Source organism: Brassica napus, chromosome A1 (genome assembly GCF_020379485.1).
Source record: "Brassica napus cultivar Da-Ae chromosome A1, Da-Ae, whole genome shotgun sequence".
Lineage (NCBI taxonomy): Eukaryota > Viridiplantae > Streptophyta > Magnoliopsida > Brassicales > Brassicaceae > Brassica > Brassica napus.
The window spans coordinates 19,006,407-19,078,495 of NC_063434.1; the positions used below are offsets into that span (position 1 = coordinate 19,006,407).

The window sequence follows — 72,089 nt, forward strand, 5'->3', positions numbered from 1 at the left end:
GGCTTCATATAATGCAGAAGAAATATACATGAGATTTTCTTTCCAGATTCAACATGTTGGATTCAAAACTTGTTACTACACCATTACTAACATCACCAAAACTTACGCTTCACTCGGGTGACCCTCTTTCAAATCCGACTCAATATCGTCAGCTGGTTGGAGGATTACAGAGCTTTCACACGGCTCGAGATTTCCTTTGTAGTAAATCGCCTATGATAATTTATGCATCAACCAACTACCGAGCATTGGACCGCCGCAAAACGAGTCCTCAGGTACCTCTCAAGATCTCTTACTCATGGGATCCTCTTGCGTCAGAAAAATCCATTGACATTACATGTGTACTTTGATGCCGATTGGGCTGGAGAACCGGAAGAATTCGTCTCAAAAAATGCATACATCATTTACATTGGAGGACAACTCATTTCTTGGTCATCGCGGAAGTAAAGAGGTGTTTCGATCCTCAATAGAATCTGAATATAGGTCAGTGGAAAATACAACAGGAAAATTACGATGGGTCTGCTCATTCCTGACTGATTTGGGCATTCAACTACAGCAGGCACCTGTCATATATTGTGATAATGTTGGAACAACCTACATGTGAGCTAACCCCGTCTTCCACACTAGAATGAAACACATCGCAGTCGATTACCATTACATACTGGAGAAAATTCAGTCAGGAGCTTTGTGTGTTACACATGTATCAACTAGAGATCAACTAGCTGATGCACTAACAAAACTCTTTTTAGAATACCGTGTCAAACAGATTGTATCTAGATTGGAATCACTAAAAGTCTTACATATTAAAGGGATAATAGAGTTACCAATAGTATAAAGGCATTAGTGTACATTTACAGTAGCAATACCCTAATACAACACATGTATAAATACAATACATGTATAAATACTTGTACAAAGTCCTCTAATGAGAGTAAGCTTCAATCTAATAGAATTCACATGTCATAAGGAATTAAAGATTAACAAAGACGACAAATTGGGTACTAAGACTGTTTGAATAGAACACTGTTAATAAATCAAAAATATTTTATGTCTATAAATTGTCAGAGGTGTAGAAAAAACAATGATGAATTGGTTTGATTGGCTGGTTTTCTTTTCGATGAGAAATCTTAAACATATGTGGTTTTTTTTTGTAACTTCAAAATTTTTCGCTTGCAAGGAATTGAATATTGATCCCATGGATATAATATAGATGTAGTTACCACGGTGCTACAACGATTCTATAAAAAAAACATGTGTTGATGGTGTAACATGTAGTCCTTTCAGGTTTGGGGTTTTTTGGGTTTACAAGCGCTGGTAGTTCTTTGTATAGAATTTTTATGTTAGAATGGTCTGTGTTACCATAATGATGTACTGATGTATCTTATCTTGATGATCAATGGTTAATATAAGTATCTTTGAGGAAAAAAGAAAAAATTGGTTTCAATCATTCAATCACTAAAGGACTTGCATGCTTTAACTTTTCGCTCTTGGAACTTATATGCAAACTGTTGAGCATATTTTCTAGGTTCAAATTTTAAGCACTTTTTCGTAAACTCGTTTCTTCCTAATCAAATAATTCAATCAACTTGAAGGTTAAATTTTAAATGAATATAAAATTGATATAACCAAGAAATTTAAAATCGAGTATATTAAGACAAATGCCAACTGTAGTAGTTTCATCCAAATGAAATATCGGATAAATATTTCTAAAACATGAACTTGGAAACCTTTGAGATAAGGCCATCACCTGTGTCATCTCTATAAAACCTAATACATACTTTCATATTCTATACACACTTTTTAATTTGTACAGAATTTACTGCTAATAAAAAGAAGTATTAACGATCCTCTTGCATGAGGGAGAAAATATGTAATTTTAAATAGAACTTTTGTTGAATCAAAAAGATCATATATAGAAGACAAACAATACCAAAAGATTTTAGAATCTGAATCGAAACTAATAATTTACCATTTGGTTTTCTTCACATATTAGAGAAGACATTAATTTTAAGACTCAAACTTGATGAAAGAAAAAAGACAAGAGATGGCAAATCAAAAATTTGTCACTAAAAATAATTTAAGACAAAGTAAACATAAGATGACTGGTATTGGCATCTGCCTCGATGAATATGCTTTAAAATCGGTTGTTGTCTTCCATCCAAGGAAAACCTGTTTGCTCACCAATTTTCATCATTTCTTCAACGAATCCCTGTTCCAGATTTTGATTTTGATTCTGATTGTAAGATTCATCCTGAAACGATCGAATAAATTTTTTTTTTTTAAATATTAGTTATCATTTAAAAAATGTATGTTGATGCTAATCATAATATAAGCTCTAACATGATTCATAACCGGAATATATACTTCTTCGTTGCTACTTGTTGAGAGAATACTTGTAACAAAATTGTCATGCGGTAGATCACTACGGTATGAAAAGATTACGGACTTCCACATTTTGGTTAGTTCAGAAGACCTAGGGGGTTTAGAGACCAGAAAGGAAGAGGAACCTGCTTCAGCAATACAGGTTTGTGCTATGTTCATGTCCAGAGCCATTGAGGAAGACTTGCCGATTTCAAATTTTGGATTGTTTAAGGTTTGGTTCTTATGATGAACAAGCTGCTTGAGATATTGATCAATGAAACTACACAACTGAGAATGATCATCATTGTTTAAACTCAAATCTTCCATGTTCCCACTGAGAAACGCGATACATGAGTTCCCTCATGTATTTCTCCTTGTTTTGGTCATTCAGTTTCTGTCTTTTCTTCCTGGCTTTTTCGATCATCTGATGGAGAAATTCTTCCTGGTTCACCGATCTACATGTCTTCTCTTTCTCTGACAACATCTCAAACTTCTCAAATACACTTTTAACCTCTGAGGTCGATTGCCATACCTCTGGATTAGGGTCGTATTGATTGTAGATGACCGCACATGTATCAACGTCGCAAAGAACATGGAGCTCATAGAGTTTCTGCTTCAATTCTTCCTTCCTTAAGTTTAAAGTTGCTTCCCTTGCCTTGCCATCGGTAATGTAAGTTAGGTCCATCTTTTTCTTCCCCATGATGATTGTATGATACTTTTCTTTCTATGGTTTTCTATATTATGTTTTGTTATGGTAATGAATTTTTATATAGTTGTCAAAAGCTCCAAATCATTTGTTGTTACTCTGCTCGCTAATTTTACTACCAATGCTAAGTTTCTAATTAATGGAATTTTCCTTAATTAGCTAATGCATATTAATGCTACAAGATAACTTGAAATTTATATGCAAACTGTTGAGCATATTTTCTAGGTTCAAATTTTAAGCACTTCTTCGTAAACTCGTTTCTTCCTAATCAAATAATTCAATCAACTTGAAGGTTAAATTCTAAATGAATATAAAATTGATATAACCAAGAAATTTAAAATCGAGTATATTAAGACAAATGCCAACTGTAGTAGTTTCATCCAAATGAAATATCGGATAAATATTTCTAAAACATGAACTTGGAAACCTTTGAGATAAGGCCATCGCCTGTGTCATCTCTATAAAACCTAATACATACTTTCATATTCTATACACACTTTTTAATTTGTACAGAATTTACTGCTGATAAAAAGAAGTATTAACGATCCTCTTGCATGAGGGAGAAAATATGTAATTTTAAATAGAACTTTTGTTGAATCAAAAAGATCCTATATAGAAGACAAACAATACCAAAGGATTTTAGAATCTGAATTGAAACTAATAATTTACCATTTGGTTTTCTTCACATATTAGAGAAGACATTAATTTGAAGACTCAAACTTGATGCAAGAAAAAAGACAAGAGATGGCAAACCAAAAATTTGTCACTAAAAATCATTTAAGACAAAGTAAACATAAGATGACTGGTATTGGCATCTGCCTCGATGAATATGCTTTAAAATCGGTTGTTGTCTTCCATCCAAGGAAAACCTGTTTGCTCACCAATTTTCATCATTTCTTCAACGAATTCCTGTTCCAGATTTTGGTTTTGATTCTGATGGTAAAATTCATCCTGAACCGATCGAATAATATTTTTTTTTTAAATATTGGTTATCATTTAAAAAATGTATGTTGATGCTAATCATAATATAAGCTCTAACCTGATTCATAACCGGAATATATACTTCTTCGTTGCTACTTGTTGAGGGAATACTTGTAACAAAATTGTCATGCGGTAAATCACTACGGTATGAAAAGATTACTGACTTCCACATTTTGGTTAGTTCAGAAGACCTAGGGGGTTTAGAGACCAGAAAGGAAGAGGAACCTGCTTCAGCAATAGAGGTTTGTGCTATGTTCATGTCCAGAGCCATTGAGGAAGACTGGCCGATTTCAAAGTTTGGATTGTTTAAGGTTTGGTTCTTATGATGAACAAGCTGCTTGAGATATTGATCAATGAAACTACACAACTCAGAATGATCATCATTGTTTAAACTCAAATCTTCCATGTTCCCACTGAGAAACGCGAACATGAGTTCCCTCATGTATTTCTCCTTGTTTTGGTCATTCAGTTTCTGTCTTTTCCTCCTGGCTTTTTCGATCATCTGATGGAGAAATTCTTCATGGTTCACCGATCTACATGTCTTCTCTTTCTCTGACAACATCTCAAACTTCTCAAATACACTTTTAACCTCTGAGGTCGATTGCCATACCTCTGGATTAGGGTCGTATTGATTGTAGATGACCGCACATGTATCAACGTCGCAAAGAACATGGAGCTCATAGAGTTTCTGCTTCAATTCTTCCTTCCTTAAGTTTAAAGTTGCTTCCCTTGCCTTGCCATCGGTAATGTAAGTTAGGTCCATCTTTTTCTTCCCCATGATGATTGTATGATACTTTTCTTTCTATGGTTTTCTATATTATGTTTTGTTATGGTAATGAATTTTTATATAGTTGTCAAAAGCTCCAAATCATTTGTTGTTACTCTGCTCGCTAATTTTACTACCAATGCTAAGTTTCTAATTAATGGAATTTTCCTTAATTAGCTAATGCATATTAATGCTACAAGATAACTTGAAATTTATATGCAAACTGTTGAGCATATTTTCTAGGTTCAAATTTTAAGCACTTCTTCGTAAACTCGTTTCTTCCTAATCAAATAATTCAATCAACTTGAAGGTTAAATTCTAAATGAATATAAAATTGATATAACCAAGAAATTTAAAATCGAGTATATTAAGACAAATGCCAACTGTAGTAGTTTCATCCAAATGAAATATCGGATAAATATTTCTAAAACATGAACTTGGAAACCTTTGAGATAAGGCTGTCGCCTGTGTCATCTCTATAAAACCTAATACATACTTTCATATTCTATACACACTTTTTAATTTGTACAGAATTTACTGCTGATAAAAAGAAGTATTAACGATCCTCTTGCATGAGGGAGAAAATATGAAATTTTAAATAGAACTTTTGTTGAATCAAAAAGATCCTATATAGAAGACAAACAATACCAAAGGATTTTAGAATCTGAATTGAAACTAATAATTTACCATTTGGTTTTCTTCACATATTAGAGAAGACATTAATTTGAAGACTCAAACTTGATGCAAGAAAAAAGACAAGAGATGGCAAACCAAAAATTTGTCACTAAAAATCATTTAAGACAAAGTAAACATAAGATGACTGGTATTGGCATCTGCCTCGATGAATATGCTTTAAAATCGGTTGTTGTCTTCCATCCAAGGAAAACCTGTTTGCTCACCAATTTTCATCATTTCTTCAACGAATCCCTGTTCCAGATTTTGATTTTGATTCTGATGGTAAGATTCATCCTGAAACGATCGAATAATATTTTTTTTTTAAATATTGGTTATCATTTAAAAAATGTATGTTGATGCTAATCATAATATAAGCTCTAACCTGATTCATAACCGGAATATATACTTCTTCGTTGCTACTTGTTGAGGGAATACTTGTAACAAAATTGTTATGCGGTAAATCACTACGGTATGAAAAGATTACGGACTTCCACATTTTGGTTAGTTCAGAAGACCTAGGGGGTTTAGAGACCAGAAAGGAAGAGGAACCTGCTTCAGCAATAGAGGTTTGTGCTATGTTCATGTCCAGAGCCATTGAGGAAGACTGGCCGATTTCAAAGTTTGGATTGTTTAAGGTTTGGTTCTTATGATGAACAAGCTGCTTGAGATATTGATCAATGAAACTACACAACTCAGAATGATCATCATTGTTTAAACTCAAATCTTCCATGTTCCCACTGAGAAACGCGAACATGAGTTCCCTCATGTATTTCTCCTTGTTTTGGTCATTCAGTTTCTGTCTTTTCCTCCTGGCTTTTTCGATCATCTGATGGAGAAATTCTTCATGGTTCACCGATCTACATGTCTTCTCTTTCTCTGACAACATCTCAAACTTCTCAAATACACTTTTAACCTCTGAGGTCGATTGCCATACCTCTGGATTAGGGTCGTATTGATTGTAGATGACCGCACATGTATCAACGTCGCAAAGAACATGGAGCTCATAGAGTTTCTGCTTCAATTCTTCCTTCCTTAAGTTGAAAGTTGCTTCCCTTGCCCTGCCATCGGTAATGTAAGTTAGGTCCATCTTTTTCTTCCCCATGATGATTGTATGATACTTTTCTTTCTATGGTTTTCTATATTATGTTTTGTTATCGTAATGAATTTTTATATAGTTGTCAAAAGCTCCAAATCATTTGTTGTTACTCTGCTCGCTAATTTTACTCCCAATGCTAAGTTTCTAATTAATGGAATTTTCCTTAATTAGTTAATGCATATTAATGCTACAAGATAACTTGAAATTTATTGGTGTTGACAAGTGTTATTGTCAAGGATATCTTCACTTTGTACTGTGATATGCACATTATTTATAAAAATGTCATTTTCTAAATATGATACAAATATCTTTCATTTATTTTTTGAGATTTTCATACCTTTTTAATAAAATATTTTTTTTTCTTTCGTGGGGGGGGGGGGGGGGGGGGGGGGGGGGAGGGGGGAGGGAGGGAGGGGTTATAATGAAATGAAAACATTTTCCAATCAATCAAAATAAACCAACTGAAAACAAGTGAAAACCATAAACTGAAAACAATTAAACCAACTGGTATTGACCAAGCCTTGTGGAGTGGAATCAGAGATGAGAATATCAGCAAATTAATTTAAATTATGAATTAATTTAAATTAAGCTAATATGAGCATTGCCCTCATTCAAAGTCTGGTGTATTATAGGAAAGGCTTGGTAGACTAGATATACTGATCATACAAACACGAAGTGACCATTCCTCGTACTTTTTCCTCACCACACAGTACTGGAATTGACCATAGTTCACCAGTTTTCCGATAGGTCACACATCATTTGATTTCTCCAGCTCAAACACACTTAGCACTGAAGTTCTCTTCGGATTGTTAACCCATGTCATAGGTAGCCAAATAAATTCTTCGAAGCCTTTTCCACCTAATCTACTACCACAAAACCGGAGTACTACATTCACCACCACTAGTAGAGTGCAACGTCTTCTTTGTACATCTAGGCTGTCACTCTCGATGGTGTGAATCCACTAGACTCCACACTCTCATCCGGGTTTGGTTATGATACCAATTGTATTGCCCCGATCCTTTAACGTCTGTGACCCCTCCCCCCCCCCCCCCACGTCCACTCTCAGCCCGTGAGCTTCACCCTTATTTGACGTCTGGTGCATTATCGGAATTTGATATATTGATCCTGTAAACATGACCTGACCGTTCCCTGCGCTTTATCGTCACTCTAATGGTACCGGGATTGACTAGATTTCACAAGCTTCTTAATAGGTCATCCATCCTTTTATTACTCTAGCTCAAGCATGCTTAACTCTAGAGTTCTTTTCGGATGGTTAACCGAGAAGGTAAGTGAACTTTGTGATATAGGTAGCCAAATCAATTCTTATAATCCTTTCCCACCTAATCTACTATCTGATTGAATCTCAAATATTACAATTACCACTGTTAACTTGACAGGAGCAAAGATTCATTTTTAGTGTATCACTATCACAAACCCAAAGTACTACGTGGGTGACCTATCAGGGCGCTTGTGCATTCTAGTCAATTTTGTACCGTTTTGAGTAATGACAAAGCACGTGGAACGGTCATGTCGTGTTTCCATGGTCAGTTATCAAGTCTTACGAGCCTTTCCGATAATGCACCAAATATCAAATGAGGGTGAGACTCACGGACCAAGAGTGGACCTGGGGGCTCACAAACGTTGGTGGGTCGGGGCTTTAAAATTGGTATCTGAGCCAAAACCATATGAGAGTGTGGAGTCGAGTGGACTCACACCATCGGGGATGAGGGTCCAAATGTGCAACGAAAACGTTGCACTATGCTAGTGGGGTGAATGTAGTACCCCGGGTTTGTGATAGTAGATTAGGTGGAATGGGTTTCTAAGAATTTATTTGGTTACCTATGACTCAAAGTGCACTTTTATTTTCGGTTAATCATCCAGAGAGAACTCCAGAGTTAAGTGTGCTTGAGCTGTAGAAATCAAAGGATAGGTGACCTATCGGAAAGCTGGTGCAATCCCGGTACCATGTGGTAATGCAAGGATTTGTGGCCTTTGTGGTGGAACTGGAGTTTAACGGTGGCTCTTTTGCACAAGAAAGTAAATCTGAAAAGAAAAGAGAGAAAGACTGGAAAGAAGGAAAAAAATTATGAAATTAAAAAGATAATGTTGACAACTCTTCTCCATCATTCGTTTGATATATAGATAAAATTAAGAGATAATTTGCTAGATATACACAAATGGGAACAAAATTAGCTAACTACCCAAAACCATTAAAAACTCATGTTTACTGTAGACAATTGTCTCCTTCTTTCCCGTTTTACCCCTGCCCGAAATTTCCATCATCTTCTTTTTCTTTCCCCATGTTCTCACCATTTTCATTTCAAATAAATAGATCTTCTTCTTAAATCTCCAAATCAGCACTTATTTTGTTTCTGGCACTAATCATAAGTCATGTTTTCCTCTTCTTAAACTCCAAACCTTCCAAAGGATTTTACCGACTCCACAATCTCTAACTATTTCGGAAGATAGAGAAACACACAATGTATAAAGAGAAAAAAAAACACAGTAAATTATTAATATGCTACCAATATACATTTAATGCTAAGCTGAAACATTATACAATTGTTTGATTTATATATAATACAATAATTGTTAAGAATATATAAACTACTAAGTTAGCATGATAATCTATTTTTTACCATTTAAAAATATATATATATCAAGTGTCGATATGTATTTTTAAGATCTTGGCAACCAATTTTAAAAAACTATAACAAGTTTTATAACAGCTAACCAAACATGTATCGGTTAATGGAAATATATTATATAAAATGTAATTTCTAAGTTTTAATGTGCAATGTTATATAACTTATTAGACCGGTAACCAATTTCGTACCATTTAACAAAATATATATCAGGTGTTGATATGTATTTTTAAGATCTTGGCAAACAACTTAAGAAACGATAACATGTTTTATAACAACTAACTAAACATGTATCAATTAATGGAATCATATATTATATAAAATGTAACTGCTAAGTTTTGACGTGCAATGTTATATGACTTTTTAGACCGGTAACCAGTTTCGTATCATTTAACAAACTATGTATCAACCAATGTCGCTATTTATTAAAATCTTATTAATCATTTTAAATATCTTTAGAAAAGATTATAACAGCTAAGCAAATATTTACCTACTCACTATACTGGACTAGCACCTCCATCATCTTCATCGTGGTCTTCACCAAACCACTAACTTCCGAGATCCGATTCCCGAGTTCTTACAAAATCCATCTCTGTTTCCTCACCAATCGCTGTGTGGTGGTTGTCAATCTTGACTTTCTTGTCACCGGATCCCGTCGTAACTGTTGGATCTTTCACCATGGTTCGGATTCTGGGTTGCGGACTCTCTAACTTTTGAATCGGATTCGGGAGGCAGGGAAACAGGGGTGGATTTCTTATCGGCGGAGATGGTCAAAGTCGCGTAATCGCCGCCGTAGGAGTAACGTGAGTGACAGCGTTGGCATTGGCATGATCTGGAGGGTTTAAGTACAAAATTAACAATGGATCCCAAAGTGATATTTCTTTGGAAGGTGTGTATTTTGAAATGGAAGAAGAACGAGAGAAAGAAAGAAGAAGAAGATTGTTTGGTCAGGAGAAATGTGGGGACACAAGAGAGGGAAAGAGAGAGAAGGAAATGAGAGTTTGGGCAGGGGCAATATTGGATTATAGATTTGTCAATAGTGTCATCGGGTAATTTGCAAATTATGGTCGAAAGGGTGTATATACACCCTAATTTCTCTAAAATTAAAGACGAATAGTTTTATGCTCACAACCATTTTGTCCAAAATCTTTTTTCCATTACACGTTTCAGTTTGATCAAATTAAAACAAAAAATTATATATATATTGTCGATTGCAAAATTGTAAATATAGTTAGATCGATAAATCTATTTAGTCACTAAACCAAAAAAACTATTTATATGTTTGTTTGTTTTTAAGATTGCAGACGATAATTCAATTATTCTAAAGGTCATTTAAAAAAAATCAGCTGTAAATTAAATTAATTTTTACATAGAAATTTGAATGAACAAGATAAAATACTATTTTGATCATATCTAAAGTTTAATTAACTTTTATTCGTGTAGTTTGCTTTCTTGAACATAATTTTTTCAGTTATGGAAATTAAATAATATTAGTACAAATAATTTTAGTTCGTTCATAATAAATAAAACAAAACAAAAATTTTATTTACCTACCATAATATATTTGTGTAACCGGTTCATTGTATATTTAAGGTATATTTAAATTCATATGAAACCAAAACTTAATTTAAAATTATAGAAAACAATATAACCTCCATTAGTACACTTTAATATAAACTCAAATTTTTGTAAAATGAAACAACATGAATACCATTTAAAACACTCACGGTATATCAATACCACAACTTTTTAATATAGAGACAATTTTTTTTTTTTTGGAAAACATAAACAAGTATTGTAAACAAGAAAATTTTATCTTATTACATATAATCTCTCATGACCTAAAACTTTCTAAAAGACAAAAAATTATTATCATACACATTTCTTGCAAATGAAATCCTAAAACACAAACAACAAAATTATACAAAAAATAATAATTTAGATCACAAGTAAAGTATATACCACCCCTAAGGCGAACCGATCCTAGTATTACTAGATAAACAAAAGGAAAAACATCTCTATACCACATGAACAAAAGTTTATATATTACAAATGAGTAACGGTACTTGGATCAGTACCGTTATATTCGAGTGTATGAAGCAAAAACATGCAACAAAGCTCGCTTAGCTTCACAAATACTTTAAACGACATAAAAATGTTAGCAAAACAAACCTGTCTCTTGTACACAAATTAAATGAATCATATAGATCCTCAGCTTAATGGTATATGCAATTTACTCGGGTTTGCAGGGAAGGCATTTCTTGTCTGTCAAAAGAGATGGACCAGACCCTATCTTTCACTTCTGTTGTCCCGATGTCATTGCCTTGAGCTTCTCCTCCAAAATGTCCTTCTCGAGACCGTACATTCTGTTCAAAGCATGCATATTCTCAAGGGTCTCGCTCAGCGTTCTACTGTCACTCCCGTCACATCTCAAATGCTGCATTGGACCATGTAAGAACCTGTTCACGATTCCTCGGCTTAAGTCATCAACAGCTCTCGTCGTTTTCTTGTTGATGTCATCTCCCATTTTGGACATGCACTTATCCAGCTCCGCCATTCTGATTCTCTCTGCATAAGCTCTCAACTTCTTGATGGTAGGAACCGTCTCTAGCGAATCCCTCCACGCTTCAAACTGGTTAGATTCCTCTGCGATTATGGTCTGAGCTTCCATCGCTTTCCTCAACCTGTCTTCTTTATTGGCCGCAACTACTTCCTTGAGGTCGTCCACATTGTAAACCCGCGCGGTCTCCACTTCATTGACACAAGACCCCACGTTTCTCGGAACAGAGATGTCAACAAAAAGCCTGACTCCTCCGATCTCCGGAGAAGCAGGAGGGAGAGTCTCCACGTGCTCCTTCAAGAACAATGGCGACTCAGAGGCTGTGCTGGTGAAAACAACATCCGCTTCAGCAGCAGAAGCTAGCATCTCATCGAGAGGACGATACGTAATCTCAACGCCAGGGATCTCCTCGCGTATGGCTGTAACTCTCTCTTCGCTTCTGTTGACCACCACCATCTTGTTGCAACCTTTGGCTACCAAATGCTTTATCACAAGCTTCCCCATCTTCCCTGCCCCGATGATCAACATCCTAGCGGACGCGAGTGAAGATTCCGGAAGCTTCATCAGGGCAAGTTCGACGGCTGCTGAGCTGACGGACACAGCCCCAGCAGCGATGTTTGTCTCTGTTCTGACACGCTTCCCAACTGTTATGGCGTGTTTGAACAGGCCGCTGATGTTCCTCCCAAAGCCATTCACTCCTTGACCAACTTTCACGACTTGTTTCACCTGTGCAAGGATCTGACCTTCTCCCAGGACGAGAGAGTCAAGACCAGCTGAGACTTCGAATATGTGCTGCGTAGCGTCCTTGTTGTACAGCAGAAAACGGTGCTGACATATCTCCGAAACTGGGATTCCACTTGTCTGCCAACAGAAACATGATAATGTTAACACTTGTTACAAACTGAAACATGATCTAAGGAAAGTAAAGTAGTACCTTAGACATCCATTCAGTGACTTCTTTGACTCCACGGTGCTGAGAAAGAGCCAAAACATAAATCTCCATACGGTTGCAAGTACTGAGGACAGCAGCCTCTTCGATGTGATTCAAACCGCACAATTCACCAATAGCTCGGGGCCATTCAGCTTCAGGGATAGCAAGCTTCTCACGCATCTCAACGGGAGCTGTGTGAATGCTGAGACCAATCACCACAATGCTACTTCTCTCCTTTGTATATCCTGATTAAGAAAAAAAAGAGAGCTGCAACATCAATCACTAGCAAAACTAAAGATTTAAACTTTATTAGAGAGAGAGAGAGAAAGCTTACTGTCGGGTGCAGAGTTCTTGAGTTGTTCGAGAGCAGAGATGGTTGCAGAATCAGACGGAGAAAGCTCGCAACGTGCTCTATGGATGAGACCACGTCTGGTTCTGTTGTTGTTCCTCGGAACACCAATGAGACCCAATGGTGTTTGCAAAGTAGACGTAGACGATAGATTCAATAAAGTCTCAAGCTTTGGGCAACCCACCAAGGCATTTGAAACCGCCATAGAAACCCAAATCTCAGATCTCTCTTTGCCTGGTAAGGAATCGAGCAGAGGAAGGAGGAGATCGTTGATTGGAACAGTTTGGGTCCGGTTTGGTTCAAGAGATGTGTGAGAAAATTGGAAATGGAAAGATTTTGAGATTTTGATGAAATTTGATTGGCGTATGGAGAACACGTTTTATCCACACTCGTTGTTGTTTTGGTGGCCTTTCTACTTCCACGCCAACTTTTATTTTATTTATTTGTTATTTTCCTATTAGACTTGTGACTCTTATGAAATCTATGCTCATAACATTTTCTTTGTTTTTTCAATGAAGAAAAAAGTTAAGAAAATATGTGTGCATGCAAATGATCCGGATATCTGAAAAGAATCTATGCAGATTTAGGAGAACCATATGAAAGTTTAAGAAGTTATAAATTAAAGAAATCTTGGGTATTTTTAGTTAAAATAAAAGTTGAATAAGTATATTTTAATCATCTATTAACTTAAGATTTTGAACATTTTTAATGCATAGAGATATGTAAATATTTTTTGTTTGGGACGTATATGGGAACTGCTAACATAAATTTATTTTTGAAAGTTAATTTGCGTTTTTAAAATGAATATAAATTTTTATTACTGTTGGTGTTACATTATTTTTTTTTACGAAATGGTATTAGACTATTTTTGGTAAGTTTCCGGATGAATGTGTTCGTCGGTTATACATTATGAAATGTCTAATTACATGTCAAAATTGAAATTGTTTTGAATGAGAAATGAAAGTTCAAATTGAGTGTCATATATCACTTTGGATATTTGGGTTTGAACTGGATTTAAGTTTATTAGTTAGACATTATGTCTTATATTTATTTTAAATCATATTCATGGTTATCTTTTATATTAGTTTAAATATCAAAATGTGAACCCATTGCAAAATATATTATTAACTTTGATTTTATCAAAAAGATAGTAATAATGATTTTGATAAAATATTTCCTTATGATAATTAATATGTATCTTAAATCATATATAATCCCATCTTACGTTTTGTTTTGGTTTTGAAAGAAGAAATCATAACATATTGTTTTGTCTCAAACGTATGAATGGTGTCCCCATTTTCTCCTTTCTATATAAATGCCTCCAAGCATTCGATAGAAAATAAACAACAAAAACAATTATCTTATTTTGAACAGTTATGCTAGTGTTTTTATTTTGTATTTTAGAGTGCAACAGAAAAATAGATTGACAGGTTATGTTCTTCAATGATTGGAGATGAAAACATATTCAGTTATATCATAGGATTTTGGAGCGCCTTGTTAACCATCACATTACGGAAAGTTTGTAGAATTAAAAAAAAGAGTGTTTTTACCTCATTAAACCCGTTTTTTTTTTCCAAATTCTTGTATCAGTATTTTATATTTATCTATTTATTTATGCAAATGCTTTACAATTAACCAGTTCGCCCTATAATAGAGTTTGCAGTCATACAATCTTAATTATGAAAAAAAAATTGTATTATTACTAATGAAATCTGATTATTTTTGGGAAGTTTTTTTTTGTCATAAAACAGAAATTGAAGCATTCACGATGATATAAATCGACCTTTCCATTAGACAATTTTTGTTTATGGTAATTTCCAGCCAATTATTTTTTTTGTTGATCAGGTGCTTCATCTTTCTAACAATCAAACTGGAAACCTATGCAGTTATATCATGGGGTTTTGGAATGCTATATAAACCATCACACTACAGAACGTTTATAGAATTAAGGAAAAAATTGTTTAGCCTCTGCAAACCCGTTTTGTGACAATGGTTAATTTTATATTGAAAGAAGATGACAAAACCATTAGACAATTGTTCTCAAATAGACTATGCAAACCCGTTTTGTGATTATGTTATTATGATGACAACCTATGATTATTTTATTCAAGATATTTCATAAGATCAAACCTATGAATTAAGATGATGTTTGGCGGTAACTCTACCTAAATAACTAGAGATCCCAATAAAGTTCAAGGAGACAACTAAATTTACTTATGATTAACCAGACATGTTTAAATCCAAAATAAACACAATAGAAAATCTAGTTATTTGAAAGAACGAAGTTGTGCCATTGTTAGTGTCTAGGTTTACATCAAAGCATGGGTGGTTCAAGACATCATGTTTACTACATGGCCGAGTAAATCCGATAGCTATTAATAATGACTGGTACAAGGCTGAAAATTGCTACCAACTCATCATGCAATGGATTTTTTCGCTTGTATTCTCAAAAGTCCTTTGGTCGAGTCTTGTCTAGGAATTCAAGCATGTCAAGTCGTCTAGTGTATATAGTCATTTCTATTCTTCTAGGGATTGTTGGAACTCGTTTTGAAGAAATGGTATCAGACCATTCTTGGTAAGTTTTTGGACGAAAACGTTCATCAGAATAACTGAATGTTTCATACTATTAAGTAGTGTAAACCACATGTCAAGATCAAAGTTATTTTGAATGAAAAATGGAGGTCCAAATTGAGTGACTTCCAATAGTTATAAAGTTATAAATTTGGAAAATATATATATTAGATATTTCGATTTAAATTTATTAGTTAGACATTATGTCTGAGAATTTATTTTAAATCACATTCATGGTTATCTTTTATATTTGTTTAAATATAAAAATTTCAACCTCTTACAAAATATATTATTAAATCTAATTCCATAAGAAAATAGTAATAATGATACTTTGGTTGAAAGTTATTTAGTCATAGTCAATGGAAATAACATTTCATTATGATAATTAATATATAACTTAAATCCTCCATAATCACATCTTACGTTTTTTTGGTTTTGCAAGAAGAAATCATAACATATTTTTGCCGTATCAAATGTATGAATAGTGTCCTCATTTTCTTCTTTCTATATAAATTTCCTCAAACACTTAATAGAAAAGAAACAACAAAATCAATCATACTTTGAATAGTTATGTTAGTATTTTTATTTTATGTCTCAGAGCATAACAAAAAAAAAAGGTCTGACAAGTTATGTTCTTCAGTGATGGGAGGCAGAAACATATGCAATTGTATCATGAAATCTTGGAACGTCATGCAAACCGTCACACTACAGGGTGTTTACAGAGCTAAAGAAAAAGTGTCGCCTCTGCAAACTGATCTCACTAAAATTACCCTAAGGAGTGAATTACTCTCTTAAATAAGAGGTTCAGTTGTAGTACTTAGGGATCGAATTCACAGGGAGCTAGGAAACCTAATAAATCTAATCAAATTGATTAAGTTAGGTTGATTATGTTTAAATGTAAATAGCAGGTATGTGAGCAAGGTAGTTGGTCGATTGATTTGATTGGGGGGTTTTGGTACTTAGATGAAAATAGCTAAACTTAGGGTTTTTATACAGGTAATTAGGATTATATTCCAACAAATGCCTAGCAAGTTGTATGCATGATATTATAGAGCTCAACACTTATAAACAAACCGACAAGCTCTCGCTTTCTAGGTTTGTCTATTGACCAGTGTCGATCAATGATTCTATAGGAATATCGATCGATACACTTGTTGAATCGTCGACCGATTACTCGATTGGAATATCGATCGACGCGTTTGGTCAAGCTTTAACGCGCGGGCTGAATGTTCTCACTAAGCTTTCTAGATCAGCTCTCGCCTTACTTTAGCAATCTTAGCTCAGTTAGGATGGATTCAGAGTGAGATGCAAGTTATCACTTGTGTCTACAACTCTTAGGGCAAGTTTTAGGTAGCTAATCTAGAAACATGCATTAATGACAATCCTAATGATGAATATCACAACTTAGAAATCTATAGTTGGGGCTAATCCCTCATAACCTATTTAAACCCTATACCTAACAAGAACTACTCAGACATGGCTAAGCAATTCATAACATCAATTAGGTATAAAAACTGCATAGATAAATAGATAGATATCAATGGAGTTCCAATCACAAATCTCTTTGGATCTTCTCTCCAATCTACTAAAAATCCTAGAAAACCTTTTGCTATGAAAATAGTAAAACAAGAAAGCACACATTGCCTCTAACATGTTGGCAAAGCTTATATAATTAGGTTAAAACTCGCCATGGGTAATCTTGTAAATTGGTGAAGACTTGGATTTTAAGTCGGCTGGGAACAAACGGGCTTCTGTGCGCTTCGCTATCGATCAATGTTATGATGTGAACATCAATCGATTATTTATCTTCAATATCGACCGATGGTCGTGCTCGATGGTCAACTCGGATGCTTTCTCCAAATATCTCCAAAATGCTCCAAAATCATCACTTTCTTCCAAATCAATGATATCCTATAAATATACTAAATCGACTCTAGAATATAATAAATAGTAGTTGAAACACTTATAAACCATGGGTAAAAGTGGATCAAATCCATGGTCTATCACAAACCCGATTTTTTCTTTCCAAATTCTTGTATCGTATATTATATTTGTTAATTTAGTTATGCAAATGCTTTACAATTATACAGTTCGCCCTGTTGTAGAATTTGCGTTTCTACAACATGTTACACAGTTTTTGATATTATATCGATTTTCTTGATGAGGATAGTTGTCGATGTTCTCAATTTTTCATACTTTAGAACCACATGTCTATCTTTGTATTTGCCTCACATATTGGGGTATATTAGTAATAGGATGGAACGGGGACGACTCAAAAACATATTGGAAACATTTCAAGCATTGAGTGGATTTGTCATGGTTTTGAGTCTACGTAGGTTATCTGGATTTCGGATTATCAGAGTTAGGATGTTTTAGAAAATTTAGGAACCAATACTTTTGTACCGAATCTTTTTTTCTGTTTTTCTAAGAAATCTATAAGTTCCAGAGCCGGCCTTGAAGCCCTTTAAGACCAAAAAATTATGGCATTGTTTAACTCGGTTGCCGACTTGAAGCCCTTTAAGACCATGTGGAGAGTGATGGTGGATATTGTCAGAATGAGGTAATGCATTTCTTTTATAATTCACTTAAGTCATGTGATTAATATGCCTTAAGGTTTTAACGTTTTTTAATGCTCATAATAGGATTGCAAATGAGGAGTTTTGAAGACATTATTCACCGTAAATGTTTTTCTCAATTTTAATTTGCTTTTTTTATTATATTGTGTTCCGGAAGGATTTATTATTCTATTGCTTATGTTTTTTTTATCTTTAATTCATAATTGATTTTATATTAGTTTTTGCTTTCTTTTATGGTTTTTATTGACTCTTCTTCGCTACCTATAGGATAAATAAACTATAACATAAACAAGTTAAAAAATCAGGTTTAATTAGTTAGTGAAATCGGTATTTTAGTCTAAACCGTTATTTTAGAATTTTTATATTTTTCTATGCAATGTACCTTTATAATATATTCTAATTCAAACTAATCTTATATATTAAAACAGAAGTCATGACTTCTTTTCATGTGTGATTTTTTAGTTTGGACCACTCCTAGAAAATATCATATTTTACATAAGTTCATTATTATATCTTTTAATATTTTTATCATTTTATTTGAAATACAAATGAATATATTTAAAATGTTCTAACAAAATCTTTTTAAAATCTTTTTAAATTTACTTTCAAAAATTAGTTAGTTTTAATTTAAATTATCATAAAATATAATTCGAAATTAAAATTGAATATAGTTTTGGTTTATAAACAAAAATTTAAATAAAATGAAATTAATTAATTTCACAAATACGTTTACTAATAATTTTTAAAGATTTTGTTAGAAATAAATATTTATTTTTATTTTAATTTTTTCAAATATGTTTTCTAATAAAATAAAAGTCATAATTTTTTGATGAGTGATATTTTATTTGGACCATCATTTAAAGTTTATATTAAATGTATATCACTAATGCTAATATACATAATATTTTTAAATACTTTAATCATAATATCTTTTATATCTTTTAATTTTTTTTTGAAAAAATTAAAATTCTAACAAATCTCTTGAAAAAGATTATAATAAGATCTTAATTGTTATAAATTAAATATAAATATTTTCAACTAATTTTGTAATTAGTAATGAAATGTTACTAAAATAATAAAATTATATCCTATTTTATCAATTTTATAATAATATCTATCATCTTAAAATAAAAAAGTTATATTGAAGAAAATATGATAAAATTATTTTAAATTGATAAGTTAACATATTTTATTTTCATAAATATAAAATATTTATGCTAAAAATATAATATGTTGGTAGAACGGGTTAATATTAGTAAATTATATAATACATGTATAAAAATTTAACTTATCTTAAACTTTTCAATATACAGGAATTTATTATTTAAAATTAATAAACATTAAAAAATTACTAAAAAATCTAGCGATTTGAATTACGGATCATGATTATAATAAATTAAATAAAAAATCTTTTTCATATATGTTGTTTCATGCATTAAAAAATTTAGTTTAGTAATCAAACGCAAATTCAATAAGACAAATATATAATAACCAACATAGATATGTGATGATTTTAATTTACTGCATGAAAACTATAAAATTATTATATTTGGCATAATTATACAAACATTTAAATATGTGAGTAACATTAAAAATATATAATAATTATGTAAACAAATATCTATATATATAAATGTGAAAATATATACCTGCACGGTTGTGCGGGTGGAAATCTAGTCTTATATATTAAAACAGAAGTCATGACTTCTTTTCATGTGTGATTTTTTTAGTTTGGACCATTCATAGAAAATATCATATTTTACATAAGTTCATTATTATATCTTTTAATATCTTTATCATTTTATTTGAAATACAAATTAATATATTTAAAATTTGCTAACAAAATCTTTTTAAAATCTTCTTAGAATCTTTTTAAATTTACTTTCAAAAATTAGTTAGTTTTAATTTAAATTATAATAAAATATAATTAGAAATGAAAATTGAATATAGTTTTGGTTTATAAACAAAAATTTAAATAAAATGAAATTAATTAATTTCACAAATACATTTACTAATAAATATTTATTTTTATTTTAATTTTTTCAAATTTGTTTTCTAATAAAATAAAAATCATGATTTTTTTATGAGTGATATTTTTATTTGGACCATCATTTAAATTTTATATTAAATATATATCACTAATGCTAAAATTTACAGCATGAAAACTATAAAATTATTATATTTGGCATAATTATACAAATATTTAAATATGTGAGTAACATTAAAAATATATAATAATTATGTAAAACAAATATCTATATATAAATGTGAAAATATATACCCGCACGGTTTTGCGGGTGGAAATCTAGTAATATCTTTAAATCTACTCATTCCACGCAGAACGCGGGTTATCACCTAGTGTTAATTATAGCACATGATAAATTATACATTTTCAAAATAATTTTTAAATGAACATAATAAATATGAAAAAGTAAAAGTAAAAAGGTTACGCACTTAATTAGAAGAAAAAAAACTAAACATAATTCCAATATTTATATGAAATTAAAAATACACACACACATATATATATATATATATATTCACAGTCCGAACGAGATATGTAATATAAAAAATATGACATAATACCATAAGTGAAACTAGATGACTTGAATTTTTTTTTTTAAACTGATTACAATATTTACACCGTCATAATAACCACATTCGAACCATCTCAACAAGTATATTTGGATATTTGATTAACCGCAAAAACTGAAATAGAATCTCATTACAATAAACAAGTCAACGAAAAAATGATAAAAACAAAAGAAAACCCAAATATATATTACTCACACCTGTATACACTATTAAAACTACTATTAAAATTGAACTACCTTTTAAGAATATCATTTTTTAATCTTAATAACTAGATTTTGACCCGCCCTTGAAAGCGCGGGTTCTTTTGTTATAGCAAATTTTGATATGAATTAGTATTGTATGATTGTTTTACATTATTATGTTACAAAGTCAAATTATATAAAATAAATAATTTTTAAAAATATTATATAATTCATGAATTACTTTATTTGGAATTATGTATAAATCTTATGTAATTCTCTCTTACGCATGGGTATTTTACATGGATCCCGAAAAACCAAATCAAAATCAACTCGAAAATTCTGGTTCAGTTCGCGTCGAATCCAGAGAAAAATACGTAATTTTTTTTTGGAAATGAGGGTCTCTGTTCGCGTCTGAGACCTACCCGAAACCCGTTTGGGAGCCAAAGTACCCAAAATGTTTGTGTAAATTATATATATTTGTGTATTTTGGATATTTTTTTGGTATACATATATTTTTGAGTTTTGGTTTGAAATTCTGGTTATAGTTTTGGATTTCGAGTAAAAAATCAAATTTTATAAATATATTTGGGTATTCAGATAAAATTTTGGGTATTTTTTGGTTCATCGGTCAGATTTCAAGTACAATTTTAGGTCTTTTGAGTATTTTCTGATTTTCAGGTATTTGTTTAGATTTTGGATATTTTTTCGTGTTTCCAGTATATTTATGTTTATCGAGTTTTATTTGAGTCCTAAATATTTGAACGGATCTATACCCGTTACATACAAAAAATAACATATATTTAATAGGTATTTGAATTATGGAGGCGAAACCATCCAGATCCGAAAGAAACCGAACTGATCTCAAATAATTTTTTTCTAAATACCTAATCAGGTCCAAAAACCGAAGACCTAGCAAAATTCATTGATTCGTTTTATAAAATTTTGAGAGAAAAATACTCTCCAGGTTTGATCAATAATGTTTAATAGGACATGGCTCATTTATATTTCAAAAGTTGATCTCGTAAGAAAATTTTGATCTAATGGAGAAGAATGGTATATATAATAATGACCCTTACGTATTGAAATTTTAGTGCCGTTTATATCAAATATATATATGTTAAATTGATAGTCATCTATCTTATTAAAACTCAAGTACAAAATTGGAGTGTTTGGAAACTTGAATAGGACTTTTAAAAATTTGGAGTGTTTGGAAACATGGATTGCAGTCTTTAAAAAAAAAAATATTTTTGTTTGAAAACAAGGATAGTAGTATTAAGAAAAAAAGTAATGGGCTTATGTTTTTTTAAAAAATTGAAAGTTATCTAGGCCACTTTTAAAATATACCAAAATGGGTCAATCTAATTCCCTAAAATTTTTTTTTCTAAACTAACCATAAACAAAATTTAAACTTTATATACATATTTCAAATCAAAATAATAATTCAAATTTGATTTATATCAAAAATTGATTCAAAAATATACATATATTCAAAAATGGATTTTTACTAAACTATTTTTCAATAACCATTATAAAAAAATATTGTCAATATATATAAGAAAAATATAATACAAAGCCCAATTTGAAATACCAACTCAAATTATGGTTTTCATATTTCATATTAAGTTTTAAAAATATAATATATGTAATTATTTATATGATGGTATGTATAAAATACTATTAATTATATGATTACTTATATGATGGTACATATAAAATACGATTAATTATATGATGATAAAATACGATATATAATAATGACTAGGGATGGGCTTTTGGATACCCATACGGGTTTAGTTCTGATCGGTTTGTATTTTGGGTTTTCGGGGTCAAAGATTTCAGCCTTATTAGAATGTTTCTAAATTTTGGTTTGAGTTCGATTTGGATCTTTGCGGGTTTGGTTTGGGTTTGGATAACTAATTTAAATTATTTTAAAAGTCTTAAATCATTATATATTTTAAATTTCTCAAAATGTATAAATAAAATAATATATTACGTATAAATTTGAATAACATATGTCATAATACTTAAGCTTAACATATCAATTGGCTTGCTTTAAAATTTTGGATATGAAATCAATAATTATTTTAAGTATTTTTGGTGATTTGAGTATACTTTAACTATTTCAGATATTTACTTTTGACTATCTATATATATTTTCAAGTATTTAAACCAATTTAAAAGTATCATTTTTGATGTTTTATATACGTTAAATCTAAAAATAATTAATATATATAAGTATATAAATCTATTTTTAGATAAATTCGGATACCCAAATACTTCGGTTTAGATCAGATTCGGTTCTCTAAATAACAAAATTTTGAATAATTAGAATATTTAATCAATTTATGTTTGGGTTTGGTACTATATCTTTGGATCGGTATCGGTTATGTTCCTCGGATTCATTTTTTCAAATCCTAATAATTACATGAAAAACAAATATCAACATATTTTTCAAAATATACACCCGCGCGCCTGCGCGGGTCAAAATCTAGTCTATCTTATTAAAACTCAAGTACAAAATTGGAGTGTTTGGAGACTTGAATAGGACTTTTAAAAATTTAGAGTGTTTGGAAACATGGATTGCAGTCTTTTAAAAAAAAATATTTTTGTTTGAAAACAAGGATAGTAGTATTAAGAAAAAAGGTAATGGGCTTATGTTTTTTTAAAAAATTGAAAGTTATCTAGGCCACTTTTAAAATATACCAAAATGGGTCAATCTAATTCCCTAAAATTTTTTTTTCTAAACTAACCATAAAACAAAATTTAAACTTTATATACATATTTCAAATCAAAATAATAATTCAAATTTGATTTATATCAAAAATTGATTCAAAAATATACATATATTCAAAAATGAATTTTTACTAAACTATTTTTCAATAACCATTATAAAAAAATATTGTCAATATATATAAGAAAAATATAATACAAAGCCCAATTTGAAATACCAACTCAAATTATGGTTTTCATATTTCATATTAAGTTTTAAAAATATAATATATGTAATTATTTGTATGATGGTATGTATAAAATACTATTAATTATATGATTACTTATATGATGGTACATATAAAATACGATTAATTATATGATGATAAAATACGATATATAATAATGACTAGGGATAGGCTTTTGGATACCCATACGGGTTTAGTTCTGATCGGTTTGTATTTTGAGTTTTCGGGGTCAAAGATTTCAGCCTTATTAGAATGTTTCTAAATTTTGGTTTGAGTTCGATTTGGATCTTTGCGGGTTTGGTTTGGGTTTGGATAACTAATTTAAATTATTTTTAAAGTCTTAAATCATTATATATTTTAAATTTCTCAAAATGTATAAATAAAATAATATATTACGTATAAATTTGAATAACATATGTCATAATACTTAAGCTTAACATATCAATTGGCTTGATTTAAAATTTTGGATACGAAATCAATAATTATTTTAAGTATTTTTGGTGATTTGAGTATACTTTAACTATTTCAGATATTTACTTTTGACTATCTATATATATTTTCAAGTATTTAAACCAATTTAAAAGTATCATTTTTGATGTTTTATATACGTTAAATCTAAAAATAATTAATATATATAAGTATATAAATCTATTTTTAGATAAATTCGGATACCCAAATACTTCGGTTCGGATCAGATTCGGTTCTCTAAATAACAAAATTTTGAATAATTAGAATATTTAATCAATTTATGTTTGGGTTTGGTACTATATCTTTGGATCGGTATCGGTTATGTTCCTCGGATTCATTTTTCCAAATCCTAATAATTACATGAAAAACAAATATCAACATATTTTTCAAAATATACACCCGCGCGCCTGCGCGGGTCAAAATCTAGTGACTTATTAAAGTGGATGAGATTTATTTGAACGTTAGAAGATATTATTTGGTTGCTATATAATAGGGGATAGTTAATAATATTTAGTTGTATACAATAGGTTGGACTACAAAATAAATAGGTGCAACAACCTTGTATAAGTAGTTTTTTTAGGACTCATTCCTTTTTAATAGTATTGATTATAACTTGTGTCACTGATTTAGTAACTATTAAATAGTTATCCACAACTCATTTATTTTGTTAGATTATTCTATATCTAAACTTACCACACTTAATTATTTAACCAAAATCATTTATTTTATTAAAATTTTCTCTAAACAAACTTACCAAACCTTCGATTATTCTCTAACAAAATTTTACAGTAAGGTTTTACAATTCTATTAATGTGACTTCAAACTTTAAATGTTATATATTCATGTATATTATTATTTCATTCCACATAAAAATATAGACTATAAAATGTTTTTATTAAAATATATAAATTTGTTGACAAAAAAAAACATATAAAGTTATTTCTCAAATATATGTTAAATAATGTGATAATTAATATAATTCACTCATATATATTTGAATTATAAGAATCAAAAACTAAATTTAAAGTTAATATTTTCTCAAAATTAAAAATAGAAGTATAATTTATTTGGCATACAAAAAACCTAAAGACATATCTATCTATCTTATTAAAACAATAATTTATTTAATTTTGGAAATATAAATTTATTAATATACATAAACATTATAATTGGTGTATAAATTCAAAAATTGGTTCAATGCCCCTAAACTGACTTTTATTTTGCTACATACCCTTAACATTGGAGGTCACATTATCTTCTCGTTTTACCCCTACCATATACTTTCCCCTATGACACATAGCCTCTGTGTTGCGTGTCAGTGCATCACTCCTAACGGCTAGGATTGTAAGACATGCATCAGAACACAATAACTCATCAGAAAGAAAAGCAAAAATTGATTTACATCTTACAAAAAAAAATTATTGACATGAAAAAAGGTTGTCAAGAAAGGTCAAAAAGCAACCAAATATAATAAGCACATTAAATCTATAGCTTAACAATATCTATATCTATATATATAAAGTAGACTTTGTTCTATTTTTATGACATGTGGAAAAGGGGTTTGTTGACATGTATCTACATGTTTTTACTTTTTGTATTTTAGATCTTTTTTCTTTTAAATTATTACAATTTGTCCCATCACTTTCTAATTGTGCGCCATCTAATCATTCTCACATTAAGTATCATTATAGTTTGAGAATCTATTTTGTTGATCACTAAAATTTAAAAAAATAAGTAAAATAATATAAATATATTTTAAATATTTACTTTATTCACAACTAAAAATAGCATAAACTTTCATCATTTAATTATTTTTATTATTTTCTATTATTTCTTTCATAAATTATATATTTATTTTACTATTACAGTTATAGAATAACCAAACTAAAAATAAGAAACTAGAACACAACACAAAATTTAAATCTAAAACCTCCATTATCACTGGAAAAACAAAATTTCATAGTAACACTAATTCAATAGAGGTCTAGAGCTGAAAGGAGATCAAGAACGAAGACTAACTTACCTCATTGTACCATAAAGTGTCTTGACCAGAACAAGTAAAACTAAAAAAGGATAAAAAGATAAAATCTGAAATAAAGCAATCTAGGAATAACTGTGTTTCGTCTAAAATAAGCGGTTTAAAACAAAATATGGATGGTTACATATATAATGAATAGTGTGACTGCGTGACACATATAATATATATAATTTTACAAACTAAAAAACAGTGATACTAATATATATATATATATATATATATATATATATATATATATATATTATTTACAATATTTTAAATATCTAAAAATTAATATGCTATTAATAAGACTTTATAGCCAATATCTTATTTTATTTAAAAAAAAATAGAATTGTGCTAGTTGTTTTTAAACAAAATTAATTTAAGTTTGTTATTTTAAAATAAAAATGTAGGTCAATCAATATCAAAAGTTTACGACTTGAATCTTTATTATGCAATTTTAAAATAATATATCATGTTTTGGTTGGCGTAACGACTTTCATATTACGTCAATTACCGTTTAAACAAAACTAAATGAATTATAATATGTATTATAGTTTAAAGATAAACTAATTTTTAGTTTCGGTTTAAACACCAAAATAAAATAATTTATATAAGATAATATTTTCAAAAGGTTGATTGCATAATAAAAATATGATAAGCTATGTGGAATACAAATTAAATTAAAATATATATTAATATAAGAATAATAATTACTAATAAATACATAAATTTAAAATTATTTTATGACAAAATATAGATAAATATATTTTCAAAAATTTCAATTTTCGTACAATATATTTGCAGTATTGTCCCTTATTCGAGTTATATAATCTCTTTATTTTTTTATAATCAAGGAGTGTCAGGCGAGCGGAGACCCAATTGACGAGTCCGATGGGGGTTTGATTATCAGTGCCAGTCAGACCCGGTTGCTCGCAAAGGGAGTTAGACACCGCTGTCGCTTGGCTACACGGATGGGTAAACCTTTGTTGGCCCAGATTCAAATCGAGGTCCCTTAAGGACACTGAAACACTATGCACCACCAGCCGAGACCCGCGTGGTTGAGCTATATAATCTCCATTTACTATTTTGTCTTTGAAATCGTTTTCCGAATCTGTGTTATTTATTGTTGTTTTTATTTGTAATGTGTTAGTTTTGCTAAATAGTATATGTTTATAATAAAATTGAAATTAAAAAAATATATAAAATTTTAAATTCGAAAATATATAATTTTAAAACTATAACAAAAATATTTTTTATTTTGAATAATTATTTATATTTATATAATTATATATATTTATATATCTATAAAGCAATTATAGAAATGTGTTTGAAATCTGTTTTGGTCATTTTTCTTCTTAGGAACTTTTTTGGTGACAAAAACTTTAAAAATTGTTATTCAATAAAATTACCCTTTAAACATTAATTAAAGTATATTATATAGATACATATTATTGTAAAAACTAGTGCTTTTTTTTTGTATTTTTAATAATTAAAAAACTAAAACTAAAAACTAAAATAAATATTAACAATAGGTGTGACCACACCTATATCCACATCATCTTACCTTCTTTCAATTTAAGTGTGGTCCAAGAGAATATTTTTCCTGCTCTTCATCTTTTTTTTCAAACAAAAATTATTAATTTTAACTGAAAATAAAAGCAAAGGACATTGCGGAATGGTAACCCATTTTTCATCCCGCTGTGTGTTATGCTTGAACCGCTTGATACATTTGAGGCCTAAGACATTAATGTATTTTGTAATCTAATTCGTTTGAAGCTCTACTGCTTTGCCAATGTAAAACAAGCCTTTGGGCTTTTATCAATTAAATTTGACAAAAGATTTAAATATATTACGACATAAAAGATTATTTTTCCTATAATAATTTTTAATTATTTTAAATGATAAATATTAATAACAAAAATAAAACTTATTAAAGAATCATTATCATAAATAGAAGAAAAATTGTTAATATTCAAATACCATAAAGTAATAAAATATATCCAAAAATTAATTTACCAAGGAGAAACTAATATTTATTTAAAATTTATGAAACGAAAAAAAAAAATAACTCAAAATTTTTTAAAAAACTATATTAATAAAAAAATTCAAATCAATCAATATATATCAATAAAATAATTTCAATGTAAATAATATTGCTAATATTATCTAGTTTACATATAACTATACTATTATCTATTACTATATTTAATCAATCAATTTTTGGTTTAGTTGGTTTATAACTGATGCATAGATTGCGATTTTTACGTAATAACATCCATACAGTTTATTTGGTATAACCAAATTCAAACCATATTTTTATCGGTTAGGTTTGATTTTACAAAATTGAACACAACTGATTCTTCTAAAGTTAGTTTTGCTAATAGTTTTCCTTTGAAATTTGTTATCCAATTTAATATCATAGTTACGATTAGTTAATTAGGTTCAATCATCTTGCATGTACCTTATGTCACAATGCTGTACAACTATGGGACTGATAAAATAAAATAAAAACTATTGGTTCACTGATTAACTGATGATTCACAACCACACGTTATGATATTTTAGGCAGGTAACCGTGGACTCTGGGACGTTACGGAAAGGACCTGCCCCCTAAGCCATTTGTGGATTGGTTCAATACATACCATTATTGTTTATTTAAGTTTAAATTAGGTCCTGAATATTTCTAGAAATTATGGATTAAAAGAAAACCCATGTGATTATGTGAGTACACCTAATACGTACCAGGCGACAAAGAAGTCAAACTTTCACATGTTAAGTCTTCTGTTGATCATTATAAAATAAGAAAAGCCATTTGTTATATGATTTCAAAGATGTATTGTTCGTTCGTTCAAAGAGTTTCATGGAAGAATTGGAACAACTTGTCTCTTCAAAGGTGTTAGAGCTATTTGAAAATGAGAAGTCTCTCTTGGGAGTATATTTTAACTTTTGGAATTATTCGCTTACTTATAGTTGTCTTTTTTATTAGAGTTTAGTATAGTTTTCAGTCCGGCGGTATTTAGATGAATGATTTGTTTTACAATATTCTTTGATATGCATCTAACTAGACTATTTACAGTGGTATTTTGAATAAATGTTAAAATATTTAAACTTATAGTGATCATGTTGAATGCGAAATAGTAGATTATTTAGAGGTGAATAAAGAGTAGATAGGGATAATCAGTGCCAAATAACATGGTCTCAAGATTCATAATATTCTATTCTAATGAATTGAAATCAGTTACTTTATAACATATTAATTTATTTTTATTTTACGAAAACATCATTTATATTTTATAAATAAAGATTATGTTCATTTAGTTTAGACATACAAGTACTTTTCTAATTATTTTTATTAGCTTTAATAAATTACTTTTTATATATTCAAATAGTTTTAGCAAGCTGGATCCAATAATATTTTCTAGAAATTAACGTGCTACTAATTATTTTTAAGTTATTAATCAGTAAGATAAAGTGTTGAATTTTATATTCACTTAATAGTTGGATATGTACAATTGCGATTTCACTACTTCAGAGAGATTGTTTTCATCTTCATTTGATAATAGAAGGGAAGTGTGTATGCAAATACATGAAGTGGAAGAAAATGAAGCCAGATGATTACCACAGTCAATAAGAGGGTTTTTCAGAATTTTGATAGAAAAACCAACAAAACTTATTATCTCCCGCAGAGAAAACGTGGAAGCAATGATGTAACATATAGATTGTGCCTCTTGATTTATCAAGTGATAAAAAGTGTTGAATCATGATGGATGATAAACGAACACAAGATAATATAAAATCGAAAACAATAATAAAAAAATTAGTGAATCATTATATCCTGTAAAAGAGTTAGGAAACATCATGTTATTGGTTTTCTATTATTATGTTCATCTTAAAAATGTATTGTTGTATGCTTTGATTCTGATACTCTGCTAAACCTCTTTTCATATTAATAAAATTAACACTAGTAGAAATCTACTGCATAGCCACGGAAGTGCCACTACAGAACCGTGGCTATAATAAAATAAGCCACGAAATTGCTACGCAAGGGCCACGAAAAGATATAGCCACGGTAAACGCAAAAAAGAGCCACGAACTTGTCACGAAAACAAAACGTGGCTAAAAAAGCCACGGTACAGCAACGAATATAACGTGGAAGTTAAAATAGCCACGAAATAGCCACTTTAAAGCGTCGTGGCTACGTCTTGTTTTTTTGTGCCGACATCAAAACGCCTGTGTTTTATGCAACAGTGTACATGGCCACGCTTTTTTCATGGCTGTATCATGGCTAAATTAACTTTTGCAGACCGAAACAGAGAAAGATTCGTTCGGAAGTGATATTTTTTTTATAGTCACGAATTTTAAGTGGCTGTGGCGTGGCTATGTCAAACATATATTCACTTCCCGTATGAGACATTTAGAAGTTTTGTTCTTCAACCAAATTTTCTAAAATGTCTTTCTACTTTGATTCAAGAGAGTGGATGGATCAAAGGATTGATCCTCAGAGTAATTCTGTTTCAGAAGTGTTTCTTGGAGGCATCAATGCATTTCTTCAATTTGCGTGTAATCAAGCCAATTATGAAGAGCGGCAAACATTATTGTGTCCGTGTACTCGATGCAAAAATGTGAAGCAACGAGATGCAAAAGTTGTTTCAAGACATCTATTCTTATACGGTTTTAAGGGAAATTATTATGTTTGGACAAGTCATGGAGAGAAATTCTACACTGTTGGTGAGAGTTCTGGAGCGAATCATTCAACGGGTGAAGAAGAAATGTGGGAAAATCCTACTTGGAATGCTCATGAAGATCACTACCAGGATAATTTAGAAGTACCAGCGGACATTGCGCCACCATACATACCAGCGGACATTGCACCACCAGCAGAGACGGATGTGGCAGAGCCATATCGTGACAATGTTTTTGAAGCATTTGAAGCTGCCAGTCAACCTCTCTACGAAGGGTGTGCAGACGGAATAAGTCAGTTGTCTCTTGCTTCGCGGATGTTGAAAATGAAGACGGATTATAATTTGGCGGAAACTTGTGTAGATGAGATATCTGAAGTATTTAAAACAATGCTTCCGCAGCCGAATAATGCTCCAGCAACATACTACGAGACAAAGAAACTGACACGAGGGCTTGGTTTACCCGTTCAGAAGATTGATGTTTGTGTGAAGAATTGTATGCTATTTTGGAAAGAAGATGCGAAGTTGGTTAGTTGTAGGTTTTGTGGAGAAGATCGCTACTATCCGAACAATGGAAAAGGAAAAAACAAGCCAAAGCAGAGAATGTTGTACATGCCTATTGCAGATCGTCTGAAACGTCTATACCAACTTGAGGCGACAGCTTCCATTATGCGGTGGCATAAGGAACATGTGACTCCGGAAGGCGAAATGCATCACCCATCTGATGCTATAGCGTGGAAACATTTTAATGAGGTATATCCTGGATTTGCTGCTGAAAGCCGGAATATTTATCTATGCTTATCGACCGATGGATTTAATCCGATTGGTATGAATGGGGAAGCACATTCCCTTTGGCCCGTTATTGTAACTCCATACAATTTACCGCCGGGAATGTGTATGAAAAGAGAATTCCTTTACCTTTCGGTGCTAATTCATGGACCCAAACACCCAAGGAAAAGCTTAGATATTTACCTTCAACCATTGATTGAAGAATTACAGATGTTGTGGAGGGATGGTGTGGAGGCATATGATATTTCAATGAAAGAAAGATTCAAAATGCGAGCAGTTTTGATGTGGACGATAAGCGATTTTCCAGCTTATGGAATGCTTTCAGGTTGGACGACTCATGGTCGGTTAGCGTGCCCATATTGTCAAGATGAGACTGGTGCATTCTGGTTATCTAACGGAAGGAAACATAGTTGGTTGATTGCCACAGAAGGTTCTTAGATGCAGATCATCCTTACCGGAAAAACACTCAAGCATTTAGACGGGGAAAAACAGTTTTAGATCCTCCTCCACCATGGTTGACCGGAGAAGAAATATTGCGTGAAAGGATAAATAATATCGAAGGTTTATCATCATCTGTGGAATGTGGAGGGAATGGACATGATAACCCATCCAAGATAATATCTGGATATGGAGTTACTTACAATTGGGTAAAGAAGAGCATCTTCTGGGAGTTACCGTATTGGGAAAATCATCTTCTTCGGCATAGCCTTGATTTCATGCATATTGAGAAAAACTTCTTCGACAACCTGACGAACACATTGTTAAATGCTCCTGGAAAGACGAAAGACAACATCAAAAGCAGATTGGATCTTCCAGGACTATGCAAAAGGTGGGATTTAGAGATGAAAGAGGATGGAACGATGCCTGTGCCAATATTCAGGCTGCCTAATGCGGGAAAACGAGCATTTCTTCTCTGGTTGAAAAATGACATAAAATTTCCCGATGGATACGCCTCGAAATTTAGTCGATGTATTGACGAAAACAATTTAAAGTTACATGGACTGAAAAGTCATGATTGTCATGTCATAATGGAACGACTATATCCATTTGCGTTTGCTGAACTCCTTCCCAAAAATGTTCACACAGCGATTAGGGGTATTTATTTGTTTGCATCATTTTTTAATTTACTATAATTGATGCTATAATTAACTTAAATATTTTGTTTACAGATATTGCCCTCTTCTTCCGAGATATCTCTTCGAAGATTTTGAAAGAGTCATATGTTGGCCTATTAAAGGCAAATGTCGGTGTGAAGCTTTGTAACTTGGAAAAAATATTTCTTCCATCGTTCTTCGATGTTATGGAACATCTTCTTGTGCACCTCCCAGATGAAGTAGCCTTAGGTGGTCCTGTCCATTTTAGGTGGATGTATGTATTTGAGAGATACATGTATCATTTGAAGCAGATGGTCAAAAACAAAGCACATATTGCAGGTTCAATAGTTGCACAATGGATAAATGAGGAGATTTCTAATGCTTCCTCAAATTTTTTTGGGCATCCTGAAATCATGAGCATTCCAGAAGGTCCGAATGATATTCGTTTCACATACAATTATCCGGATGTACCCCCCTTGTTTTACCATGAAGGGAGAATTAGTGGTCAATGCTCAACTGGTTGGTTGAATGATGAAGATAACACTATTCTTCAGACATTTATGATGCTCAACTGTGAAACATTTGCTCCATATGAAAGGTAATTTAATATTATGAAGAATATAATATAAATACATATTTCTAGTTACATAACTATGATTTGTCTATGTGCAGGATGTTTGAAGAATATATGACGTTAAATGTTCCTGATATTACTCCAGTTGCAATGCAAAAAGCGAAAGACACCAAATTTGCTGATTGGTGCAAGGACTACGTGAGTTATTGTTTTATATTATAAAGTTTCACAATTTTTTTAATTAAATTTGTATTTTATAACAATGTTATTGTATTACAGATTAATGATGCGACTCAGTTTTACACATTTCCTATATGGATGTTGGATTTTGTACAAGGTCCAAGGCGTAGTTACAGGTCTTGGCCAATATACCACACACGTGGATACACTTTCCACACTCATAACCATGGTCAAAATAAGAGAACTCAACATTATGGTGTATGTGTACCTGGAACCAACGAGACAGACTACTATGGTCTTGTACAAGAGATCATGATGGTAGAGTATCATGGTGATGTTGGCTTGAAAGTCATGGTTTTTAAATGTTCGTGGTTTGACAAGACAACAAATCGCGGTATGAGAATACATCCATTTGGTCTTGTTGATGTCTCACCACGAAGACAATATGCAAAATATGATCCTTTTGTATTACCAGGTAAGTGAAAAATATATAATTATTTCTTTGGGATTTGATATTATTGATGAAACTATGATGTTATTGTACTATAAACAGGTAATTGTGATCAAGCATGTTTTATTTCTTATCCACGGGTACGTCGACAGTCAGTCGATGATTGGTGGGCATGCGCAAAAATTATTCCCCGAGGAATCTGTGAAACACCAGAAATTGCGTTAACGGCATGGCAAGATGATAGACGTGATCAAGTTGCTGAAAGTTCATTGTTACGGGTGGAGACACATGTTGTTGATGATGTGTCTGATTATGATATTGCTCCGGTGAATCCTCCAAACGATGAATATGTATCTGATGGTGATGTAGAAGCAGACCGTGATTCAGATGATGATTCAGAATAGAAAACTATATTCCAAGACTGTAAAATATGTGTTTAAGGTAGTAAGATATGTTTTAAGGTTGAAAAATAAGTTGTAAGGTTGTAAAATAAGTTGGAAGGTTGTGAAATATATTGTGAGATGTAAAATAAATGGTAAGGTTGTAAAATATATGGTTTAAAAAAATATTGTAAGGTTTTAAAATAGATTGTAAGATTTTTGGAATATGTATGTAAGTTGTTGTGTGAGTATAAGGTTGAGGGAAAGGGTTTAGGGATTATAGTTTATGTGTTAGATGTTCGTGGTTTCGGGTTTTGAAATAAGCCACGCTTATTCCGTGGCTTTTTAGTGGCTATGTGAAAATTGGAAAAAAACAATTGGTTTGCCTCCAATGTATTTGGTTCTGGCTCCAATTATTTTTAGTTTCGCGGTTTATATTAAAAAATAGCCACTACATTTTTGTGGCATTGTCGTGGCTAATTGGAAATTTTGGTTTGCCAATTGGTTTGCCTCCAATTTATTCGGTTGTGGCTCCAATTATTTGACATTTCGCGGTTAATGCTAAAACCAAGACACGATTTGCCACGCTGTTTTCGTGGCTCTGCTGAAAGAGTTTATATCGGTTTTCCTCTTGCTTCTAACACTTAGCCAAGAAGAGAAACCGAAACTCTCTCTCGACTCGCGACTGACGAAACGCGTCGTCTTCTCCGGTTTCAAGTCTCCCATTCCAAGCGTCACCGTCTCCCATTCCAAGCGTCACCGTCTCCCGTCTCTCATTTCTCAAGGTAACCCCTTTCTCTCCTCCGCTAAATCAGAAATCTTAAGATCCCGAATCGATTAGATGTTCTAGGGTTTTGATTTCTTCGCTTCTGTGTGTGTTTCGATTTCACATGCAATTTAAGGTTTCGATTTCATTCAAATCTAGGGTTTTGATTTCGTTCCAAACTTGGGTTTCGATTAGGGGTTTTGTCTCTGTCTAGTTAGTGTTCTTGTGACCAAAAAATTGTCTAAATTTCTCATGTTCTTCTCTCTGTCTCTTTTGTTTCGCTTTGTCTCTGTTTATATTTGTTTGTATACTAATGTTTCTTTGTCATTGGTTGTTAACAGATGAACTCACCAAGAGTACCTCCTCCTATGCCTCCTGGTGCTACTGGACCGGCTTCTATGCCTCCTGGTGCTACTGGACCGGCTTCGAACCGTGCTGCTTCCTCTTCTCGTTCCAATAGCTATCCGCAGATGACTCTCAATGCCATGCTCAATTCACCTGCTAGGCTAGCACAGCCTCATCTCCATCCAGATAAAATCAATGGAGCTTTATGGTAAGATTACATTTGGTCTCCATCTCTTTCTTAGACTAAAATAGTTTATGTTAATTGTTTTATGGCTGTGATTGCTTAGGATAGTTTCTGTTTAGGATTGTTAGCAATGATTGTTTATTTTTTAGGATTTTTTGTGATGTATTGTTTCTGTTACTGATGTTGGTTATCGATTTAGGTTTGGTATTGACCCATGTGTCAACTCTTTCATTCGGGCAACTTGGCAAGCATACTACATGGGGCCTTGGAAGAGTTGGAGGACGGTTCCTGATGAAAGGAGGGAATCATGGTGGCAAACCTTTGTGGTAAGTGACTAGTATACATTGTATATGCTGTTAACATGTTTTAAAATCGCTAACTGTTTTTCTTTCTTTTGTAGCAAAATTTCTATTGGGACCCTGAGTTTAATGACTTAGTCTACGGTCTTTGGAAGAAAGAAACGTGGACAACCATTGGTGAAAGGATAAGCAAGAAGAAGAGGCAACATAAGAAGCCAAAGTACATCAATGAAGCTGACTGGACTCTCCTGTTAGAGTATTGGGCGACCGAGGCAGCTAAAAAGAAGAGCAAGAAGGCTGCAAAATCTCGCAAGTCTGATCCTGTGGGTAAAGGCTGCCACAAGCATAATGCAGGACATCGGTCTTTTGCAAGGATTGAGTATAACATGGTATCTTTCCATGTCTATACTCTTAATAATGTTCTTTTTTTCTTTCTAATCTACTGTAATTATTTTCCTTTTGTGCAGATGGTGGCTTCTGGTACTAATGAGAGGCCATCATTCACCGACCTAGTTAGGGCGACACACACCAGACCAGATGGAACTTTTGTGGACTACCGTGCTGAAGAGTTGGTTACTCAAGCCGAGATGGAAGCCACACAACTCTCTAACACTGACGGATCACCCGGGAGTCCAAGTGCATCATCTACTCCTTCTCGCCTCAAGATAAACAAAGCTTATCTAAAGGTACCTTTCATACACTAGGTTTCAGTTGTTTTATGTTCTGATTTGTATGTGGATTTGGATGACTTAGAGCTGCTTAAGAATGTGGTTGGTTATTTGCGGGTAGAATTAGATATGACTTAGAGCTGTGCATGTTCTGTTTATTTACAGTGAAGAAAGCTTTTATTAAAATTGTTTTCTGTTATGTTCAACAGAATGCTAAGGGTAAGAGGGGGCATGTTTATGGACTCGGCAGTGCCCAATACAGGGAGCAAGCACCTTCTTCACGCGTCCCTAATGGTCTTGCGCGCAACCTGGAGCTGGAGATGCGGGTGGGAGGTCTTGAGACAAGCCTCCAAAGTGTGAGGGAGGACGTGTCTGAGGTGAAGCATGATGTGTCCGAGATGAAGCAGGAGTTTGCATCAACAAGAGATGCAATCAATCAGCTCCTCCAAATGCTTCGTCCCCCACAAGCACCTACTGAACAGACTTATGCTCAGCCCCAAGTCCCAACTCCTCAGCCCTAAGTAGGTTCATGTCTTCTCTTTTGTAACAAAGCTCATCAAACTCTAGCTCATCTTTTGTAGAGTCTTCTTAGACACTCTTCTTCCTTGTATAATTATCTAAGTTTGTGTAATATTGAACCTACTCTTTTATATATATGCAATTTCTGTTTTAATTATATGTGCAATGTTTTAATATTTGAATGAAAATATAAATTTTTGAATTTGGAAAATTAAAACAAATCAAAGAAGAAAACCATTTACAAAAATGGTTATTAACGTGGCTAACCAATACCACGTTTATAAAAAACAAAATTGTGGTTTTTTATAGCCACGAATACATAGTGGCAAAACCGTGGTAACGACAGCCACTTTAAATAAGTTGTACAACCGTGGCTATTATAGCCACTAAAACTAGCAACGCTAAAGAAGTTATTAGCGTGGCTATTTAAGCCACGAAAAGAAGCGTGGGAAAAGCGTGGCTAATAGCCACGAAAAGCCACGTTTTAGTTCCAGCCACGAGGCTATAGCCACGGTAATTCTCCTTTCCAAAACCGTGGCTCTTTTCTCCCAAGCCACGAATTTCTCCTCTATAGCCACAGAGTTGTAGTGGCTATGCGAAAGTTTTTTACTAGTGTAAGGTGCTATTACAAAATGTTGAATTTTATTTAAAAATTAGTAGATAATTTAAAAACTAAATAAATATTGAATAATTAAATAAACTGTCGGAGAGGTGACCCTCCCTGCACACGTTGAAGGGATCAACGTGTCAACCAAGTTCCTTGTTGTTGACTGCGACTCGTCTTACAATATGATCCTAGGACGATCCTGGATTCACTGCATGGGGGCCGTCCCTTCGACTCTCCACCAGATGGTAAAATTCCCTACACCCTGAAGCATAAAGGCCATCAGAGGGAATCATAAGTATTCCCGCTCCTGTTACAAAACTACTCTGAAGGGAAAGACCAAGGTCTTATCAATTACAGAGTAAGTCTCCGGCTCATCACACCGAAGAACCGGAGATATAGGAAATGGACGACGTGCCATTAACCGAAGGAGATCAGACCCGACATCTCAAGATCGTCTCCAAGCTGACCGAAGGATTAAGGAGGAGATTAATAGACTTCCTCAGGTCTAACTCCGACTGCTTCACTTGGTCCCACGCAGATATGTCTGGGATCGACCCGGAGATAATCATGCACAAGCTGCAGGTGGATCCCTACATCAACCCATCATACAAAAGAAAAGGAAGTTTGCCCCCTGAAAGGGACCCGATCATCGAAACTAAAGAACACATTCACGAAACGTCAGAAAAGGATTCAAACAAGGTCGCAACATAGCAATCGACCCCGCGCACGAGTCGGTCGCTACGTAGCGACCGACCAAGCCTCTCGATCGGTCGCTGCGTAGCGACCGATCCGTAACGAGCCAGTCGCTACGTAGCGACCGACCAATACGTAGCGACCGATCCGTAACGAGACGGTTGCTACGTAGCGACCGATCAAGCTATTCGTTTGGTCGCTACGTAGCGACCAATCCATCGCGGACCTGGTCGCTACGTAGCAACCGAACTGTTTCGGACATCGATCAACGGGTACGACCCAAAACCTTGCATTCTCGTCAATTCCTCAATGCTAGTTACCGAGTACCGCCGCCATATCATTTCTCACTCCCATCTATTGGAGTTATAACTTAAATATTACGATAAAAATTGCATAAAGTTTATTTTTATCGATAAAAATCGTAATAAACGTTTCGAGTTGAAAGATGGTCCAAACAGGTCTAAAACACTATTAGAAACCCACTTACGATTTTTTAAGAAAACACCCATATATACTATGGTGGTTTATACTTTGTCCGCAAGAAAGGATAAATGTCAAATTTCCGCACATAAATGTTAAGTTTCCGCGGATAATCATGAAGATCGAGAAAAATGGAATATCTCCATTTTCGAGTTATGACGGCTTAAGGGCAGGAAGGGAAAAGTTCAAACCGACTTTGGAGGGAGTATATAAGGAGTCATATGCGAGAGGCACAAGAGAGAACTCCCGGCACTTAGAAACTTTGAGGCATTATTCTCGACATTCTTTGTTTCTATGACTGGCACCCGATTACCAGATGAACACGCACAAGCAGTCCGATCTCTTGGTTCACTCTTGAACTACGTTCGGCTTGATCCTCGAAAGGGGTACGTAGGTAGCTTTCATAAGGTTCAGTCTGAAATCAATCAAAACTATTTTCATATATTTTCCGTCTTCTGTTATCGAGCTGCGACTCAACTAGGTTTAAGGTTTTAGGTTGCTAGAACTAGGTAATTCGCTGACAGCACTTGCGGCCGAAGCTTTTATAATTTCTTTTAATGATCGCAATGCTCTTACGCGGATTCGAAATAAGATCTACCTTTTCTATAAATTCGTTTTGTTATATTTTCATATTTTCTGCATTTATTTGGTCACTTGTCGTTGGCCCTCGCAGAGAATCCGGGACCGCGTGGAAAGTTAGGGTTTCCTGACTTTCCTTCGATTATGGAAATCGACGGTGTGAATTTTGGTTCCCACCGTTTGGCACTAGAAGGAGGGAGGGGGGTACGGATTACTCTAACTCATAGCTGCAAAACGCTCGATCAAAACAATGTCTGGAAATACGAAAGACAAAATCGCAGTAAGCAACAACCCTGGTAAGACAACTCCAGCCGCCACTGCGCCTATGGCCAACGCTTACGCAAACGCCAAAGTTCTTAAGAAAATCAAAAACCTTGACGCAACTTTTCGCCACAGGAAATGCAATGTAACGAGCTCGCGATTTCTGTTTCTAAACATAAAGGGAAACAATAAATCTTATCAAAGCCCGTAAGTTTGGCTCATTACCAAACTAAAAAAATTTCAACGTGTAAGGGTTTTACCAAAATGCGTTTTCTGGAAACTTTTCGGAAAAGTAATACTTCCTCTCCCCAAAACCGCAGAAAAATCCAAGGTTAATCGCGGAAAAAGGAAGCACAACAAATCGGGTACATAACTCACTATTGTATTTCGTACGAATATCTTGCGGAAAAATCCTAGGTTAGTCGCGGAAAAAGGGAAGCACAACAAATCGGGTACATAACTCGCCGTTGTACTTCTTCCAAATATCTTTCGGAAAACCTTAGATTAATCGTAGAAAAAGGAAGCGCAGCAAATCGGTTACGAAACCCCTACGGCTGTACTTCATCCAAATAACTTTCAGAGAAACGAAGTTGATTTCTATAGAATCACTCGAAACCTAAAACAGCTGACGAAGACTAAATGAAGCAAAACGGGAGATCGTATCCCCACCGCTAAAACATTCTCTGAAGCCTAAGATTTCGTAAGAATTCAAGTATCACCTCCATAGTAACAAATTCTGCAAGTTGTCGATGTTTGTTACCTAAATCTTACTTCAAAAAAACTACTCGAAACTTCAAAGGATCAATCCCACGAATAAGAGAAAAACTTCTGACTAAATTTGGTTGCAATAATTAACCTCGTCACGACTCTCGTACAGCCAAAACTTGAAAACCTCTTTACGGAAGAAATCTCGTAAAAATTATATTCGACAACATTTTACGAAAAACCTTTCGTAAATTAAAATCGATAACATTTTGCGGAATAATTTTTGTAAAATTAAACTCGATATTATTTTTTGGAAAAATATTAGTAAAACTAAAGTTGGCAACATTTGACACCCTTCGAAAATTTAACAACGATCGGAGAAAAAGACTCTCGGATAAAGGAAAAAGATGGAGCGAAATCCGAGAATCAAAATTCACCCATCCTCCTTTCTCCACGGTCTCACCATCCTTCCTCTCACGCCTTGATCTGTGGCCAAAACCTCATCACCCGGCGAGTTTTCTTGATCATCCTTGGCATCTCTCGATCGCCCCTGGCTATTCCTAAACGCTAAAAAGTTTTCGACGAGATGCTTATTCATTTTCGTAAATCCAATGATACTAAGATTGAAACATGGATCACGAAAACCGAAAGATTAGCATCAGCCAAAACGCGGCTAGGAAAGCCGAGAAATTCAGGAAGAATCAATATCCTTGCTATTCAAAATGGGCACACATACACGAAAAGAGTAAGGGCAAATGAGCAAGCAAAACAGAGAAGAGGCTAACCCGAATCTTCGAGAGAACTAAGGTATTTCCGACTTGAAATTTTTGAAATCAGACTTGTTATTTTCGTAGGAAATTACTAAGAAATAAAAATACCTTCGAGACTGCCATAGAACTTTAGGGAACGTAAAACCTAGGTGGATAGTATAGCGAACTAATTCTTAGGCGATTTTTCCTGTCTCGATATATTGTTCCATAACTGTTCAGCCAGATCTTGCAAACCGATCTAAACTCTCTGAAAATTGAGAAACGATCGCCACGCATATCAAGCTCGCTTCCTGAAGAGAGAAAAAACTAGAGACATGAACGTCGTCTTAAAACCGATTTGTTTCTAGCGATTTTCTAAAAACCAACATATTCGAAGTCGTTAACCTGGAAACAACCAAATCACAGTCCCAACGTCATCTTTAAATCGACCCGGATTGTCGATCATTCTAAACCTCGGAAGAAGAAACATACACAACCCTTCAAAGTATCGGTTCAACCGTTTTCTTTCGTAAAAAAAAGGGAGTAGGTACGTATACTATACTTGTATACTCCCAAACTTCAAAAATTTTGCAAATCGTCAAGAAAACGTTTTCGTCAAAGGAAATCGTCCCAAGTAGGCAAACGACAATCTAAAATTCGTCTATACGCTAGCAACATATCCAGACGATCATGAACATAATCTCAAAGACTATACAATATTTCTAGTCGCAATCATGCGTGTAGAAAACCTGTACCAATATCAAACTGAAATTCGACGATTAGCCAAAGTCTTGAAGCCCTTTCCGGCTTTATAAAGCCAGTTTCGTTTAATAATTTCTGCGAGAAATCTTCATGCACCAAAGCATTTCTTTCAGTTTCCGCTGTACCAAGTGAGTCACGGAAAAGCATCAAAAACATTTGCGACGAAAAAAACTCGAGAATAGATGTAGCATCGTGCACATTAAAAGAATGAATTTCTTCCCGAGCGTTGGCGAGATCTACCTTTGGTTGACCAATTCGTTCTAGAAATGAATGTGTCATGAGAATCATCTAAAAACCCTATGAAAAACTTTCTACGACTAGATCGTAATAAAATAGGCTTCGGTAACACTCCATGAGTAACTCCAAGCAAACTTTACTTAAGATCAAAATCACAACAGAAATGTTTCTCGTAAAACCTGCGGAAACAACGCTACTTTGACATATGTATACATATCACCGATTTACAACCTTCGTAAAACCGGTCCCCATTACTTACGCAAAAAATCCTTCGTACAATCAGACCAAGTCTTACGAAGAAACTTTCGAAAGTTAACATAGCAGGTTTTATGAAGAAGTATATTTTGTATAGCAAACACAAAAGATTTGATTTTCGATGATCAATCTAAACTTTATCTCTTCGCATTAAGATCTAATAGATCTCATTATCTTAGCCCTGCGGCTCGCTGGCTTCTGCCTATTTTTCCCTCGGTCACATCCGAGAAGGCAGTCATCCCGCCGTTGACTCCACACTGGTTATCTAGCAAACCTCTTAGGCTTCGTCTTCCTCAGACAAAAACGACTCGATTTTCATAAGACTATATGTCACATTATACGAAATATTTGTCGTATAACTAAAACCTAGAGCGGAGAATCGTTTTCTATGACTATCATCCATATTAACACAGATAACCCCAGCAAACTTGGCCGATCAATATCGACAAGCGCTCTTTGGCTATCGGTCAATTACGCCTTCCAGTAAAAATCCAAACCAGAATTCAGCATCCCCTTTAAAGACAATCGTAAATTTACATGACCTTAATGTTAACACGAAAATACCACGGTCTGATGCATGACCTTCAACGTCCTTGGCTATCTGAGTAAACACATCCTTCATGCCAAACCAAAGTATTTGAAAAACCATCGCTCCATCACTTAACGGCTAAACGACTATCCGCGATTTGCCTAAAAAATTCATGTAATTATCGTATAACCCATAGCCGGAAATCATATGATTAATTCTTCGTAACAAAACGCAGTCCTAACAACCAAACGGTAAATGGAAAACCTAAACTTGTCGACAATCGACCAAGTTCAATACGTTCCACCGATAACTTTATAGCCCGCTATGTTTTACCTGTAAAATGCGGCATGTAAGGAAAACTCGTAACAGAGCTCCTAGAGCTATACGAAACATCCTCAAATGTACAAGAAACACCACACAAAGCACTACGAAGGAAAACACTTCTTCCCAGAAACAAATTTATGGGACCCCTCGGTCCTAATTCCTCAATCGTAAATAAAATTATTAGCATCCGAACAACAATTTTGGCTACGAACATCTGTAGACATACCTGAATGTTTCTCAAACGCAGGGTTAAGACTAAAACCTTGCAATTATCGCAAAACATCTTCAAGCCCGCGAACATTTCAAGCACGAAACGCGGCATACAAAAGAAAATCAATCTTCAGCACTGCGAGATGTCACAGAAGCCTGAAGAACCATTTTTCCACAAAATTACCTTCCTCGATAAAGGCACCTACTTGGAAGATCAAACAGTCATACATACTAACATCTTTTCAAACATGTATTCTTCGCGAAGACTCAAAAACGGTAATATCTACCGAAAAGTTTGTTGCTGATCACAACAAACTCTTAACGTCCTAACAGACTTAGCCATCTCGTAGAGATAGCTCTCGTGCACCCAACATAAGGGTAATAGCACTATCTAAAAAAAATCTGAAATTTTGGTCAGCACTTTCGGGAGACTTAAAAATTGTCCTCATAGAGATGCTCGATTTCTACCATACAAGTCACATAAGAGATGCTCGATCATACCTTACATATCACGTAAGCCGAGAACATATCACTGACATATCAGGATACGGGAAACGTAAGCTGAAGTAGTCATCACACCACCTAAAGCCGTGATTAGACCTAGGTCTTGCCCTAAACCCAGCACACTGGTCTCTAATATCACTAGGCATAGTATCAAACACCCTGGTACGAGATCCCAAAATTTGTGTCTTGGCTAATATTCGAGCATCATCAGAACTCCCTCAAGTTTATGCACTACGGAAAACTCTCAAACAGATTACGAATATAGCAGTTCACACAGACTTAGATTACGAGATGAGAACTCGTAATCTTCCCTCTACACCAATATAAAGTGCCATCGGCAGCAACATGCCTGATAACCTCTACACGACATATAAACTGGACAGTAAAGGTGTCACTGGAAAACAGGTCTTAAGAATCTCAACTCTAGGGCGAACTACAAAACGCTTGATTCCTTCGACAAAGGTACGTAGGCAGCCTTCACAAGGCGCAGCCCCAATCTTATCGCATTCCACTGTCAGAAGAACGAGAAGACCACTTACGACGGACCTTTTCAACCATTAATTCTGACTGACTTTCCTAACTTGCCTAACTTGCCAAGCCACTCGCTAGAACCTCACGCTAAAAGTCACAATTCTAACGAGCTGGGGGCTAACTGTTGGGTTCAGAATCGGTAGCGACGGAATCAATGTCTAAATATCGGAAAAAGTCAGCATGAACATCTTTACGAAAAGTATTCTTCGTAAAGATTACTTTTACGAAAAGTCTTGCGGTGAAATATTGCATTAATCTTGGTTCATTTATCGAAACTAAAGAACACGTTCACGAAACATCGAAAAAGCATTCAAACAAGGTCGCCACATAGCGATCGACCGCACATGACTCACATCTATTGAAGTTATCACTTAAACTTTACGATAAAAATCGCGGAAAGTTTATTTTTAACGATAAAAGTCGTAATAAAAGTTTCGAGTTGAAAGACGGCCCAAACAGGTATAAAACGCGATTAGAAACCCACTTACGATTTTTTAAGGAAAAACCCATAGATACTATGGCGGTTTGTACTTTGTCCGCAAGATAAATGTTAAGTTTCCGCAGATAATCATGAAGATCGAGAAAAATGGAATATCTCTATTTTCGAGTTATGACGGCTTAAGGGCATGAAGGAAAAAGTTCAAACCGACCTTGGAGGGAGTATATAAGGAGTCCTAGGCGAGAGGCACAAGAGAAAACTCTCGGCACTTAGAAACTTTGAGGAATTATTCTCAACATTCTCTATTTCTATGCCTGGCATCCGATTACCAGATGAACACGCACAAGCAGTTCAATCTCTTGGTTCACTCTTGAACTACTTTCGGCTTGATCCTCGAATACGTAGGCAACCTTTCATAAGGTTCAGTCCGAAATCAATCAAATCTATTTTCATATATTTTCTGTCTTCTGTTATCGAGCTGCGGCTCAAGTAGGTTTAAGGTTTTAGGTTGCTAGAACTAGGTAATTCGCTGACAGCCCTTACGAAGCTTTTATAATCTCTTGTAATGATCGCAACACTCTTACGCGGATTCGTAATAAGATCTATCTTTTCTATAAATTTGTTTTGTTATCTTTTCATATTTTCTGCATTTGTTTGGTCACTTGTCGTTGGCTCTCGCAGAGAATCTGGGACCTCAGTGAATGGTAGGGTTTCCTGACTTTCCTCCGATTACGGAAATCGACGGTGTGAATTTCGGTTCCCACAAAGAGTGAACGCCCAACTAAGTATAAGTAAAGAGGGACGAGAGGAGAAATACTTGGGTTTACCTGAACATTTTGGTAGAAAAAAGAAGGATTTCTTTGCTTCCATAGTTAATCGTATGAAACAGAAAGCCCTTGGCTGGTCAACAAAGTTCTCTCCACCGCATGAAAATTTACAATGTTACAATCCGTCCACTCGGCTATCCCCTCCTTTGTCATGTCATGTTTCCAGCTACCTGTCGGTTTATGCAATCAGATACAATCAGTTCTGATTCAATTTTGGTGGGACAACAAAGAAAGGGGATAGAAAAATTTGTCGCTCGCAGGGACAAACTTACAAAACCCAAAAGCTTGTGAGGACTCTGTGACACCCCCGATCTGGTCTAAGTATAAGTTGACTCGACCAGCCGTGCAAGAATCAAACAAGAACATGCACAGCCGATCACTCGTAACTGAAACCAAACCGAGAAGCCACAATGTGTACATAAACGACTAACCCGAAGTTCCCAAAATAAATCCAGGTACCTTAGGCCAACCGCCTAAGTACACATATCCTATTAGGTACAACCCGAGGCTTTACAACCTTAAGAGTAATACCCAATAGTTGGTTCGTCCGGACAAGGACTAATATCATTTGGAACCCGTACTTTAAAAACATTCTTTATACACTATATACTTATTCATTTAAAAGAATCTTACAAAATATTATAGATTAACCTCGAGGTTTTCGGTCAACAAACCTTATACATAAAGTATATCAAAACGACTGCAAGGCTAGTAAAACTACCGCTGGCTAATGTCGTTCCTTCCCATCCTAGAGTAAAGGTCTCCCACCTACTGGTTACCTACATATCAAGTGAGTCTAATCCCACACCCAAACACATATCAATAGTATCCCGAGCAAGCGACACCATTTAAATGCAGTGGATTTATATTCCATAATTAATATAATTATAAGGCCTCTCAATCCATCTATGTGAATCTATCTTAAACATCACCTCCACGATACCCGCCAATCACTCATACTCTTAATATATATATATGCTAAACCCGGAAAACCACCAAAGCTAACCGAGCCTAACGGGGAATAAATATAACCATAATTTCCATCAGATATTCCAAGATAGAACATCCAACGCTGCATGCAGTTACACGGCCTCCAGGGTGCGACCCCATCATCGTGTCTTCATGACCTTGATCCATATCGCAGGACCAATTCACGGCAATGCGGGACTTTCGGGAGAGTGAGTATACAATAAGACTTCACATGATTCACACTTATTAATAGAATACTTATAGATTAGTACTTGAGAACAAGTACTAAGGCTCGGGATAACCTCAAAGAATTATTCTTATTAATTCTTAAGTATTTAAACTAAATAAAAACTTCATATATAAATATAGATCAAGGGATAATACTTAATCAATCAACCATAATTACTTCTTAATTAATCCATGATTAATCCTTAATTAATCAATGATTATTCCTTAATTAATTCATGATTAATTCTTAATTAATCAATCATATTTAATATGCAATCATGCATACTCATTCATAATTCATTCATCATCTATCTAGACTCACCTTTAAATCCATGAGATTGGCTAAGAAAGACTATACTCGAGCTCAAGCTAATCACACTTCCCTTCTGGATCACTCTCGGTTCAGAACCATCACAAGGATCCGGCTGATCCGAATACTCTCCTTGGCCATCTGAATTCAAAACATAACAGTTGGAACATAAGGTTCACTAGTCTGGTTCAAGAAGAAACTCAACTCAGTTCATAACATTTCAGTTCAGTTCTCTCATATCAGTTCGGTTCAAGACAAATTGATACCATGTTCAGCTCGGTTCAAGCTTTAACAATTTAACTCGGTTCATATCAGCTTAGTTCATGCTCAGATAACTCCGGTTCTAATCAGTTCCAAACAGCTTAACTCGGTTATACTCAGACGACATCAGTTCAAGACAATTTCAGACCATAGACTGCTCGGCTCAGATCAGATCAGAACATACTCAGCTCAATTCAGTTCTAAACAAGATCAAATCAGTTCGGTTTAATTCCCATAATTCTTATCAGTTCGTCTACTGGTTCTATGAGACTGTTTAAATCATAAACCAACCAATACTGAAGAGAACAAGACCTTAGACAACTGATCCTGACAGGTTAACCAACATACATCAATTGGTTCTCATCAAAACATGGCTGTATCAAGAAGCTGAAGCTTACCGGTTTTACACAACTAATTAAACTTGACTGGTTTTCTCTCTTCAAGCTAACCACGAATTAACCTGATCAACACCACAAGAATCCATGGTTGGATTTATTCAGAATTTATCTTCAGTGTAGACAAACCAACAAAACTTCTCACAGAAACTGATCCACAACCATCTTACCGATCAAACTCAAAGGCTGAAGAACATGGGTGATTCTCTACTTTAGGACGCCAAATTTTCAGCTCTTAAACACTGCAAAACTCACTGATTAAATTCACAGAAGGGTGAGAAAGGGTCGTCCATGCTCACTTCTCTTCTTTGATTTTTTTTCTGAATTTTTGCATGAGTTTTTCTCACAGATTTTTCTATTTTCTTTCTCTCTTTCTCTCTGAAATTTTCTCTGGTTTTTCTTGTGCAACAGGACGTCCAGAAGAGAGAAGAAGGTATTTTATAGCATGAGGGGTTGCTTCAGCTTGAGGGTTTACTTAAACCAAAGCAAGTTGCTGTCATTTCCCTCCTTTGAAGAAAGATTATTTTGTTTTTATTAAACAAGCAACCAGCTTGTGACTTTCATGTGACTTAAGTGAAGCAAGCAAGCAGGTAGGTGCAGCTCATGTGACTGATTTACTGAGAAAGCAAGCAGAATAGCTGGTGAAGGTATTAGACTGGTCGGAATTTAGTTAAGAAAACTTAACGACATTTTCGGACAGTTTTCGACTAAAATTTCTCATCCTTCGAATCTCGTCTTGCTTTCAACTAAGCTTGCCTAGCTTAAATAAAATTCGACCAACATTACTAACACTCTACCAAAACTATCAATGAGAGGCCTTTCGACCACAAGATAGTCCCGTCGAGGTGTTAATTCACCGGGTCGACTTTATTTTTAAATCTGATCGACCAACTCCAAACTGGTCGAGCAGAGTTTTTCTCGATCAAAAATTAACTGGCTCGTGAGGGTTATTACAGACTCGGTCTTCGAGATGTCCAGCTTTTCAACCGAGCACTCTTGGAAAAGATTGCTTGGAGGATCCTTACCAGACCTGACTGCCTACTAGCTCGCATACTACAGAAAAAGTACTGCAACAATCAGTCTTTTTTATCGGTTACAACAAGCTCGTGTTCCTCCCATGGTTGGAAAAGGGTACTGTGGGGGGGGGGGGAGAGAGATATTTGCTTATCAATCACCTAGGAAAAGCTATTGGTAATGGGAGTTCTACGAGAGTTTTCAAGGACTCTTGGATCAGCCCTATGGATAATTTGCGGCCTTTTGGACCAACTACATTGCAAGATCAAGATTACTAGTTGCGGACTTACTGTCCAGAGAGACTAAAGAGTGGAACGTAGGAAGAATCAAAAATCTTCTTCCTGAACTGACTCACCTCATCTTGCAGATTAGGCCGAGCGTGTTGGATACTGAGGACTCACTCATTTGGCGTCTCCACACCTCTGGGCAGTACCCAAAAAAATCGGGTTACTACTCCATGACTCAGGCGGGGATCCTTAACTCTCCATCACACTCACCCGCTTCACAACTTGACTGAAAAAAGATGATATGGGCACCACGCTTCTCCCCCAAGCTCAAGTTGTTTATGTGGAAGATCTTACATGGAGCTTTACCTACGGGTGAGAACCTACAAAAGCGAGGTCTTTTAGCTAATACTGTGTGTGCTAGATGTGGAGATAAGGAGACAACGATGCATCTATTCCTACATTGTATATTTGTACAAGAGTTATGGCGAGGGGTACCTTGGGATTCGACCCTTGACTCATCTCAAAGCTCCTCTTTCGTTGAAGAGCTCACCTTATCCAACAGTAGAAGAAACCTACCACCTACAGGAGTTACCATCAATCTTTTCCCTGTAGATTTGTTGGTTCTTTTGGATTAGTCGAAATCAGCTAACCTTCGAGAAGAGTTCCTCTCTGCTGTCGGACATGATCTGCAAAGCCATCCATGCGGCGCAAGAATGGGAACAAGCACAATCAACAAGCGTCTCTCAAGTTACCCGAATCCCAATCGGATCGCCAATCCAAGACCTACCCCCCCCCAGCTACGATCACTTGCAACACAGACGGTGCCTGGAAATCCACTACTCGGGATACAAGCTTAGGCTGAGTCTTCAAAGATCCATCGGGTGAGATTGGGAGGGGGGGAATCACAACAACACGTCTGATATCACTCAAATTACCCTATAAGTGATTTGTAATCTTTTAAATAAGAGGTTCAATTGTAATATTTAGAGATCGAATTCACAGGGAACTAAGGCATACAGTAGATCTATCTAGTTATGTTAGATTGAATTTTTTTAAAGTAGTAAATAAGCAGTGGTGAACAAGTTATTGCTCAGTTGATTGATTGGGTTTTAAGGATTGAGATGGGAGACGTTAGACTTATGGTTTATATTCAGTCAATCAGGATTATATAGATATAGACTACTAAGTATATATGGATATTCTAGAACTCAAACAATTAGAATTATCGATCAACTTCCGTATATTTAAACTATCTATCGCCGGATCTAGGACCTCAGCTGTCGCTTGTTGGTCTTGAGAAAGTGTCGATCGATTCCAACAATGGGGTGTCGATCGATACACCTTTCAGCCCGTCGATCGATGCAACTTGTGAGTTGTCGATCAACGTACCTTCTAGGAAGCGTTAGGAACGGGTTTGAACTTATTCACTAGGTTAACTAAATCAGCTTCCGCTTATTTCTAGCAATCCTAGAACAACCTAAAATATTTCAGACAAAGAACCAATGTTCCGAATGCACTCTAATGTCTATAGGCAAGGTCTTACTTACCTATTCTAGAACATATGCATTAAAAAAAGCCTAGTTGATTAATATCCTGATACTTAGCAATTCTATATTTTCGGCTAATCTCTCATAAATATCTGAACTCTAAATCTAACAAGATGAACTACTAAGACAAGGCTAAGCAATTCATGACAATAAAATAATTAAATTGCATAAATAGAATAGAGTAAAGAAACTGGAGTTCCAATCACAAAGCTCTGAAGGAGTTCTTGGATCTTCTCTCCAAACCTAAGACTCTAAATATTTTGTTGTATGAAAAGTAGAAAGTATGAAAGCGTGTGTTGCCTAGAACAATGGCAGAGTACATAAATATTAGGTTAAAATTTGTCATGAGTAATCTTGTAATTCCTGTGGGACTTGGGCTTTAAGTCGACTGGAACCTAATATGGTTTCTGCACGCTTCGCCGTTGATCAATACCACAAAGTGTGTGTCGATCGATTGTTGCCCATCGATCGATAGTCGTGGTTGATGGCCAACTTCGCGTCTTTATCATTTTATCTCCAAAATGCACCAAAATCACCACTTTCCTCCAAATCACTCCAAAACCTGAAACATACTAGAAGGACTACAAACAATTATAATGTATTTGAAAACACCTATATACCATGGCTAAAAATGAGTAAAATCCATGATATATTAACGTCTTGTCGACCATTGTTTCGCTATCTTCTTCCTTCGTCTTCTGCAAGTTTTTTTTATGTCCTAAATCTTCTAATAGCTTGTGAGTTTTGTACCAAAGGCCCACTTACTTTCTCTTTGACATCACTTTCGGGTTGAGTTTTTAATCAAAAGTATGTTGCGCAAAAAAAGAATTATCTGTGAATCTATGTATATTTCTGATCTTTAACTATATATAACATTAATATAAATATTTTGAATAAAATGATAGAAATAAACTAAAAATATATACATATGTTCACTAATGGTCAGATATTCATTCGAAATTGTATATTACCCATTCAGATTCGAATATTCTATCTCTCATAGCGTAATATCCGTTCGTGTATTTTAAATTTGATCAGGTTCGAATTCGACTTTTGAATCTGGGAAGAATGGCTAAGCTAATCCGAACATTAAAATCATCTCCCCATTAGTGGGGTCAAAGTTTAGCCAAGCACTCACACATCCCAAGCCATATTAAAAAGAAAACATTAAAAACATTTATACAGAAATGAAAAGTTGAAATCGAACACGTATTACGTATACGTCTGGTTGGCATATATGCTAAAGACTAAATTATATTATAGTATATTATATACGCATACATATACTTTGTATGTCTATATATGTGATATTATGCAAACCCAAATCTGTTGACTATAGTTAGACTTCTTCATTTACTCTCTCTGACACCCATTTACTTATCTTCTTTCTCTTTGTCCACCTCTTTGCTCTCTATTTCTCTCTCTTTCTTCTGTCAACATGAAGGGTTTCAACACCGAACAAGATCACCCCGCGGCGGAATCCGGCAACGTCTACGACGTGTCTGATCCCACAAAGAACGTTGATGACGATGGCCGAGAGAAGAGAACTGGGACGTGGCTTACGGCGAGTGCGCATATTATCACGGCGGTGATAGGCTCCGGAGTTTTGTCGTTAGCATGGGCTATAGCTCAGCTTGGTTGGATCGCAGGGACTTTGATTTTGGTCATTTTCTCTTTTATCACTTATTTCACTTCCACGATGCTCGCTGATTGCTACCGTGCGCCGGATCCTGTCACCGGAAAACGAAATTACACTTACATGGACGTTGTTCGTTCTTACCTTGGTATGTTTTTCGGTCTCTTTTCTTCTCTATATTACCTTTTTCTTGTAAGTAGATTTGAAAAAAAAAAATTGATACTTTTTACGCCAACTTTACTATTTTAATTAAAAAGTGCTTTTTATATATACAAAATTCTCAGTACTAGTGAAAGAAATAGTTTTCTTCAAGGCATGGTTCAGTTTTTTTCTTAAAAAAAGATTCTGTTTTATTTATATAGATACTGACTGTGTGGTATTTAGATAGGATGATGCTTTTCCGAAAAATATTGTGGTTAGAACAGAAAAAGAAGATAATAGTATGAAAGTTGATTGGAATCATCATAACCGCAGTTTTTTTTAATACAACCGTAGTTATGTTTTTTTCATCAATTTGAAATAAAATTAAACTGGTGTATGGTGTTCTCATTGAATTTCTCAAAAAAAATGATAATGGTTCATAAAACAGTGGGTATTAATTATAAAATTTTGAGAGAAATCATAAGAGATAATCCTTGATATCTTGTTAAAAAAATAAAAGCATGTGCATCCAATTGGCTGTGCTTGTGATTCAAAATTTAGATGGAGTACATGGATTTTTAGATTTTATAGTATCTCCTTGAATTCACAGTTTCGATGTTGTCTTGCTCAATTCTAAATTCGAGACCTTGTAAATGAATTGTTACGTTAGAATTACTAGTGTTTGCTACAGTCCCTGCAATTTTGATTTTACATATTTAACTTTTTTTTTTTTACATATTTAACTTAAGTAAAACATTGACTTTAATCTTAACTTTGGTACCTGTCCTTAGTTTCCAGTTATGCACTATGTTTTTGAAAATAATTAATTAGGCTGCAACTTTTCTTAAGTCATCAATAATATATCTTTTTTATTTTTATTTTTGAAAAAGGGCTTCATCAATAATATATCTTCAACAGATTATTAATATACTAGTTAACCAAAATGTGTACTGTTTATAATGATCCAAAATGGTGTAACCCCAGGAAACCGTAAATTAAAGAGTATCTAGGCATAAGAGGCAAACTGTTTTGGTAGTATTAGCATTATTGTTGGTTTTGGATGTTGATGGAATATTATATATAGTTCCGTGGAGTGTTTTGTGTTTGCTTTATGAAACAGAAGTAATAAATCATAATAGACTATATAATACTTTGCAATTATTGTAATATGGCAGGTGGTAGGAAAGTACAGCTTTGTGGTGTGGCACAGTATGGGAATCTAATAGGGATCACTGTTGGTTACACCATCACTGCTTCTATTAGCTTGGTGTAAGTCAACCGTTAGTAAATGTATTGTTCTTGTCGTAACGGTGATTACATGAAGTTTTACAAGTTGTGAAAGATATTAATGTGTTTGTAATATGGTGTTTGCGCAGAGCGGTCGGGAAAGCAAACTGTTTCCACAAGAAAGGGCACGAGGCAGACTGTACTATATCGAATTATCCGTATATGGCAGTTTTCGGGATCATTCAGATTATTCTTAGCCAGATCCCGAACTTCCACAAGCTCTCTTTTCTCTCCCTTATGGCTGCGGTGATGTCCTTCACTTACGCAACTATTGGGATTGGCCTAGCCATTGCGACCGTCGCAGGTACATACAATTCTTTAAAGATTGAATTAGTAGCAAAGTTACAATTACTAACCATCTTAGTCAAACAAATTGTATTTTCAAAGTAGCTAAGTTGTAGCTAGACAGACCAATTGGTCCACTCTTAGTAGATGAAGTCTATATATAGCGATCTTTTTAATTAACTAAAGGTTAATATGTTGCGGTATGGAAAGGTGGGAAAGTGGGTAAGACGAATATGACAGGCACGGTGGTAGGAGTTGATGTGACTGCGGCTCAGAAGATATGGAGATCGTTTCAAGCGGTTGGGGACATTGCGTTTGCATATGCTTACGCCACTGTTCTCATCGAGATTCAGGCAAGTTTTCATATCAAATATCTATGGAATCTTGTTAGCTTTGAATATGAACCTCTTGATAGAATTGTGGTTAGAGATTATTGACATTGACAATCAATTCCCTCTGGACCACTTTTTATTTGCTTTATTCAAAAGAGTCAAAAAGAAGAGAACCTGTCTTTTAGCTTAAAGGTATAACATTAACATGTGCCTATTAATGACAAGATGTCATATTCAAAGACATTGTCAACCTCTTCTCCACAGCAAACAATAATAATTCTTCTCAACTGAGTTTAGCTTATTGATTTGAGACAACAACTCATAGTTTTTGTCTCTTAATGATAGTATAGTTTTCACTATTAATATGTTACGGTATTTGGTAACATAGAGTATTTGTCGACTGATAGTGACGGCCTAATAAGATTAAGCTAAACACATGAGACAAAACTGGATTGAAGTGTGAATTTACGTACACTAATCGGGGAAAGTTGATGCTTTTTGCAGGATACATTGAAATCTAGCCCAGCAGAGAACAAATCTATGAAAAGAGCAAGCCTTGTGGGAGTATCAACCACCACTTTCTTCTACATCTTATGTGGTTGTCTCGGCTATGCTGCATTTGGAAACAAAGCACCAGGAGATTTCCTCACAGATTTTGGGTTTTACGAGCCTTTTTGGCTTATCGACTTTGCAAATGCTTGCATTGCTTTCCACCTTATTGGTGCTTATCAGGTAAAACCCAAAACCAGAAAGAGAAACAGATTATGTTTTTTGCACTTTCTCTCTGTTTGGCTAATGACATAAGAACCATACTTTTGCAGGTGTTTGCACAGCCCATCTTCCAGTTTGTTGAGAAGAGATGCAATAGAAACTGGCCTGACAACAAGTTCATCACTTCTGAGTATTCAGTAAACGTACCTTTCCTTGGAAAATTTAACATCAGCCTCTTCAGGTTGGTGTGGAGGACAGCTTACGTGGTTATAACCACGGTGGTAGCTATGATATTCCCTTTCTTCAATGCGATCTTGGGTCTTATCGGTGCAGCTTCTTTCTGGCCTTTAACGGTTTATTTCCCCGTCGAGATGCACATTGCACAGACTAAGGTTAAGAAGTACTCTCCTAGATGGATTGGGCTGAAAATGCTGTGCTGGGTTTGCTTGATCGTCTCGCTCTTAGCTGCTGCTGGATCCATCGCAGGACTGATAAGTAGTGTCAAGACATACAAGCCTTTCCGAACTATCCACGAGTGAGAGTTTCAGACTAAAAATAAAGTTATGTACTAGTTTGGTCTTTATTTTTAACTACTTGGTATCTATATCCAAATGAAAATGCTTTTATTGCTGAAAAAGCTACATATATCTGTATCCACAGCTTGCAATCCATTACATATGAGCTTTTCAGATCTTTGCAAATTTGATTATAACCTTAAGAACATAAACACTAACGTCTGAAGAGAAACAATGAATCTCATCTACTTGCAGTAATTGATTTGTGTAAGAACACCAATACTATGTTGGAGTAAGCTTGAATTAGCTTAGAGAATAAGCTATCCTAATCCCACCGAGATATGGTTTACTAAGAGGATTAGGAAATATCTATAGATAAGCTTTTACTAATAGGATTAGGAGATATCTATTCTTATATAAAGGAGTTGCAGAGTTGTTGCATCCCTTAAGAGTTTTGAGATTGTTAGAGAGAGCTTAAAGTTTTGAGAGGATTTTCCTTAAAATTAATAAGAGAGCAAATTCTTATTATTGTGATCTTGCATATACAGTCGAGAAACTCAAACTATATACTAAGTCTGTAAGAAACGCATAACCGAATCTTATAATGAAAGTAGACTGATATTCATTCAGACATTTCGCCTAATAGCCAAATCATAGCAATAGAGTACAAACTCAAAACCAAGCCTAGGACGCGAAATTTGAAAGGCATTTACAGATCTGATAAAAAAAGGAATGCTGCTATCGTTCTTCTTTCCCTTAACCCCTTTCACTCCTGATTCTCCTGGCAAGCTGAATATCCTTAGGCATGAACGTAACCGTCCTGGCATGAATGGCACAGAGGTTCGTGTCTTCGAACAGGCCAACCAGATAAGCCTCAGCTGCTTCATGTAATGCCGCGACGGCGCTTCTAAATTTTAAGTCTGGAGGGGAAGCATGCGGATCAAAATGTGACACCCGTCTCCTTCTTTCTCGAAAAGGACGTGTTACCAACAACATCTCAGGACACACGTCACATACCTACATCTCCACTCACCCATACCAAATAAAAATCAGAATGAAATCGCCCAATAGCACCAATCCGTCCAATACTCGTATATATGTTTGTTTCACAGGTCAGTCACTCAGTGAGGTATACTATGCTAAACCCAAAGTCCATAAAATTGATATCACTCCGAATAAATATAATTTAATCCTAACACGTGACAAACAATGATACCTAAAGTACTCAAAGAACATACAATGGTCCTAACGAGGTGCACACTTGCTGCCCACAAACATGCCAAAAACACCACAGAGAAAGTGCGTGGTATCACCGTCCGTTGACGATTTATCGACTTCTCCAGGCTACGGTTCAACCGGTCGAATAAAGCTAGCTGTAACCTCCATACAATCCGGCATACAGAAGCACGTCTTTGTATTCGTCTCAAACAAATTTTACCTAAGAGTTTCGCATTAAGTGAAACAATCAATGTTGAATCATCTAATACCGTATTTCCAGTTTAAGCAACAAACCTAAATAACTAATTATGCAAATTCCAAAAATGACTCAAGACAGACTAATTAAATTCACAAAGACTGAGCATATTAGAACTAAATTATATTTATTTGAAATCCTAGACCGTGTGCGAGAAATTCAAGAAAATCCCTCACCGTAGCCAAGATTAAAATGGATCAAAAATGCTCGGTTACTGATATGTTTTGTCCAACAAGACTTGGCTTACACTTTAGAAAGAATTACAGTGAAGGATGAACAAAACTCTAGAACTTTGGTTCAAAATCTTCAAAAAATCGGCTTTATCCTGGATACTTGGGTTCCAATACCCATGGATTTACTGTTTGTTTACTGGCTTCATATTATTCAGAAAATACTAGTTTGCTCGAATCCAACGCAAAGCGACTTTTCATTCCCTTGTTTCGCTGTAACCCTCATTCACCTAAAATGAAAAAGGCGACATCTCTTATGTCAATGATACCAAAGAGATTAAACTAATGGAATTGGGATATGGATTTATGGATGAAATCAAATATGCAGTATTTACAGAGGTCTACGTATCTATTCTAACTCAGTGAGCTATTCTCAGGAAGACCATTATCTTTAAGAGTGGATTCATCGTGGAGGCCAAAATTACCGGGTTCTGACTTTCGGTTGAACTTGGCTCGTCTTTTTGCGGCAAGCTGTTGATTCGGTTTTAGTCGAGCCTCGGGTCTGTGGTTGTAGTTGTTGTATCTTTATTGCTTTCGTTTCTAGACCGAGTCTGTGTTTAGTTTTTCTTTTCTTTTTTCTGCTTCGGGTTACCTTCCGTGTTTCTGTCAAAAACGAAAAAACTTGGTAATAATATCTTTACGTTTTTACCCAAAAAAAAAACGGTGCACTATGTTTTGATGGTAAAATTATGTTATTTTGATATACGTTTGCTAGCAGCCAAACTACATGTGGTTTTTAGTAAAATGCTTGTTGTTTAAAGAATAAATCTGAAAAAATGCTGCAAGGATGAAACATAAGTTTCAGGATCCAAAGAATAAAATCTCAGGAAAAAGCAGAGGAACTTCGACTGATCATCGGAGAAACTGCAAAGGTCTCAAAGAAATGGAAGAGACAAAGCGTAGAGGAGGTACTAAGGTTAGTAAGGTTACCATGGAATCATCAGAATAGCGGAGAAGACCAAGTAGGACGTCGGAGAAGCTATTACGGAGAAGAACCATGTTAGTGTTTTATGGTTCCACAAAAGGAAATTCTAGAAAGTCAGAAACATAGACGTCGAATTTCTGATGATTACCTTAGAATTTCAGAACAGTGGTGTCGGAGGATGACACCGGAAAACACAAAGAGAGTGGTTGTGTTATGGATCATCACTATCAAGTCAAGAGTCAAAGGAGAAAAACCTATATCAGTGGCTATAGAGAAGTTTAACTGAACATAATGGAGTTGAGGGCTCATGGGTTCTCAGAGAAGACTGAGAGAAAGTTTCACCGAGAACACAGAAGTGAAGGTGGCCGGGTTTGTCGCATACGTTCAGAAGAGGTATAGCCACTGGAAACCGTTTTGGGATTTCACCGGAGTTTCAGTTGCAGGAGGGATGCAAAACTGTCGATAATGCATCTCCCTCAAACAAGAAGAGGAGACCAATAGGTTTCAGTTCGAGGTGAAGCAAGCTGAGAAACACAAACACAAAGTTAAAAGTTTCAAGTCGAGACAAGAGACATTGTTCGAGTCATGATAGAGTTTCTTGGATCTTTCTTATTCTTTGTTGTGTCTTCTTATTGATCGCTTAGAGCGTTTGTGTAAACCCTTTGATTGACAATGGAAGTTGTGGGAGACCAGAAACTTGGTGATCAAATTATTTGTGTCTATGAATTAAGCAATCTAATGATCGATAGTTTTAAACAAATGGTATTTGAGTCAGGTCGACGAAAATCTGCAGAATACTCTTCAAGTTCAAAGCAGCTCCAAACGTTGATGGGAAGGGAGATATATGTGGCAGAGACCGGTCAAAAAGATCATGGAAGCTTCAGTTGTGGGAGGAGGATCAAAGGGTTAACTTCGCGATTAAGGGGTGCCAGAGACTTGTACCGAAAGTCTCTCCCTAACGACGATACAAAATTAGGTAGATATTCCTAGTGGTTCTGCAAGGATTAGGTGTAAATGACTAATGGTGCAGCAAGGGTTAGGTGAATATATCCTAAAGGTGTAACAAGGGTTAGGTGAAGAGTCATGTTGGTGATTACGATAGTACAAGATGTGTGCTGGGTTTCGCTGGAGGTTGGAAACCAAAAAGTTGGGTGGTACTTGGTTTGAGAGGAGGTTTGTTGTGAATGCAAACAAAGTCCTACATTGAAAATTTAGTCAAAGAATATCTAGTATATAATCGGATGTTGAACTATGATTAGTACGGGTTTTTTTGGAAAAAAAAACAAAAGTAAATCCATTTGAGTCTTGTCTTCGAATCCAAAATGGACAATATCGTACAAATCATTCGCCGAATAGTTGCACATGGGCTCACTAAATTTCAACATTAAAGACAGTTGATCAATTTTTCTAATAGTTTTTAGTTAGGAATTATTTCATATAAAAATACTTGAGAGTTTAAATATGGAGGGACCAATAGTTATGGTTTGTTTCAATAAAATTCGGTAAAAATGCAATCTATACAATTAAAGCAGAATCCCTACTAGGATTTTGCCTTTCGTTTTACAACTTATTTACAATGACATGTCATTATCATTTAATTTTAATTTCAATAAATGTATTTAAGAAGGGGTTTTCATTAAAGTGTGTTATCACCAAACCAATCTAATTAACGTTGACCAAAAAACCGTGGAAGACACATAATTTTACATAAATAACTAAATGAAAATTAAATATATATGTATTCCATGTTTATGTGACGTTAGTATATAAAATCATCAAAACAAAATTTATAATACATCAATTGTATAACAATGAAGATCAAGTATCTCTCTTCCATGTTTATGTTTTGAATTTCAAACCAAAATTTTAACGTTGAAGACAACCTCCAAGCAAAATTAAAACCAATTTAGTATTAATTCGGATATTTCATATATGTCTATCAAGTGTATTATTATTATTGACACTGATAATTTTGAATTCTATCAAATTTCAGAATATATTTATTAATTATATAAAATTATCTAAACAAAATTTTATAATACATCAATTGTATAACAATGATCTCTTCCATGTTTATAATTTTCCTTTATAATTACAATGTTAATGTTATGCACCTAGAGTTTTCTTGAATAAAATAAATAAATAAAAAGGAAAGTTTAATCTTAAATACACATTGTTGACATATCCGATTTGTTAAGAATCTTAAGATGCTATATACATTAACTAACTAAATCTTTTTATTATTCTACCGAATATTCTTCGCATTATTATTCTCACCAAGCAAAAAAACAAGAATTAGGGATGGACGTTCAGGTACACATTCAAGTTTGATCCGATGTCTATTCCGGTTTCGGGTTTTCAGGATTATAGATTTCGGTTAATTTATAAATCTCAGTTCAGATTCATTTTAGATCTTTGCGGATTTGATTCGGGTTTAGATAAACCGTTTAAATTATTTTTAAAAATTAAAAATTCATATATACTTTAAATTTCTAAAAATCTAAAAATAAAAATAACATATTACATAAATTTCAATAATGTATGCCAAAATATCTAAACTTAACATATAAATTGGTTTGGCATGAATATTTAGATAAATGATCAATAGATATTTCAAGTATTTTGGTGTTTTGAGTATTGTTTAGCTATTTTAGATATTTACTTTTGGAAATTTTCAAATATCATATATATTTTGGATACATTTTATATATTAAATCTAAAGTTAATTAATATACTGAAGTATATAAAAAAATTTTGGATACTTTTGAGTACTTGAAATATTTTGGTTTGGATAGGTTTTGATTCTCTAATTACAGATATTTTGAACCTATTTGGATGTTTAACCAATTTCGGTTTGGTTCTTCAGATTCAAGTATTTTTCCCAACCCTAACCAAAATAGTCAAACTGAAACCAAATTCAATTATATAAATAATCGAACGGTTCAAAACCAAAAATTGAACTAAAACCAAAAAAAAGAAAAAAAGAATTGAAACAAGAATAATCCCATGCTTTTAAAGCGCGGGTCAAAATCTAGTATAATCTTATAAATGCAAATGTTTGTAAGCTATTATTCATTTCATTAATAAAATTGTAATTATGTATATTTTCTTTAGTGGAGTTTTTTTTTTGTCATTGAATTTCCAAAAAACACATCCACAAGCCAAAAGGCTGTGATAAAACAAAAGTACCACAATACTATAAAGGAAGCGACAAAGGCAGCCAGTAGGCGCTAGATAATAATCCCCAAACAGTTGGGTAAGCTAATAAAAGGGTTCTTTGAATATAGTTAACGACAGCAGCTTTAAGAACCATTAGAAATACCAGATGATGAGCTTCATGCTGCATCGACGCAAAGTTGAGAGTCCAACCAACGAGGGCCGTTTTTTTGCAACGTAAGATTGATAACGTCGGTGTTGAATCACACTTTGTGCAATAGAATCAGCTACTGTATTGCTTCCTTAATCACATCGTCGTTTTCTTTAGTCGAGTTTAGTTCACTAATTTTTCGTAACAGTTTCCTAAATCATGCATTGTAAAATTTGAATGACTCTCTAAGCTCTCATCAAAACTCAATAAATGGGTGGATCTACGTTGGCCAGGATGGGTGCTTACTTGGCTAAAGTTCTCTCTGTTCCCCCACCTAACCATGGTTCTAATCCCTTCCCGCCCCTTTGTACACTGTTTTTATATATTTTTGGAAAAATTGGCAAATTGGGCAAATCGCAAGTTTGCTATTAGGGAGTTGGGACACCTCAAGTTTAAATTAGCAAATTGGGCAAATCGCCTTTTCCAGAATTGTGAAATGTCGACAGAGGGCGCGCATGGTTCTTGATATTACGACCGTGCCACCTCTAATTTTTTTTAATTTAAAAAATCAAAAGAACACCTAATAAAAGCAAAAAAAAATTAAAATTAGAAAAACAAAAACATCTCATCAAAATATACCAGAACCACCTCTAAACAGCTGCAATTGAGAACCAAACATAAGAAGATTCTCACATAAGAACCACCCTCAACTGAACCCAGATCGGCATGGTATTCCCGTCCAGCGTAACGCCCTCGAGGAGGGTGACTCGTAGTCAATCCGCCAGTGATAGAGAAGCAATTCCGAAGAAAATTCCCCGTGCAGGCAAAACTAGAACTCGTTATGAAGGTATCTCCTTTCGCTAAGCTTCGCTGTGAAATTCTTTGGGAAATTTTTTTAAAAATAAAGCGTTGGGTAAATGTCTGGATTTGGTCATTGTATTTCAGTAATGACCACGGAGTCAGAAGTAGACGAACCTGCATCAACCGACCAAGAAGAAGCTGCATCCACTGAACAAGACGGAGCTGCATCCACCGAGCCGGAACTTATTGTCACCACGCCGACTTTCCCGGAAAGACTGTTCGGACGTAATTGCTATCCTGCCAAACCTCGACTGAACATCTATTCAAAGGCGAGTATCATTGGATCGTTAGTGAAGTTGCTAAGAGGCTCCCCTGAAATGAATTGTCTGCTAGGAAGTCAGTTTGGAGCTCTGTTCCACTTACCTGTAGCGCGCTGCTCTAACTCTGCGAAACTTGTACATTCTCTCCTCAGCCGTCAGCTGGTTACGATGCGCCTATATGAGCTCTGGTTCTTGTTTGCAGACAAGCCACTACGCTTTTCTCTGCGTGAGTTCGGAGACATCACGGAGCTGAAATGCGAGCCTGAAAGGGAAAAGTTGGAAACGGGTCAGAATCTATCGATGCCACACCTGGACGTATGTGGAAAGAGTTGTTTGAATCTGAAGATGAAGACGTGACTGTACCAGATGTTTTTCGTACGCTTGAACAGCCTAGTCTTCCTGAGTGGAAGCGGTTGCCACTAGCTCTCATTGCGCTTGTAGATGGGCTCATGGTTTGTGGTCACAAACTTCTTCGTGTGACGCCTGCTTACGTCGAGATGCTGGAAGACACCGGATCATTTCTTCAATATTCATGGGGGAGAGAGGCATTCGTCAGCACTCTGTCTAGATTGACACCACCTCAACCTTCTGATGCTTCTAAAATGGATAAATCCCTTTCGGTCATGCGCCTTCGTTTGAAACAGCAGTCAACAGCGTGTTATGGGTTCCCTCTGACGCTGCAACTTTTTGCTTTTAAAGCTATCCCCTCATTGCTTGAGAAAATTCCTGAACCTAATAAAACCACTTCTTTCTTGCAAGAACCAGAAGGATGCGACTCAACAAATGCACTTCTGAATTTTGAAGACATACTTCTGGTGGAAACCCAAAGAGGTACAATGCTGTTGTCTATCTTATTTGCAAAACAAAAGTTAAGACGCTCAAACTTTGTGTACTTATGAATGTTTGTGTTCTTTGTTTGAGGTTATTGTTACGTATTCAATCCCAGATGAAGGTGGGGATCCAAAGTGGAAGAAAGAAGAATCGATCCCCGAATAGATAACTTAGTTCGTCGAATGCGGGAAGGGCACAAGTTCAAAGCAACAGACTTTAGAGGAGGTGATTCATCCCTTCCACCTCTGAAGGCAGCCGAAAAGGCTGAAGGTGTTGGTGTCAAAAAAAAGTGTCAAAAGCCGTCTAGGCGGTTCGGGAAAGCCTGTGATGAACCTGGAAGTTCGAGTCAGGCGCCGGAGCGTCCTATTCGACCTCGTCGTGGGATATGTAAACAGGCTGAACCAGGAAACTTATCAGATAAGGAGCAAGAGCTGAAAGAGTGGATACGAGTTGAACTGAAAACCCAGTTGGGTAAATTGCGGAACAAGATTTTTGACTGGTTGCATCATGATAGGGGAGGCTCGTCCACGGTTCCGCAAAACACAGCAGCCGGTAAAACAAACAGAGACAACGGTCACGCTTACCCAACCGGCATGGAAGTTCCAAAGAAACGACGTCCGTTCAGTGGTGATGGTAATGATGAAGCTGAAATATTTGGGGTCTGATAGTAAGAAACACAAGAAGAACAACGGCGATGGGTTTACGACGATGAGACGATGAGAATGCATGATAATCATTGTGATGGTCGTACGCCAAATGCTCGCTTCTGGGAAAAGGTAATCAAACTGCTCCTACAATTTTTAATGATAAACAATGCCTGAATCCCGGTCTAACTTTTTTGAGGAAAATTCAACGTGTAGGTAGATTCAATGGCGGGCGAAGGCCCCTCTTTCTCGAAGTCGGCAAACATTCCAGAAGTCGATGTTTCAACGCCTATTGGACCAGAAACTGTATCAAAGCCAGCAAAACCAACTCTCCCGGAACCGTTGGAGGTAAATAGATTATAACAATGAATTTATAGGCTCTAGATATATTATGTTTGCTGTTCAGCTTGGTTTGGCCAGGTATTCAGCGTAGATTATCAGTTGTTCATTTTAGTTAGTGAGGTGTACAGGAATACTGATTTGTTTGGTCAGGTATTCAGGTTATTTAGTTAAGGTATTCAGGTTAATTTATGAGGTGTACAGGAATACTGATTTGTTTGGTCTGGTATTCAGGTTAATTTAAGAGGTCTTTTGCTTAAGTAGTCAGGTATACAGATCTGTTTTATAGTTTTCAGGTGAGTTTCAGAGGTATTCATCTTAGTTAGTCAAGTGTTCAGCTAATTTTACCAGGTGTACAGATTATGTTGATTAGGTGTTCGGATTTTTTTATCAGGAGTTCAGTTTAGTTTGTCAGGTATACATCCAAGTTGTTAGGTGAACATATAAACTACATCTGAATCGAAGTATTTGAATGAGCTATATCTGAACGTTGTCAGGGCGAGGGGGGAGATGGGTCTCCAATATCAGGGCTAAATTTGTTAGCAGAAGAGGTTGAAAAGGGGACACGGAGTGACAATGTGTATAAAGATCCACTGGAGAACACTTGTATGATGCTTACCGTTTGGTCTCATCCTGAATCTTACGTCCTTCCGCCGGAGGAACAAGGTGGTAAAGCGTCACCGACAAATTCTGAAGATTACAAGACACCGCCAGAGGATGATCCGATGACTGAATCTCGCACACCAGACGTTGGGAATTCGAAGCTGAGTCGATATCTCACTAGGTCATTAAAAAAAGCAGAGCTAGAAGGGAAATGTATTACAATAAGCTCAACCAAAAAAGATGACCTCCAGACGAAGCGTATTCCGAGACGTTCAACAAAGATTGGAGGAGTGTACACCCCAGACAAGAGACTGAAGAAGCTTTTCCAAAGCTGCAAGAAACCCAAATATACGCCCTTAGCAGACTTGGAGAAAGCGCAGTTTCAAAAGTTTCAGTCAATTCTCCGCGAGAATCCGGCACTGTAAGTTGTTTAGATATACTGTATAAAATTCTTGGACTGTCAAATGTTTAATATTGACTTTTGGTTTGTTTTCAAATTTCAGGAAATTTGAAATTGTTATTGGGATCATGTCTCAAATAAGTTCTTCCTGTCGTTGGCGAGGCCAACAAATTGGGTCAGTACCGAGGTATTCAAATCATCAGAACTTAATCTGTTTTATTCAAGTTACAACACGGATTTCCACCGATTTAATGTTCTAATGGTTTGTACATATTTTTCAGCACATTTCTGTGTTAATTGGTATGCTAGTAAGGCGGCATGGACACAATTATCTGAGTCAGAGGTGCAGATTTGTAGACTACTTCAGTATTGCGGGCATTATATCAAAGTTCGCAGAGTTCGAGAAGGCCTCAGATAAACTGGTATTCAACTGGGGAGGGCTTGTCAGTTACAGTTTCACCGGAAAAACGCGGCGTCGGAATGACAAGAAGGTGTTGTTGGTTGATGTGGACAGGGTGTACGCCCCAATGATGTGGGGAAAAGATCATTGGGTTGGTCTTGTGATCAACTTGACATGCAGACAAGTGGAGATTTTGGACTGCAACATTCCCCTTAATGAGTCCGATAATGAGGTGAACAAGCACATGGCTTATCTTCTACGCGCATTGCCTCATGTCTTAGCTGCGTTTTCGCCTCCTTCTGATAGTAGTCATCCTGAAGAACACCAAGCATTTTCATGGGTGCGTCCAGAAAATATTTACTTCAACGAAAGGTCTGGCGACTGTGGACCATGCGCGGTCAAATTTCTGGAAATGCATGCAGCGGGATACTCCTATGAGGATATGGGGCAGATCGATGACAAAAAGGTGGACATATTCCGTCAGAAATACGCGATGGATACCTATGAAGAATTTATTGGAAACGCAAAAGTTCAAAACGATGGTTGAAGACGTGTATACTGCCTGCTTCATTTCGTTTGTTAAACCAAATTGTTAACGGTTATTGTATCTTTTCATTCATCCAGACACTATAATTCAAACAGATCAGTTTATCTTTGAAGGTTTTATATCGTATTTCTTATATGTTTAGGGTTTAGGGTTTAGGGTTTAGAGTTTAGGGTTTAGGGTTGCATGTTTAGGGTTTAGGGTTTAAGGTTATTGGAGTATAAAACAATTTCAGAAGTAGTTGGTGTTTTTACTGTTTCATTTAATAAGTGTTAGTGTAAAATTTAAAAATGGATTGCAATAACTATTTCTCTGAGTGTGTTAGGTACAAAATGTGGGAGGGGACAATAACTTTCCTATTAACTCATAAGACTCCTTTGTCTATTTCTTTATTCTATATATACATATTCAATGCGTCTGATAAACATCTCCAGCAGAACTCAATAGTATGGCATCTCTAAACTTCCTCAATCTTCCAGAAGAAATTTTGTGTAAAATAATAGAGATGGTGGGAGCGGATTCATTCTACTATCTTGGTGGTATTTTGCGGGCTGGGAAACGCGGTTATGCACTTGTCCACGAACCCTCCGTCTTAAGGAAGTGTAATGTTCAGCCAATGGTCACCTTTGCAACATGTCAAATCTGCACTGGTGGTCAGTTTCGGGAGTTTTTGATCAAGTGCGTATCAGCTGGCAACACAAACGCTATCTACTATGAAGGGCTATATGCAGCACTGATGGTAGGTCCTGAGAAATGTATTAGAATATTGCAACCAAATGTTCCAAATCATGATTTATCAACTTTAGCCGTCGGCATTTTTAACGTGTGTATTGGCAATGACAAGGAAGCCAGTAAACTGTTTCAGCAGTTCGCAGCTAATCATTATGACCTTCGCTCGGATGCGATAGTTGGACTGGGAGCTGATCTAGAGTGGCGATTGATATCATTTGGAGCGCCATACATGAACAGATATGGTGCATCTTTCAAATTTCCGGATGATGAGGTCATCAAGTCACCAAGCTGCCTTTATGGCCATGATTACACAGTCAATTTTGAAGGTTCTTGTAAAAACTGCAGGCTATTTTGGATATGCTGCAACATTTCTCACATCCTCTAGGACTTTATTTATGTTATCCTCGATGTTATCTGTTTTCTAACGTATAGCTTAAGTATTCGTAGACCTTAAGTATTCGTATACCTTAAATATTCGTCAATGTTATATGTTTTCTCTCGTATACCTTAAGTATTTCGTCAATGTTATATGTTTTCTCTCGTATACCGTAAGTATTTGTATACCTTAAGTATTCGTATACCGTTTAATCAATCAAAAGTGAGTAAAGATAAATACTAATGAAATTATGAATAGAGATGTCAATTGAGCTGTCCATGTCCAATGGGTATGTCCAAATGGACAAAGCATTTTATTGGGCATTATTTTTCTTAAGTCCAAATTGACATTAGCCCATCTAATTTGGACTTAATAGGTTTCAGTCCAATTGGACAACTTTAAATTTTGGGCTCTCGTATACCGTAAGTATTCGTATACATTAAGTATTCGTATACCGTCAGTATTCGTATACTGTCAGTATTCGAATACCGTCAGTATTTGAATACCGTCATTTTTCGAATACCGTCAGTATTTGTACACCGAGTCTTATCTTTTCATGATAACTGTATGAGTAAAGAAACGATAAACCGATGTTGGAGTGTGTCTCCTAGCTTTGATGGTATACGTCACTTTCCAAAATAACAGCTAATGTTATACTCGACAACGGAATTAGAACAATGCTTAATGTGGTAAATGCATTACAACAAATAATAATTACTGCCAACTGTCGAAGGGCGAAAAACTCGTGGCGCAACGAAAATCCCGGAGGAAAAGACCAACCTCTTTTATCCAGAAGCATCGGTTACACATGTCTTCAGCCTTGCTTAACTCCATGTGCCACAGATCCCAATCGAAATCCAACGTAGGTGAACAGGGGCAATTATAAAACAAAGGTCGATCTGTTGACATGAACATGAACTTCTTTGTTAAGAACCACTCGTTAACGACCGGCACCCACGGAACATCATCCATTCTAACAAGCCATCCAATTGTACCAACTGCTTCTCTCGTATAACTAGCGAAGTAGTCCTCATTATCCCAGTAGAGTTTGCGAGTCATTGCATAGGTATACAACGCTCGTTCGTATCCAGCATCCGCTGCTCTCTTCATCAAAGCAAGACCTTCTTCGTGGCGTTGTAGGGCGTAGAAATACTCAACACCCTTGATGTAAAGAGTACTTGGGTTTCCGACATCGTAGCATCTTCTCAACAACGTATTACGCAAGCCTGTCCACCAAGGGTGTTTGTACAGATCAAACAAAGAATAGACGTCAGGCGTGTCTACCAGCGCACGCATTGACTTACAAGTAGATCTGAGTCTATACAGATCTTGAAAGGAATTTTTTGCGACGCAGGAGACAATCAATTGTTGGATTTCTGCAGGAAGATCTAGAAAAGTCATCTCTGCCATTATAGCCAGATTGTGTTTTCAGCGTTGTGCAAATGATGTCCAAAATTCAGTAATTATAGCAAGCGAAGGGTTGTCTATTTACGATGGTCACGCCCGTATAAGTGTTAGTTTTTTTATTGACCCTTTAAAACATGATTTGACAGTGTTAGGTTTCAAATGTAGGTGGGACAATAAATTCTCGTATTAACCTCACACGTTTTCTCTACAAACCTGTTTATTAAATTTCTATAATCCCTCTCATACCAACCATAAAACAGACCACAAAAAAACTCCAACAAGTGACCCCAATAGTATGGAAGCTCACGTACTCCCAAATCTTCTCCAGGAAATTGTGTGCAAAATCATTGAGCTTGTCGGAGAGGAATCATTTTTACAATCTTGGCCCTTTTCTGCGGGCTGGAAAACGCGGTTACGCCCTCGCACACGAGCCCTCAGTCTTGAAGAAGTGTGATGTTAGTGAAATGGAGGACGGGTTCGTCACATGTCAAATACGCCAAGGTTGTCAGTTCCGGGAGTTTCATCTCAAATGTGTCAGTGCTGGCAACAGAAATGCAATCTACTTCGAAGGTCTCCTTACAGCACCGAGCATAGGACTTGAGGAGAGTATTAAAATATTGGAACCAAATGTCCCAATGCATGGAATCTCAACCCTAGCTGTCGCCATATTCAATGTTTGTCTTGGCAACGACAAGGAAGCGAGCAAAGTGTTTCAGCTGTTCGCAGCATATCACCATGACCTTTGATCGGATGATACTTGTGAAATGGGAGAATCCATAGAGAACCAATTGAAAGCCTTTGGAGCGGAAGACCTGAACTGCAACAAATATGGGGAATCTTTCAAGTTCCCGGATGATGGCGTTATCAAGACACCCAGGTGCGTGTATGGCCATGATTACGCAGACAACTTAGAAGGTGATTGCAAAAACTGCAGGCTATTTTGTATTTGCGTCAACATTGCAAACATCCTCTAGGACTTTATTTATGTTATCCTCGATGTTATCTGTTTTCTATCGTATAGCTTAAGTATTCGTAGACCTTAAGTATTCGTATACCTTAAGTATTCGTTAATGTTATATGTTTAATCTCGTAGACCTAAAGTATTCGTCAATGTTATATGTTTTCTCTCGTATACCTTAAGTATTCGTATACCGTATAATCAATTGGGCTGTCCATGTCCAATGGATATGTCCAAATTGTACGTAGTCCAAATTGTCCAAACCCAAAATAGAACCATAAACCATTCCATGTCCAAATGGTTTTAGCCCATCTAATTTGGACTTAATAGGTTTCAGTCCAATTTCACAACTTTAAATTTTGGGTCAAATATGGACTTAATAGGTTTCAGTTCTTGGTTAACCCATGGTCATTAAGCCCATTAATGGAATTATTCGTAGACCTAAAGTATTCGTAAACCTTAAGTATTCGTATACCGTCAGTATTCGAATACCTTCAGTATTCGTAGACCTTAAGTATTCGAATACCTTAAGTGTACCGTCAGTATTAGTATACCGTCGGTATACAAATACTGTCCGTATTCGTATACCTTCAGTATTCGTAGACCTTAAGTATTCGTATCCTAATTTTACCAATATTAAACATGCAATAAAAGACAGCAATAATAAACAGAAATCATAAACTATATTATAATATAATAAAGAGTTCGAAAAAAAAAAGAGTTTAAAATAATTACAAAAAACACTAAAATTCAAAATATTTAATAATATTAAAAGAGGAGGAGGTTCCTAGTCGGAGTCGGAGGTGCTGGAGTCGGTGCCGGAGCTGGCTGGGTAGTTGTCCATCCTGAACTGCCCAGAACCCAATGTGTCGTCGGTCCTGTCGGACGCGTCGTCATCCACGTCCGTCTCCATCTGCATCCAGTCCCAGTATTCACCTTCTTCATCGTCCTTAAACCCCGACGCTCCTTCGCCGTCATATCCGTAACCGTCATCCTCCGGGTCACCTTTTTCCTCCGCCTTGCGAGCATGTTTGCTACTGCGGGGGTTGGGGCTTCTGCGGCGGCGTTAGCGAGGGGTGGATGGAGGTGTTTCCTTTAACCCCTCCTCGACTTCCTCCGCCTCCTCGAACAGGGCCTCGAGTGTGGCGAACTCATCAGTTTCCAGACCCTCGCGGATCTCTTCCTTCAATCCGGCCTTGGTCAACTCGATCAACTGCTGCTCGGTGCGTTCGCCGACTATAGGCAAACTGTAAAAGAATCGTTTGTATTTTGCGACGGTCATTTTGCCTTGGCTAATATCATAAACCATTTTTGGAATGAAAGAGGTTTGCAGAGAAAGAGGTTTGCAGAGAATATATTTAGAAAGATGAAAAAGATATTAAATGACAACTTAGTATATATAATACGAAAATAATTAATTAATTTTTTGGTAACAGACGCGGCGTTCCATTACTACTCCTCGGTTTAAACCATGCGAATTAAAGTAGGAAACTTTATTGTCGCAGACAGAGTTCACTTAAATTTATTTTCGTGTTAAAACCATAAGTGTACGCGTGTTCGTACACCAACGAAGAGAGAGATGAGAATACCTTAAGTTCATACATAAATTAGTACAAATATGTATAAAGAAGATGTCTTCTCCGTGTCAGAAGGAAGGCCTAATTTCAAACTACATTATGAAGCTTACGTAACCGAGGGGGTATAATGATGACTTCGTACACCTTAACCGAGGGTGTATAATGATGACTTTTGTACACATTATGAAACTAAATTAATTCAAATGGGTTTGCTTTTTAATTGGATATGGATAGGCCCATTATGAGATAAACAGTTAAAATTTGATAGAAGAGTACAAATTAACCTTTGAAATGATAATAGATCCGA

General features: G+C 35.1%; 6 protein-coding genes and 1 pseudogene across 6 annotated transcripts; 3 read left to right on the forward strand and 4 right to left on the reverse strand.

Annotated features, from left to right (window-relative positions):
• Positions 1-442: 442 nt before the first annotated feature.
• Positions 443-3,929, reverse strand: LOC125576079 (annotated as a pseudogene).
• Positions 3,930-4,010: 81 nt separating this feature from the next.
• Positions 4,011-5,225, reverse strand: LOC106362180 (agamous-like MADS-box protein AGL80). The gene has a single exon (XM_013802023.2). It carries the CDS (start codon positions 4,821-4,823, stop codon positions 4,011-4,013), a length of 813 nt encoding a protein of 270 aa, XP_013657477.2. The 5' UTR covers positions 4,824-5,225.
• Positions 5,226-5,421: 196 nt separating this feature from the next.
• Positions 5,422-6,735, reverse strand: LOC125577836 (agamous-like MADS-box protein AGL80). The gene is made up of 2 exons (XM_048739775.1): positions 5,869-6,735; positions 5,422-5,780 (listed from the first exon to the last, which is right to left on the reverse strand). The coding sequence occupies exons 1-2, from the start codon at positions 6,586-6,588 to the stop codon at positions 5,664-5,666; spliced, it is 837 nt and encodes a 278-aa protein (XP_048595732.1). The 5' UTR covers positions 6,589-6,735; the 3' UTR covers positions 5,422-5,663.
• A 4,489-nt stretch (positions 6,736-11,224) lies between these two features.
• Positions 11,225-13,463, reverse strand: LOC106449239 (glutamyl-tRNA reductase 1, chloroplastic). The gene is made up of 3 exons (XM_048739879.1): positions 13,053-13,463; positions 12,722-12,963; positions 11,225-12,648 (listed from the first exon to the last, which is right to left on the reverse strand). Exons 1-3 carry the CDS (start codon positions 13,270-13,272, stop codon positions 11,524-11,526), a joined length of 1,587 nt encoding a protein of 528 aa, XP_048595836.1. The 5' UTR covers positions 13,273-13,463; the 3' UTR covers positions 11,225-11,523.
• Positions 13,464-26,707: 13,244 nt separating this feature from the next.
• Positions 26,708-34,607, forward strand: LOC125610223. The gene is made up of 7 exons (XM_048782376.1): positions 26,708-27,493; positions 29,002-32,229; positions 32,349-32,873; positions 33,074-33,596; positions 33,671-33,770; positions 33,852-34,227; positions 34,306-34,607. Exons 2-7 carry the CDS (start codon positions 30,885-30,887, stop codon positions 34,605-34,607), a joined length of 3,171 nt encoding a protein of 1,056 aa, XP_048638333.1. The 5' UTR covers positions 26,708-27,493; positions 29,002-30,884.
• A 1,083-nt stretch (positions 34,608-35,690) lies between these two features.
• LOC106429526 lies at positions 35,691-37,366 on the forward strand. Its single transcript, XM_013870279.2, has 5 exons — positions 35,691-35,902; positions 36,078-36,204; positions 36,279-36,566; positions 36,645-36,863; positions 37,055-37,366. The coding sequence occupies exons 1-5, from the start codon at positions 35,691-35,693 to the stop codon at positions 37,364-37,366; spliced, it is 1,158 nt and encodes a 385-aa protein (XP_013725733.2).
• Positions 37,367-52,209: 14,843 nt separating this feature from the next.
• Positions 52,210-56,092, forward strand: LOC106451430 (amino acid permease 1-like). The gene is made up of 6 exons (XM_013893361.3): positions 52,210-52,791; positions 53,960-54,053; positions 54,161-54,375; positions 54,567-54,709; positions 55,193-55,420; positions 55,510-56,092. Exons 1-6 carry the CDS (start codon positions 52,446-52,448, stop codon positions 55,936-55,938), a joined length of 1,455 nt encoding a protein of 484 aa, XP_013748815.1. The 5' UTR covers positions 52,210-52,445; the 3' UTR covers positions 55,939-56,092.
• The last annotated feature ends 15,997 nt before the right edge of the window (positions 56,093-72,089 follow it).

Coding starts and splice junctions, on each gene's coding strand:
- LOC106362180 (XM_013802023.2), bottom strand. CDS start 4,823: ATGGGGAAGAAAAAGATGGACCTAACTTACATTACCGATGGCAAGGCA.
- LOC125577836 (XM_048739775.1), bottom strand. CDS start 6,588: ATGGGGAAGAAAAAGATGGACCTAACTTACATTACCGATGGCAGGGCA. Junction 5,781..5,868: donor ATATTCCGGTTATGAATCAG/GTTAGAGCTTAT, acceptor CGATCGTTTCAG/GATGAATCTTACCATCAGAA.
- LOC106449239 (XM_048739879.1), bottom strand. CDS start 13,272: ATGGCGGTTTCAAATGCCTTGGTGGGTTGCCCAAAGCTTGAGACTTTA. Junction 12,964..13,052: donor CAAGAACTCTGCACCCGACA/GTAAGCTTTCTC, acceptor TTTCTTAATCAG/GATATACAAAGGAGAGAAGT. Junction 12,649..12,721: donor TCACTGAATGGATGTCTAAG/GTACTACTTTAC, acceptor TTCTGTTGGCAG/ACAAGTGGAATCCCAGTTTC.
- LOC125610223 (XM_048782376.1), top strand. CDS start 30,885: ATGTCTTTCTACTTTGATTCAAGAGAGTGGATGGATCAAAGGATTGAT. Junction 32,230..32,348: donor AGCTTATGGAATGCTTTCAG/GTTGGACGACTC, acceptor TCTTAGATGCAG/ATCATCCTTACCGGAAAAAC. Junction 33,771..33,851: donor CTGATTGGTGCAAGGACTAC/GTGAGTTATTGT, acceptor ATTGTATTACAG/ATTAATGATGCGACTCAGTT.
- LOC106429526 (XM_013870279.2), top strand. CDS start 35,691: ATGAACTCACCAAGAGTACCTCCTCCTATGCCTCCTGGTGCTACTGGA. Junction 35,903..36,077: donor AAAATCAATGGAGCTTTATG/GTAAGATTACAT, acceptor TTATCGATTTAG/GTTTGGTATTGACCCATGTG. Junction 36,205..36,278: donor CATGGTGGCAAACCTTTGTG/GTAAGTGACTAG, acceptor TTTCTTTTGTAG/CAAAATTTCTATTGGGACCC.
- LOC106451430 (XM_013893361.3), top strand. CDS start 52,446: ATGAAGGGTTTCAACACCGAACAAGATCACCCCGCGGCGGAATCCGGC. Junction 52,792..53,959: donor CGTTGTTCGTTCTTACCTTG/GTATGTTTTTCG, acceptor GTAATATGGCAG/GTGGTAGGAAAGTACAGCTT. Junction 54,710..55,192: donor CTGTTCTCATCGAGATTCAG/GCAAGTTTTCAT, acceptor TGCTTTTTGCAG/GATACATTGAAATCTAGCCC.